The sequence below is a fragment of the Ambystoma mexicanum genome, chromosome 8 (assembly GCF_040938575.1).
Source record: "Ambystoma mexicanum isolate Mex_15411 chromosome 8, UKY_AmexF1_1, whole genome shotgun sequence".
Taxonomy (NCBI): Eukaryota; Metazoa; Chordata; class Amphibia; order Caudata; family Ambystomatidae; genus Ambystoma; species Ambystoma mexicanum.
The window spans coordinates 1205560530-1205632618 of NC_090929.1; positions in this window are offsets into that span (position 1 = coordinate 1205560530).

Genomic DNA, 72089 nt, shown 5'->3' on the forward strand with positions numbered 1-72089 from the left:
CCTTTTCTAGTCCTTCTGCCTCAGAATCACTTGCAAGAAAGCCCCTGCGACTGCTGCATCATTTCTCTGGGTGAAGGCTAGAACGGGAAGGATGGTAGGCTCTTCTTCTTCCCTCTTTGCATCAGTGATGGGTAGTTGATCTGCCTCTCCAAAGCCTAAGCTACCTCTCTCAGTTTCTTCTGTTTCAGTTTCTTGCTTAAAGCAGGGAAATAGAGCCATCTTAAGAATTCCCTGTGCAATTGTGTCCCAACAATGTATTACAAATGGAGTTTCGCCATGGTTCTGTAGCAGAACCATTACATCCCCACGTAAATCGGGATCTATGATGCCTGCTAGGCTAGTTTGCAAAGGTAATTATTTATTTATGTATTTAGAATTTAATCACAATATATTTTAATAGGTAAACAACAATCACCAATGGGGTGACAGAACAATGAATAATATCTTTAATACACTAGGAATCAAATAATGAGCACAAAAGCAAATGCAGCACAGAAAAGAATACTTTTGGTTTGGTTTGAAACAGATGGCACTATGGTTAGGGGTTCTCTCTGCAACACCCCTCCACCCCCGAATAGGCAATTAAATAAATGTGAGGAGAGAGCAGGTATTCAGGAATAGCACAAATCAAACAGAATATCACTCCATTCTTCCCCCTTCAAACACAAGAGAAAAACGGAATTGACTTTTCAGCTGTCAGGATGGCTTTGAAATTGTCTTTGGAATTGACTGAGTAAAAACACCAAATGTGGTCAAAAATATTTAAATTATTACAAATTCCTATGGGAGCCGCTTTGAACAGTTGCACACAGTCACAAACAATGATTTAGTCAAAAGAAAACATTTGAAATCTCGAAGTCCAAGTAGGAAACTATTTAAAGCTAATTCACATATGTAAAACCTTTCAGAATTTGAATTTGTGGCAAACGTTTCCTTGCACAATATTCACTATAACGGGTGAACCGTACTGTTTTGTACTACGGTTTTGGGTTCTATGGATAGCTAAGGGTGTTAGGTACAATAGGAGTAAAACTGAGGGAGTTATAGAGATTTTCGTGATAGTCATTTTTGCAAAATGGGTGCGAGAATGGAAAACCGAAATGCACTTTTGGAAATGACAGATGGGTTTGATTATACTATATTATGACTATGAAAAAGCGAATGCCACAGATGGATCTTACAGTCACGTGATCAGCGTAACCCGCCTGTTGTGGATACTCTACTTCTTCCAGGGATTTACTTTTCTTAATCAAATCAATAAGAATTTAGGGTTTAATAACACAGATGAGAAAAGAGTTAGCACAAAGATATTTCTAGCAATACTTTGGTTCTGAATTAGAGATGGGATGGGTTTGAGATTGAGATCATACAATGCAGGTATATTAACGGTCACTATTCTTCCTATTAATACTCATAGAATAAGTTATTGAATTGGACCGTCAGTTCTGGTCATGGATTGGGATTGTCAAGGAAGGACATCACATCAGGCGTGGGACTGGAGCAGCTAGGCTGGTCACCGGATTTGCACAGGGTCTGTCCTTCTTGTTTGTGGGTATTTCCATCAGCTGGATAGCGAGTTCCTCAGGCAAGCCTTGTGGTAACATGCCAGAGAGTTTCAGGATACTGGTTCAAAAGGGCTTCCCACACCACAGCGCTTTACTGGGTTGTGAGAATAAGTTTGAGATTTTAGGCCTTGCAGAAAGTCAATAGTTTTCTACTGCTGGCAAGAGTTTTGGCATCTGGATCTGGAAGGATGTTAAAGCTGGATGTGGAATGCTGGATCAGAGTGCTTCGTCGGAATCAGGAAAGTGAGTGAATTAGTGAGTCCCTATGTGTTGTCAGCTGTCTCTATTTATCCTTTCAAATGAAATCACAAAATGGGTGCATGGGCCGGCTTAACTAAGCCTGCCCCTGTGAGCTGGGATTGGATCAAAACCTCATCTCTGCCTTGTATCTGAGTGATTGGATCAAAGCCGGATGATGTCACATTTTTTGGTTTGCTTTACAGTTCTTAGAAACCTCCCTTTAGCCACAGGTCTCAAAATCGGATTTTATCCTAAATACATATTTCTACGTTGGTCACCTCCACACAAATCACACACAGAGATTCCATATTTCATGTAGTAGCTGTTTCTCAAAATCACACAGCCGTGGGACCTTGTTTCACCTTTCTACAGAATATTGTCCTTTTCGCCATTTTCCAATCTTTCTGCAACTTTCCACAAATGTGTGTTTTTGCCATAGGGATGTGTGTGTAAAGTTTCATAATTTTAGCATTAACACAGTTCACATAAAACCACATATATTGCCATTCCTGTCCACAATATGTTACACAGTTCTACAGCCTCTTAAAACGTGCAGCCAAAAATTAAATTAACAAATCTGTCCTTTGTATATTTTTCACCACTTTGAATCACAAGTTATGAGCCTTTAAAAATTGTTCATTGTTCATGCTTAACAGCAAATGGTCTCCCTTTTTTCTCTCCCTGCAGTCCAGAAGCAGCCCCCTCCCTTTGGAGTTCCTTCCATGAGCAGTTTATGACCCCTTTCATGCCTCCGTTTCCTGGGCTGAAGGGTCTTCTATTGTTCGTTCTCTTTCTGTAGAGAAGACCCAACTACACTGGTGTCAGAGTAACCCACAATTATCATCTACCAGTGAGTTTCTGCTGAGAGGATTCCCCCTCCCCTTGGAAGAAACCTGTTTTTCCACTTCCAAAGGGTTGCAGCTCAGCCAGGCTAATTTATTCTTAATTAAAAAGTCAGCAAAAAACAAACTTGTTGCATTAAATCACATAAATACTTTACTCTCTTAGCTTTAAATCTGTCGGATCAAAAACACAACTAAGACCTATATTCCTTTTAGCAACAATCCTTTTATGTTTGCTAATCCGGCAGTTCTTCACAATCTCTTTGCGGTCCTGAACTATCGTCATCGAGGTGCCCCGCACGCCTCTTCCTTGCAGGTCGCCAACGCTCTGTCATCGCAGAGCACCACTAGGATTGAAGCTGCCACCTCGCCATCGTCGTTCACCCCTTTTTCCTCGTGGGCTCTCAATGATCCGTGGTTCCTGCCTTAAAGAGAGCCGCTTAAGAAGGATCCGTCGACGACCCAACGACAAACTCTGCTATTCCAGGTTCATTGGGGTTGTAGAACTATTTTAGAAGGAAATAAGACTCTTTTGAACAATATATGGACTGGGTTTGTACGATATATCTTTATTTACAGGTTTCCCACGTGGGGGGATCTCCACACAGAATTGTGCCTAGTTGGTAGGGGTTAATATTCTGCCAATTGTTTTAACCAACTGCTTTGCTCCTATATCTATTGTTGGTTACTTTTATTCCTTGATCTGTATGACATTTGACCAGAGTATAGTTGATGCACATTAATGAGCTCTGATATTAATTGTGGTACCACTGTAGAACTGTATATATTTGACATTGTAGATTTTCTGTGCACAAAGTGAGTTATTGTGATCCTGTACATAACCTTGAATATTAATTATATAAAGACTGTGTTTTAACTAATACAGTGTGTGGACATTCCTTTGTGGAGGCTTGGGGACTACACTGTACTTAAGAACCAGCCTGCATCACCTCCTGAGGAGCTAGGCCTTGATTGCTTGAGCAGTGCTACCCTATAGAGTATCTTGGCAGGGGTCCTCTGTGCCTCTCCTCTGCCATATAGAGAGCAGCAGTACAGACACCCCCCCCAGTCTTTACACTAGTCTTCCCATGTCTGACTATAAATGAATATGTCGTCAATAAAGGCCTCACAGAAATCAGAGTAGGGCTGTTATATCCTGTCCATAAGCCGTTGGAAAGTTGCTGGGGCCCCATGTTGGCCAAAAGGGGGGACTTTGAACTGGAATAGTCCTAGGGTTGTCAAGAAAGCTCACTTTTGCTTATCAGGTCGTGTGCTGGGACCTGTCAATAACCCTTGGTTAAATCTAGGGTTGATTTGAATGTGGCACTTCCGAGTTAATCCATTAACTCATTGATGCATGGCATAGGATAATCATCGAAGGCGGAGATGGCGTGGACCTGTCTGAAGTCTATGCAAGACCATTGGCTCAATAATGTTTGCCTTCAGCATTTCTTTCACTTCCTCAACCACTATTTGTTTTTGGGCTTCAGGGAGTCTATAGGGTTTTAAATTGACAACTTTGTCTTTTGGAGCTCTGATATAATTATAAATGCCATGTAATCTCCCTGGTTTCTCACAGAATACATCAGGGAATGCCATAACTAGGTCCTTTAAATCTTCTTGCTTCTGTCTAGGTAGATCTCGGGGATTAAGCTCAGAATGCTCTATCTCCTGTGGTACAAGACAAGACAATATTGAGGCAGAGTCAGCAGAAGGATTTCTTTCCACTCCTTTAAGAAGTTATCATGGTAAAGCTGGGTATTTTGCTTCCTGTCAGGTTGTGCTATTTTAAAGGTACAAGTGCCCTGTTTGCTCTAGTACCTCATATGGCCCATTCCACTTTGAGACATGTTTATTTTCAGATGTAGGCAAGAGGATTAATATCTTTAATCCTACTGAAAAGGATCTTAAATGTACCATTTTGTCATAGGTGGACTTCTGTTGGGCTTGAGCTTTTTCCATGTGAGTTTAGACTAGATTTTGAACAAGTTTCATATGGTCTTGTAATTGGGTAGCTGTTTGTGAGAGGGGAATAGGTGCCTCCTCCCTCTCTTCCCAGGTCTCCCGGAGCATGTCTAACACATCTCTTGGTTCTCTGCCATAAAGTAGTTCAAAAGGAGAAAAGCCAGTGGATTCCTGAGGGGTCTTTCTCACTGTAAATAGGGCCCAAGGGATGATCATGTCTCAATTCTTTCCATCCCCATCCACCAGCTTTCTCAAAATCATCTTAAGGGTTTTGTTAAACTTCTGTACCAATCTGTCTATTTGGAGGTGGTAAACTGAGGTTCTTTCTTAAGGTGAAAATATGTAGTAATTCCTTGACCTCACAATGAGTTTGCTCATAAAATTGGATCCCTGATCTGTTAGAATTTTCTTATGGAAACCAACCCTAAAAAAGAATGGTAGTAGGTGTTTTAAGATTTGCTGGGTTGTATTGTTCCACATGGGGAATGCCTCTGGGTATCGGGTAGCGTAATCAATGATCAAGAGAATATATTTATTACTTAGTACAGAGGTTTCCAACCATCCAACAATATCCATCCCCATTCGGTAGAAAGGGATTTCTATGACCGGTAAGGGGTTTAGAGGGGCAGGTAAGGGAATATGTGCCTTGGTTTTCTGGCATATTTCACATATCTGAATGATGTTCTTTATGTCAGCATGGCTACCTTGCCAGTAGAATTTCCCACTGATGTGAGCTTGGGTTTTAGACTGTCCTAAATGTCCCCCTGTCAAATGAGAATGTGCAATATCTAGTACAATCTCATGATGGCTTTTGCGGATTACTAATTGAGTTTTACTCAGGCCTTCCCTGGAGGTTTCCTTTCTATATAGCAATCCCTGTATCAGGAAGAAAAAAGAGCTCCCCTTTTCTAGTCCTTCTGCCTCAGAATCACTTGCAAGAAAGCCCCTGCGACTGCTGCATCATTTCTCTGGGCGAAGGCTAGAACGGGAAGGATGGTAGGCTCTTCTTCTTCCCTCTTTGCATCAGTGATGGGTAGTTCATCTGCCTCTCCAAAGCCTAAGCTACCTCTCTCAGTTTCTTCTGTTTCAGTTTCTTGCTTAAAGCAGGGAAATAGAGCCATCTTAAGAATTCCCTGTGCAATTGTGTCCCAACAATGTATTACAAATGGAGTTTCGCCATGGTTCTGTAGCAGAACCATTACATCCCCACGTAAATCGGGATCTATGATGCCTGCTAGGCAATCCAAACCAAACTTCCAGGCTAGACCAGATTTTGGGGGCATTCTTTTATCACAACTCTCAGGGGGTATTAAGACCAGATCTGTGTGAATCATCCTTCTTTTCCCTGAAGGGAAAGTAGCTTCCCTACTGCTACAAATATCAAAGCCTATGGATTCTTTTGTGGTGGTCGAGGGATTTTAGACTCTGTGACTAAGTTACCAGAATCTTAGGGTACCCAATTTGTCTCAATTGAGTTGCATCACACTCCTGACACTTATTTGACATTTGACATATAAGGAAACAGTGAAGACAGACACAATTGATCAGAGTTTGAGGGTGTTTATTGAACTTTAATGGATTGGTTCAACACGTATCTAATCTTAAATCTAAGGATGGGAGCAAGCTATGACCATTAAATAATGAAAACGCAGTCCTAGTGGAGTCTCTGCCAAAATAAAAGGGCCTATACTAATAAACGTAGTGCCAATCCGTACTTCTAAATACAAAAATTGGGGGATAACAATGTATGAAAAAATAAAGTGTTCAAGAAATAATTTGTCAGGATAGTTGGGCAGTTGGCTTCCCTTCCCCATGTTTTCAGCACGGGACCAGATGACACGTTTAAGCTTCCCACACACCCTGGCTTCTTTGCCACTAGGAAACTGTTCAAAGCATAGGTATCAGCGCCTTCTGCCAAAGTCTCTCTCTGAATGACAGTCTCTTATGACAGTCTCTTATTGCAGAGGGCCTGACATAACAAACAAACACCAAAGTTCCTTTCTTGTCAGGATTTTCACATTCACAGGTTTGCAATTGGTCTGCCTTATTCACGCTCCGACCACAGATCCCCCTCGTTCTGTCTCAGATACCTTTAGCACAATGTTCATGGTTGTTCCCCCTTGTTCATGCTCAGACCATGGATTCCCCCTCTTTCAGGCTCAGATACCTTTGTATCAAAAACTGAAGGCTTTCGATTGTGCAATGGATTTTGCTTAAATCATCGCACAACCACTTCGATTCACACCAATTCTTATTCTTTATCGTTTGCTTTCGTTTATGCCACTTTTTGACTGAATATCTTACAGAGACCTTCGATTGAGCACACTCTCAGTGCCGAACCACTCTGTCACGAATATTGTATCCTATTTCTACAGTTCCAACAACCATCAGCCATTAGGCTGTCCTCGCGTCTTTTGTCACATGCGCTCAGCAATCTTTATCCTTAGTCTTTGTATACAACGTTGCCTCTTGCAACCTTGACTTCAACACAGACCGGCCTTGCAACGGTTTCCCCACCTCACCGGTTGTGTTGATCTTCTTTGATCTTGGAGCCAAGGACGGTACCATGGCGGCTGCAGCTTCTCTCCGACTCGATCAGCCGTGCACGAGGGGCATAGATATCTCTGACAAACAATAAAGGATTCTTCCGTAGGTGTCTAGAAAGTAACGGCATTCCGCCGGAAAGGTCAAAGGTGTCTCCCTCCTTGTGCGCCCTTTGTGGTTTTCCATATTTCTTCCCTCATTCAGCTGCCATCTCAATAATGCTGTTCATTCGTGTGGTTTGCCTCACGACCAGGTGTCCTACTCCCCGAAGATGCCTCACCCAGGTGGTCCCGCTGCACTTGTCCACTCCCAGGGTCTGGATCCAAAAGTGATGGCCATGCCCTGGCCACAGGAGAGAGAGACCCCCAGGGACTAGCAGGTGAGACACCTTCTGGTTTCTCACATGCCCTTCCCCTATGCGATATAGCCACATCTGTTTCACCAGGAACCCAAAAAAGGAAATCGACGTTCCCTTTGTCTTTACCTTTTCAGTGTTCCACAGTAAAAAAGTAGGGTTTCAGTTCTAAGAACCATCGCATGACTCGAGGGTTAGAGTCCTTTCTTTGACTTATCCATACTAAAGGAGGATGGTCAGTGGCAAGTGTGATCTTCCTTCCTAGAAGATAGTATTTTAGATGAATGATTGCCCACTTGATGACAAGGGCCTCTAATTCCAACATAGAGTAGTTCGTCTCATGTGGGAAGCGTTTTTAACTAGTAAAAATAATAGGGTGCTCTAATCCATAACTAATCTGTGATAAAACTGCTCCTAACCATTTGAGAGAGGTATCAGTTTGCAACACAAATTATTTTGCAAAGTCTACTACTTTTAGGATTGGGTTCTGACACAAGGTTTGTTTTAAGTTGTTGTAACACACGTCGTACTCCTCAGTCACAATGAATCTTCTCGGGCTCAGCATTCTTTAATTTGTCTATCAACCTAGCTGTTCTATCTGAGATATTTGGGATAAAGCTATGGTAATAACCAGTCAATCCTAGGAATGCCCTAAGATCTCTCTTGATCTTAGGCATGGGGGTATGTAGGATGGCTTTCACTTTTTCTCATTTGGACGGGACATTGCCATTCCCTACAAAGAAGCAGAGGTATTTCACGACCAATTGAGCCAGTGTACCTTTAGATGGATTGGCAGCCAAGCCGGCTTCTCTGAGGGGGCCAATCTTATATAACAACCCTCGGGGGTATTAAAACCAAATCTGCGGGAATCATCCCTCTTTTCCCTGGAGGGATAGTAGCTTCCTTACTGCTACAAATATCAAAGCCTATGGATTCTTTCATGGTGGTCAAGGGATTTCAGGCTCTGCGACTAGGTTTCTGGAATTTTAGGGTCCCACAATTGGTCTCAATTGAGTTGCATCCCACTGTCACTACATGTAAGAAAGGCATGGTATCAGACAGTGAAGACAGTCACAAGGCATCACAGTTCAAGGGTGTTTATTGAACTTCAATGGGTTTTTTGAACTCCTATCTAATCCTAAATCTAAGGATGGGAGCAAGCTACGACATCAAATAAAAATAACACACTCCTAGTGGAGTCCCTGTCAAAATAAAAGGGCCTATACTAATAAACCTATATCGAATCCATTCTTTTAAATGCAGAATATGTGGGACAACAATGTAGGCAAAAGAAAAATGTTCAAGAAATAATATGTCAGGATAGTTGAACATTTGGCTTCCCTTCCCCACATTTTCAGCCATGGACAAGGCGGCACGTTTGAGCTACCCACACACTCTAGCTTCTTGGCCATGAGGAAACAGTTCAAAGCATAGGTATCAGTGCCTTCTGCCAAAGTCTCTCTCCGAAATAACAGTCTCTTATTGCAGATGGCCCGATGTATCAAACAAACACCAAAGTTGCTTTCTTGTCAGGATTTTCACATTCACAGGTTCGCAAATTGTCTCCCTCGTTGGACTACAACCACAGATCCCCCTCGTTTGGGGTGAGATACCTTTAGCGCAATTTTCATGGTTGTTCCCCCTCATTCGGGCTCGGACCACAGATCCCCCTCATTTGCGCTAAGATCTCTTTGTATCAATGGGTTTTGCTTAAACTGTTGCAGGACCACTTTGATTTACAACATTTCTTATTCTTTATCTTTGACTTTTATTTTTCTGCCACTTCTTGGCTGAATATCTTTCAGAGACCTTTGATTGAGCACACTCATGCTGCCGGACCACTCTGTCATGAATATTGTATCGTCTTTGCTACAGTTCAAACATCCATCAGCCGTTAGGCTATCCTCGCATCTTTCATCACACACATTCAGCAATCTTTATTGTTGCTATTTGTATACAATGTTGCCGCTTGCAACCTTGACTTCAAGACAGACCTGTCTTGCATCAGTTGCCTCAACCAACCCGCTCTGTTGATCTTTCTTTGATCTTGGAGCCAAGGACGGTACCATAGTGGCTGCTGTTTCTTTCTGACTTGATCTGCCGTGCAGGAGGGTACAGAATATCTCCAACATACAATGCAGGACTCTTCCATCTGGTTTCTTGGCCTTATACTCAGAAACCCAAAGGTGTCTAGAAAGAAATGGCTTTCTGCCCGAAAGTTCAAAGGTGTCTCCCTCCTTGTGTACCCTTCATGGTTTGCTGTCTTTTTCCCTCGCTCAGCTGCCGTCTCAAACCTGCTGTTCCTTCTTGTGCTTTGCCTCGCCATCAGGTGTCCCACTCCCACTCCCGAAGACTCCTCACCCAGGTGATCCTCCCGTACGGGTCCACCCCAGGGTCTGGATCCAAAGGCGATGGCCATGCCCTGGCCACCTGAAGGAGAGACCCCCGGGGACTAGCGGGTGAGAAACCTTATGGTTTCTCACAGTTACCATACCTGATCTAAAGCCCACATGGCATCGATTAAGCACTCTCAGGTGCTCCAGCGAGAGGTTCAAGTCTCATAATAAAAGAGAAGAGAATAGCTTACTGGCTGCATTCAGCAGTGCAATAAGACTCTAGTTATTAGGATCACTGGCCAGTGTAAGGATATATATGGCATTTTATTGTCAGCAAGCAATATCCAGCATGAAAATGCAGCCAGGCCCAGTTTTCAAACTGCACGCATTATTTCAGTAACAACCAGCAGGCAAGTTTTTCAAAACACTTAGTAAAAAAAAAAGAAAAAACATTTTATATCAGTGTGCTGCCATTTTAAAATAAAGAGGTGCACAGTTTTATAAATTGGATGTTTTCATGTGTGCAAACTGCATTAGAAATACATAACTGATTAACCCTGTACTAATTACCTTACTAATATACTAATTTCAACCCCTCTAACATTATAATGCAGTTTTCTGTGCACAATGAAATGCATTCTATGTTCTACGTGCACAGTTTGAAATTAATTTTTCCATGAAGAGATGCACACTTAGTTTATGTGAGCATTTTTTTCCTTATGTGGAGAGCAGAAATATGCACCTGCAGGAAACAAAAACAGAAACAGTTGCGTTGCAACTGAAATCTTCATTGTCTTGAGAAATTAAGGCTGGTACAGGGCACATTCTTGTTGTTCTGATTGGTAGGGGTTGTAGGTGGATGATCCACGTTAACAGGTGGCTGTCTTAGAATTTTCTTAAGGAATGAACAGGAGGGAGGATTCAGTTTGTGCTGGGCAGAGAGACACATTTGATGAACTCCAGGTAGGTGTGAGCGCTAGCTACAAACCTAATCAGCTTGCAGCTCCCCACACATGCAAAGGAGTTTGGCACTGGGTCTGCAAAGCGTCGAGGTCATACAGGGATTTCAGATTTCACTGGAGTTGGTGAGTTAGTGCCATGTGAGGAAAAGTAGAATGATGAATGTGTGTTGATACAATTTATTGGCAGTGCAGGGAGTTAAAAGAAAAAAAATACTGCATTTTTATTTCTCTATGTAAAGTGATAAAAACTAAATTTGTTTTTTGCAATATGCCTGTTTGTTTCTGTTCTCTTTTATATTTTGCAGGTGATGCTATGATATCATGTGGTAATATGTATTGCTGTTTATAATTGTCATTTAATACAGAGTGTACCAAAAAACAAAAAAGGCTGGGATTTTGGTGTCATTCATGCATCTGTGAATCATTTCTATACAGGGGAATCACATGGGTGATGTTTATACCAGAGCGGTAAAGTATTCACCAATTTACAACCGTAGCTGAAATAACAAGCAACGAAGGGTGAATAGAAGGTAGAAAGGTGTGTGTATGTGTTACGAGTGATCCCTTCCTTGCATGCTGAAAAAGAAGGTGGTGTCAGAAGAGACACATAGATTACTGGATGTATATAAGCCAGTAATATCAGCCACAAACCATAGGTGGCGTTCTGAATAAACTCATTGAGTTCTCTAAAGTGTCATATGTCTGGGGGCTCTCTACAGGTGACTAAACGGCATTGTAATAGAAAGGAAAGGTTTGTTTTTATGATGGGGTTGTAGTATATAAAAAAACATGCTCACCACTATACCACAAAAAATAAGGTAATTCTGAAAATACCGCAAAGTAAGATACCACTAAAATTAACACCTACCCAAGCAAATAATAAATAATCACCAAAATAGAGTAATACCAAACTATCTCTAAAGGTAAGGCCAGTTTACCACCAATTTACCACTAAATTATTATGGTAATAAAAATACCACCAAATCCTGAATTTACCCCAATAAGACAAATCCTCTTACACCAGCCCCTTTTTAAAGTTGGGTACAATAATAGATTCATGCCAAGACAGAGACAAGACATGGGTATCATATATAGATTAAATAATACTTATAGCAGACCCACCCAAGCCTGTTGATCACTCTTAAAAAGAAAAGGTGACAATCCATCCAGGCCAGGTGCCCTAGAAGCCTTTGAATATGAGATTGCCCAGACAAGGTCATCCTCCTACCATGAATATATGCCTCGTTCAGGAGCACACCTCAATAGAGAATACTCCAAGATAACCCTATTTGGTTCTGCAAATTATCTGAATAATATTTAATCCAGGTTGATTCTTTGTTCAAACAAGTCAGAGTCGATATGACTGATCCCAACCTGGACCCCACAGTCCCCCAGAATTCTGCGGTATTAGAATGAGTCAGCTGTTGAAGAATAATTTGATTGCTTTTATTGTGAATTTGAAATCTAAGACTTTTCACCGCATTCTTATAGCTCTGCAATATACGTCATTTACCCTGTGCAAAGGCTTCCCTCATCATAGATTTTGTCTGAAGGTTTCTTAAACATTTTCTCTTCAGTTTATTTGCTTCTTCTAAACTCTTGTTGTAAGCATGGGTATGTATTTGCGGCTGTTGAAACTTGCCCTTGTCTAGCAGAGCTACTATTGTGGTTATCATTAGTGAAAAGTTTACAGCTGTTCCCATTATACTGATCTTCCAATTATATTGTTCTTTATTGAATAGATAAGTAATTACAACATGTCGTAACATTCCACTTCACAGACAGTCCTCCCCTGTTAATGGAAAGGGGGACAAGCGTTTGACAGGTCATATGTAAATTCACTTTTACGTCTAAGATAAAGTTTAGAGGAGAATGCTCACTAACACCAAGATCCTGAATTAACAACAGACCGCACAGAGACTGTAAATGTTATGTGACGTAGATATAATCTATCCAAGAAGAAGAAGAACCTCTACTCCAAGTTGACAACTCACCAGTGTCCTGTGTAGACATTGGTAATAAAAATGGAGTCCCCATTGGTGCATAAAGCTGTTCCACGTTTCACCCCGCAACGTGGGTCCAGCAAAAGTCCCAACCGGGATGGATTGCTTGTTGTTTAATCTTGCCCCTTGTATACAGCTTGCATTAAAGTTGCCACCTACAATAATGTTCAAGGGGTATGTTTGATCCAGCCACAGTGTGAAAAAATCTACCAATCCTGCATGCATGTCTTTCAATGTCATAGTTTCTTGATTCAAGTAAAGACTAACAATCAATACAACCAGTTTCAGATTTTCTATTGTTAAAGTCACATCCTTTAAACCAACCGAAGTTGTTGCAAATTCCTCATAGTTTGTTTTTAGACCAAGATCAATTGCAATTGCAAAACCTCCCGATGGTCGTCATGTAATTACTCTAGTAGCTGGTTTTGTAAAGGTGAAAAAGTCTTCTAATTGGAAGTGTGTCCTACACTTTGGGCCTCGTTACCAGTGTGCGAGCGGCTGCTGTCCTGCCCATCAGGTCTGACCTGGTGGGCGGGACGGCACACGCTAGCAGACTTACATGAAAGCAGCGGCACTGTTGCACACGTTGCCGGTGCTACCATGCTCCCCATTCCCATTGAGTCCTAACGGACTCAAATAGGAATGGGGATTTACCTTTTCTGGCACCTGACTTTCTGGTCCGCCGGGGCTGTAATGCCCCGGTAAATCCGGCAAGTCAGGCACCGGAAAATCTTGCAAGTCTGGTGGCAGCCTGCCAATTTAACTAGCACGGCCACTGCCAGACTTGTAATGAGGCCTTTTGTCTCTTGGAAAAAGTAGAATCTGTTTGTCCTGGAAAAATTGTGTTAATCTAGATTGCCTTCTCTAGATTGTTGTAGTCGCAGACATTCCAGGAAATGAAAGATAGACTGGAGGTGTTCAAGCTGCTGAAAAGCTGGTCTCGTACTTGCAAAGATCTTTAGTGCAGCCTCCAACCATGACCAATCTTGATTTGCCCCTGTGGTAGCCACTTGGTTTATGTTTCAAGTTTGAGGTGATGGTTGGACATTTGATTGTCATTGGTGCTCAGTATGTATTGTAGATGTCTTTATAGGGATTGTTGCTAAGAAAGACCTTTCCTCTTCCACGTTCTTAATTTCGTAGAGGTTGAATCCCAAGGATCTCAAAATAGCTTGTTCTTCAAAGACAAGTTTCTAAACCATATTGGAATTACAATGACATACCAAATGATTGTTATCATGGTCAGAAAACTCCACAAAGTCTATGTCTCCAGAATTCAATGATCTCAAAGCTGGTATTGCTTGAAACTTGTCAAGTACGTTGATCCTATTCATAATTGTCTCTCTGTGAATGTGAATATTATTAACCAATCAAATTGATGTAGATGTGGGCCTGATAAATGTACTTATGTCTTTTGTTGTATGATGTTGGTTGACTTGCGATTTGACAAAAGCATCAAATTCGTCAAATCAGTTGATGGTGTAGGACAATTGTGGGCTAATGCATCCACATGCACCTGACTAGCCCCCAACATGCTACCGTTAGATTAGAGGTTATGTTGTCTGTGTCTGGAAAGGAGGCTCTGCAATAGGTGGAGCAACATGGCAGATAAAAGCTTCTACTTGAAGAGCCAAGAAAGATGTTATTTTTTGTTGAATACTTTTGTTAGCCTTTTTAGAGATCACTGGTTGTGCATCTTGACTCATTAGACCTACTAATGGCTCCAATTGCGAACTCCCAATATGCTCAAGAGAGTCATTGGAAAGTTCCTGTACCATCGGTAGTGATCTTAAAAACCTTTGTGAAGATTTGCTTCTGTTATTTTATTTGCTGGTACGTTTTTGTTTTTCTTCTTTAGTTGTTGTCATTGTGCCTCATTACAAGTCTGGCGGAAACCCTGACGGTGCTATCAGGGGGTTGCCGCCAGACTTGCAATATTTACCGGCACATGGCTTGCCGGTAACACTGGGGGATTACAACCCTTGCCTTCCGGGAAGTCAGGCACCGGTAAATTGTAAATCCCCATTTCCATTGAGTCCTAGAGGACTCAATGGAATGGGGACCACGGAAGTACCAGCACTATTAATAAACTCTGTGGGCAGGTGACGTTCTGTCCGCCAGTTCTGACGCTGGCGGGCGGGATAGCTCGCCATAGTTTATGGTTCGCTCTCCCTGGCTTATAAAGGCTGGGTGTTCTTTTAATTAATCTAAGAATATATGGTGTGCCTCTTGGGAATCGTTATCTCATGCTTTCACTGCAACGTTCCTGTCCTCTCCCTGTCATGGTAACCTTGGCTTGTGTTGCTAGCTACTGTGTAAGCTCTGCACCAATCTGTATTTTTGTTATTTCCGCACTTTTAGTTCTCATGAAGTCTTGAGGCATTTAATTTACTTAGAAGCGTGCTGCGGCTTCAATTTTGGAAAAGATGGCTGCATATTACTCTCACATTTCTATGTTAATGAGCTATAGTTTTGCATCGTTTATGTTGCATTCAGCTTATACATTGCTTACGTTAGTGTCCTTCATGTCTTATGGATGCCATGTTAATATCATTCATGTGTAAATGTATTACGTAGTGTTTATGTTCCTCATGTTGAGTCCACATTTGCTTTGTGTCTAATGCATGCACATGAATTGTTTTATTCTCAGCTTGTTTATTCTTGCCATCTTTAGTTTAGATCTTGTCCAACTCTTGTTGTGCCTGCCTGGAATATGGGCGGTACGGTTGACTTAGTTACGTTTCTCACCTATACGGTATTGGGCCGGGGAAGGGGCAGTATCTATTGATGGCGTATTCATCTGTCTCCCAACAACAGATTCTCATTAAAGCTCTTAAATGTGTTTGCTATCTCCAGCCTATTACACAATACCTGGTCCTCTGGTACTCTTATATTCCCAACTGCCCTCGGGTTTCCCTCTTTTCATAGCCTCCAGGCTTAGAACATTCCACCTTTCCCTCTTTTTCGTGGTATTTTTGGTGTAGGAATCTAAGCTTCCATTCAGTTTCTTGGAGCAAAAGCTCGTTTAACTCCACCTTTTGGATCTTTATTTCCTTTCCCAGCTTTTCCCTTTTAGCTTTGTTGTCATTCAGCCTTGTTTGCACTATACTAATCCTGCTTCTTAGCTCCGTCTCCCTGTCCTTTCTTTCCCTCTTCTTTGAGGACTTCAAGCGATCAGCTCACCATTTACCATCGCCTTCAGACCCTCCCTAGCCATACTTACCTCCCCTTTGTCGTTAAGTTCTATGTATTCCCGAATTGTACTCCTGATGTCATCGAATGTACCTCTTTATTTTAATAGGTAATCTTTTACAACACCACCTCCCCTGTTGGATGATGGTGTTCCATTCCCCTATGCTCGCATTACTAGATGGTGGTCGGACCATGGTGTTACATGAATGTGTATATCCGTCACCTCTGGGGCCAGCGTTTCATCCACTAGAAGGAGGTAAATGCACGCATACAAGTCATGAACCTGGGAGTAAAATGTAAACCTGACATCCTCACCTCTACAAACCCTCAAGGCATCCGTCAGGCACAGGCTTTTGTTCACTAAATTTCACTGCTTCATTTTCTAGAGACGCCTTTCTCTGCTGCCCTACTTCCCCCAATCTGTCTTTCCCTGGCTCGAGCACCATATTAAAGTCCCTCCTTCAATCAGGACCCCGGCCACGAAGCTACCCAATGGGAAACTGACTTCCGCCCAGTACTGGGCCTGCTCCGAGTTCAGGCAATAGACTGAGGCCACTGTGAAAACTTGTGCCTACCACTGTCCCTTTAAGAAATGCATCCCTCCCTTCCACATCCCTTTTCACTTGGCCTACCTTGAGGGCGCACCACGCCCCTATACAGACAGCTACTCCCGCTTTTTTACATTCACTCAAACTTTACTGAATTCCCTTCCTTGCATGGCCGGCTCCTTCCCTTTCACATAATGCACCTCCTTGACATAAACTATATCCATCTTCTGCTTTCCAAAGTCTCCTTTGAGCACATTATGCTTTGATGGGGAGTTGAGGCCCCTTGCATTCAGTGTGACTACCCTCACTTGAACCCACCGCCTCTTCTCTATCACTCCCCTCTGGGGGATCTGTGCCACCAATTTTAATTCACCCCTTACTGTGGTCTCTGTTACCCTTCTCCTTGTTGGAGGCACGCACTGAGGACCCCACCTTGGGCACTGGGGAGTCGAAATCAAAAAGGAAAAGGGTGAGAAAAAAAAGAAATTAGGCCCAAAGAAGAACGTTTACCAACAGTTTTCGACTAGCCAACCTTTGTTTAATTTCCTTCATTTTCTCAATTTCCTCAACAGGACATCCTTTTTGCATTGTGTTAAGCAGTCAAACCTGGTCTCCCACACTCCTTTGCGGTATTCTTGTGACCTCTGCCATGGTTCACCTAAAACATGCAGGCAAGTCAAATGTCACCTGGCATGCATCGAAGGACCTTTATTCTGAGTTCTAGGTGGAGTTGAAGGTGTTCATCATCAGGACTTGAGCCTCCGGCCACAGAGCAGCATTGAACATTTACCATGAGCAGCATCGAGATTATTGCAACAGAAGCAGCTAACGCAGCAAGAAGTAGCACAGAGAAATACCAGAGGGGAATTGCATGTGTATATCACACTCGCTATGCCACATTTTCCTAACTGCTCCATTGTGTAGTCAGGCTTTCAGATATTTAATCGGAAGAATAGTGACCAGTATGGTTGGCGGAGGGGAGGGGGGCCTTAAAAAGTGCGATTCCCACACACAGCAAATATTAGTTTTAGAAAAAGCTTTAAACTTCGAATTTAAACTACATGTTCCTGCCTTTTCCTTCCATGGCTTAGCCCTCTCTTTGTTCAACGTTGGTCCACATGTGGCAGCTCTGGCCTCTCCATTAATGCCCTGGTATGAGGGAAATAATGCAGCCACCATCTTCCCTCCTCAAAAACATCAGGATCACAAGCAGGAGACGCATGAAGAAGTGCCAATAGGATGTCCTGTTGAGGAAATGGAGAAAATGAAGGAAATGGCGATGGAAAGGTGAAAAGGTAGTGTGGAGGGGAGAACTATTAATAACATATATGTTACGGCAGCTACCCTTCACAGTAACTGCAATCAAGCATAGGCTTGGGAATGTACCCGTTACCACATATATGTTTTTCAAATGGCTGGGACCACCCAACATAATAATGTAGAGGGTGAACCACAATTGTGAGAATATGTGAACCTGTCCATGTGCTATTACAAGTGCATTCAGTATAAGGAAAAAGGAAAATAAAAAAGGAGCAAGAGCTGTCTTTTTTAAAGTGCAACCCGGAACATGTCTGATGACAGTCATGACAGATTCAGCAAAATGATGATGTCAAATTACACGGTTTATTTATCAAGTGTAGAACCTGAGTTGTCAAGTGCTCTGGGCATCTGAATTTCCTGCTCAAGTTGTCCTCGTGATTCATCACCACCGTGTCCTTCTTAGGGACTTGGTATTTGGTGCTTTCAGTCCTAGTGTTAGGCTGGGTATGGCATTCCCAATGCTCTTTGTAGCTGTGAATTCCGGTTCCATCAGACAGTATTCTCTTTGAGGTAACTTTGTCTGGCAGTCACAAACTACTATCACTTTCCCCAAGGCTTCTGGGGAATTTTAATTGCAAGTACCAGCAGGCGGTGGCTCTCACCAGTTCCACTTGTTTTCACCGTTCTCTTAAATCTCCGATTCTGAGTTCTGGCAAGCAACGTGTCTCATGCATTTCTCTTACCAAAGGTGCTTTAGTCAATCAAACGTCAAGTTCCAACTTGTGGTGTTACTATGTGGATTCACTTTCCCAATGCGTTCTGTAAACACTTACTCAGAGTTGCATCATTTCTCTCTAAATTCACCTTCCCAAGGTGCTCCATGAACCATTGTGACTCCAAGGTCCAACATGCAGCATTACATGTTTGGTGTACTTTCACAATATATTCTAGGAACTCACACCCCAAGTTCCAGCATGCTATATTTCCCACAATGTAAACTTTCTCAGTGGTTGTTCTGGCAGGGTTTGGTCCTTGGCATTTCTCTACATTCCTCGGTCTTCTTCCCTTCATCTGCCTCTTGCTCGTGGTGTCTTTTCGCAAATCTTTGATCCCATCTTGGCTCCATCCACCATGTTCCCTTCCTCAGTTCTCCTTCATGTACCTTCTCATTAGGGCATCCTCTGGCTTCTTTACTCGGCCCAGTGTCTAGCGTCACACTTCATCCTGACCTCACAGTTTCTCCTCCTCTTTGCCTTTTCCCAGATTCCAGGGGATGAGGTTCGTATCTCATGGGCCCGACTGCTGAGCATCTCTGTGTGTGACATACATTCTCCATGGTGCTGCTAATCATGTCTGTATGACAACGTGCCTCGTACTGCTTTACCACTCACTTATGATGCTGTTGATCATGACGATGACCATCGCCTCTCTTCAGCTTTTCTTCCAGATGCAGTTCCCCAGGTGGGCTCACCTGACCATGATGAGAGGAGAAAAGAGACTAGTGTTCCACAGTATGTTATGGAGGGCATGCCATCCCAAAGTGTTATGTATGTATTCCTGGAAAGTTAATGGATTACAATGTTAAAACCAAATATAATGTGATATTTAAAATCTTACAACAGTGTAAAGGAGGTGTGATGATTTTAACAGAAGGAAAATAAGTCCAGAAAGAAGCTTGTGGCTATTTGACCCAATTTGTCTGAGTTAATTATATACACAGATTTGAGCAAATCAAACCGACTGTTGGTGTTGTTGACCAATGGTAGTAAAGTTAAGCAAGCAATGGTGGATGGGAAATATTACTGTTCCTGTTTGGCACACTGCTTGAACCTCATAGTATGCTTGATTACAGGACGGAAAAAAGACACAGAGGTTATCAACAAAATGGCCATATGTACCATTAGGAGCAGCAATTTCAGCCCTCCTGTCAAAGCCCAGACGACACTGAGAAAATTGAAAACTGCAGATGGACTTCCCTTTTTGGTTTCATATAGGAGTTTTCCCCCATATGGAGTTCATCTATGTATATGGTTCAGTGCATCTTTGATCAGCACAGAACTATCTTCAAGTACGTTATGCAACCTACAGTTGAAGCTGGATTATCCATGCCTTTGATTCTTAAGCAATCTGGTCTCTTGAAACAGATCATCCAGATTCTAGCATGATTTAAGCAATAAACCCATATGGGTGGCGGCATTACTGGGTCAGGTAATGCCCCGGGACTGAGTTATAGGCCAGAGCGAAGCAAGGGCCTTAACATTAGCCCTGGGGCATTGCTAGACAGCGTAATGCCCTCGACCGGAGGGGGTTATTGCTATTAGCATCCCTAAATTCTATTTGGGGATGCTAATAGATTTTTTTTTCAAGTTGAAAAACGGATTGATTGCCGTTTCTCAATTAAAAAAAAACTACAATACAATGGCTACCATGGACAACGGATAAGGGACCTACATGTACTCCCTTCTTCCTTCCCATGGCATTCATTGAAACAATGGTAAAATGCCAGGAACACTAGCAGGCCGATTCATGGAATAAATGTGCGCCGAAAATGCAGGCGCAGAGGGGCCTATACGTGCGCTGCGCCGACAAATAGCGAAAAGCGCAGGGAAACCAGCGCACGTCGATTCATGGAAGTCCGTGCGCAAGAAAAGCATAGGACGTGCGCTGAAAAAGTGCGCGGCGCACGCCGGCGCACAGGTCAACCAACGGCGTGCGCCACGGCCACTGCGCTATCACTCCGAGCGCAGCGCACAGCTCTAAAGTAGGCGGAACACAGGGCGGGACACTCGGAATGGGGAATAAAATGGGGCACAACACTCGGAATGGGGAAGAATGTGGGCGGCACGGGGAAGTACAGGAGGCAAGTGCGCGGAACGCCCACACGCTCTCCGGCAACACGTATTCATGGATTCGAACAGGGCAAAACAGCGCTCGATCAAACCAGCGCACAGGCCCAAAAACGTACGCCACAAGTAAGCAGGCGGTAGCGTCCCGACGCACTTAACGAAAGTGCGCCAAAACCTGCGCCAACAAATACCACCCACATACAGCAATGGGCCATACCGTGACCCCAAAGGACAAATGAGGTGCAAAGGTGTACGCCATTAACACGGACACCCACTGTTCAAAAATTCGCGCGTGTGTGTACAATGGGTTGCGCGACAAGTCACTCGCGCGATTGCCCTGGCCACGTCGATTTCAGGGGTGCGTGTGAAGTTCCACACGCGAAAAGCCAAGGTACGTCAATTACAGGGGTGCGCGGGAAGTCTCACACGCGAAAAGCTAGGCTACGGGAATTCCAGGGGTGCGCGTGAAATCCTACACGCGAAAAACTAGGGTACGTCATTTACAGGGGTGCGCGGGAAGTTTCACACGGGGCTCTGCTGGGTGGGTCCTCACAGGTGTTCCATTCACACCCTCCACGTCCCCTGCATGCAACCCACACCACAGGGGACTACCCTGCACACCTGCTCATGCCTCCCACCACCCCCACTCCCCCAGCAGTCAGGGGCACCTGCCAGCAGGCCCCCACTCATGTCCCACTCATGCCTCCCACCACCCCCACCCCCCAGCAGTCAGGGGCACCTGCCAGCAGGCCCCCACTCATGTCCCACTCATGCCTCCCACCACCCCCACCCCCCAGCACTGTGGGGCACCTGCCAGCAGGCCCCCACTCATGTCCCACTCATGCCTCCCACCACCCCCACCCCCCAGCACTGTGGGGCACCTGCCAGCAGGCCCCCACTCATGTCCAACTCATGTTCCCCACCACCCCCACCCCCCAGCACTGTGGGGCACCTGCCAGCAGGCCCCCACCCATGTCCCACTCATGCCTCCCACCACCCCCACCCCCCAGCACTGTGGGGCACCTGCCAGCAGGCCCCCACCCATGTCCCACTCATGCCTCCCACCACCCCCACCCCCCAGCACTGTGGGGCACCTGCCAGCAGGCCCCCACTCATGTCCAACTCATGTTCCCCACCACCCCCACCCCCCAGCACTGTGGGGCACCTGCCAGCAGGCCCCCACTCATGTCCCACTCATGCCTCCCACCACCCCCACCCCCCAGCACTGTGGGGCACCTGCCAGCAGGCCCCCACTCATGTCCAACTCATGTTCCCCACCACCCCCACCCCCCAGCACTGTGGGGCACCTGCCAGCAGGCCCCCACTCATGTCCCACTCATGTTCCCCACCACCCCCACCCCCCAGCACTGTGGGGCACCTGCCAGCAGGCCCCCACCCATGTCCCACTCATGCCTCCCACCACCCCCACCCCCCAGCACTGTGGGGCACCTGCCAGCAGGCCCCCACTCATGTCCCACTCATGTTCCCCACCACCCCCACCCCCCAGCACTGTGGGGCACCTGCCAGCAGGCCCCCACTCATGTCCCACTCATGTTCCCCACCACCCCCACCCCCCAGCACTGTGGGGCACCTGCCAGCAGGCCCCCACTCATGTCCCACTCATGCCTCCCACCACCCCCACCCCCCAGCACTGTGGGGCACCTGCCAGCAGGCCCCCACTCATGTCCAACTCATGTTCCCCACCACCCCCACCCCCCAGCACTGTGGGGCACCTTCCAGCAGGCCCCCACTCATGTCCCACTCATGTTCCCCACCACCCCCACCCCCCAGCACTGTGGGGCACCTGCCAGCAGGCCCCCACCCATGTCCCACTCATGCCTCCCACCACCCCCACCCCCCAGCACTGTGGGGCACCTGCCAGCAGGCCCCCACTTATGTCCCACTCATGCCCCCCCCCCCAGCAGTCATGGGGCACCCTCCACCAGGCCCACACAGATGTTCCCCTGCCAATAGGAAATCACAATACAGATCCCAGGATCCCATGGGCAACCACATCCCACCCCATGTCACCCCAGTCCATACACACATCCAAGGTACACATCCATTCAAAAATCAAATACCCATTACCTGATACATAACCAATGAGCAGTATGCGCATGAGTCCAAGTCCGTCAGACTCACACAATGGCAACACATGACTGTGAAAACCCAGATTGTGACAGTCAACAAATAGAATCAAAATAACAATGTATTAAAATGTAAGAAGGAAAATAAAATAAACACCAAAATGAATACACAAAGTAACAGGTAATAAACAAAAAAAACCAAATGAAAGGTGAAATCCAAAAGAACGGGTGCAAAGACAATCAAAATGGAAATCAAAATCAAACACATTGCCCCATGGTCCAAATAATAAAATGTAAAATATCCACAAACTATGTACAAAGATGATTGTCCGGGTCCAATATCCCTAAAAACCATAAAATGAAACCTACCCAAAACCTAACTAATGCTAACTATATACAAAAAACGTGGGCCATTGTCCAATCAACCCAAATAATAAATAAAAATAAAGGAAACCTACTATCTACATAACTATATACAAAGGCGGCGGGCCAGTCCTGCGGCTCACTGAGAGATGTTATGGGCCAGGGCATCATCGAACTCCCTTTCTATCTCCCCGAGGCGTTCATCCTCAATGGCCCCGAGGGCCCGCAGGGCTGACGCAGTGTCCACCTCCAAGCCCCTGCGGATCTCCTCGAGGCACTCGGCACGCCTCAGGGCCCTCTGCATGGAGTCCACCGCCCTGACCATAGCGAGCCGCCCCTCTTCTGCCCGCCGCCTCTCCGCATCTATTGCGTGGCCTAACCGCTGCCACACGGAAGACACATTCTGTCCAGGGTCCTCCTGCCCTCCAGCCGATGGCTGCCCCTCCGATGTTGATGGCCCCGAGCCATGACGCCTCCCACGTCGCTGCCGCTGCCTCTGCAGCCACTGCCTCTGCCAGCACGACGGCATCCAGGCTGATGGTATCCACCGACGCCGTCGTGCACATGCCCTGCCTGATGATGCCGGCACATCCTCCACCTGCAGGGGTCCAGTTGCCATGGTGTCCACACCTGCTGGGCCACCGACTCCCGACTGTGGCAGGGATGGGATCCCCACTGAGCCGGCTGCATTGGTTGGGGCAGGTCCACAGGGGGCCCTGGTGTCAACTGGGCCGGAAGACGGCAAGGAGAACGACCGGCGCATACTTTCCACAGAGGAGGAGATGGCCGACACATTGGCCATCACCTGCTGAAAACCCGCAGCAATGGCAGATCCCAACTGGGCCACGTCGGCACGGTGCTCTTCGTGATGATGTGCGTGCTCCTCCCGGAAGCATGCACGTCATCACGAATGACCCCCGTGCGCAACGCGACCCCAATCAGGACCTTTTCCATGCGCCCACAGGTCCCCTCGTCCGCAGGTGGAGGGGAGTCAGATGACATAGACACCCAATCCACCTGCGGACGGGCCTGAGACGGGGCATCCATGCTGGTGCATGGTGGTGCACTCACAGGGTCAGGGACAGCGACATGCACAGGCACCTCCACGGCGACCTGTGCTGCCTCCTGCCCCTGGCCCTGGACTGCACCACTTGCACCAGCAGGGATGCCCCCACCAGGCCTCAGGTGCGCCTCAGTCTCGGCCGCCTCCTCCTCTGTAGAAACCACCAACCTGGATGGCTCCTTGCCCTCTTCCGCTGTAGCTGGCCCCTGTGGGGGCTCACCCACCCCTTCCGCCGCAGCCGTGGGGGCATCCCCGCCGTCTACCTCCACAGCGCCGTCTCCGCCCTCTCCATCACTAGCCGCTGCATAGAGGGAGACATAGAACACACGCATCAGGGCACTGTACAATGGTCCCCTACACAGGAAGCAATATCAGATGACTGGCAATGGTAAAGTACACTTCTATCTTGTCCCTCCACAACACATGGGTCAGGCAATACACACACGCAACACCCATGGTCCATGGCATGCACATCAACATACATGTCCACTGCACTCTTCGAAAGTACGAGGTCATGGAATGCACATGCATCATTGGTCATGCAAATCACACGCACACACTTCACCTCGGTCACATCCATGTGGACTCATACATCACAAACACAGTGGATACAAGGATGATTAGTCAGCATCAGTGAATCTGTACAGTGTCACAGACATGTGTCATGCATCCATGCCATTCAAAAGTCACAGACATGCAGGTCAAGCACACCGACCTCGACACCATACATGTACCTGGCATCAGCATCCAACCCTCACCCACACCCATGTCCACGAACATACACTTGCATGCTCACATGTGTCCAATCTGCATAGGCCTCCTCAGGTTGCATAGCAACACATACAACAACCATGTGATCCACAAATTACTGGTCGCACATGCATCGCCATGACAACACTGCACACATACATGCCTACAAGGCCCATTCCACACATACAGCATCACACAACCAGCACACTGCAACATGCACTGTCTCACACAGCAATGCCTGCACACTTACCGCTCAACTCCAGACGGGTCTCCCTCTCAAGGACCTGGGAGTGGAGCGCTGGGTGTATGCGTGCCAGGACCCTCATTTGGATCGAACTCATGTTGCCCCGGCCCCCCTCCACGAGGCGCCGGGCCTTTGAGAGGGTCCTGGACCTGCAGTCCTCCCAACGCTTCCTGACATGTCGGTTGTCGCGGACTGCCACCCCCTCCGCGTTGATGGCAGTCACAATGTCGTCCCAGATCCGAGTCCGTCCTTCACAGTTGGCGCGGCTACTTCCGAAGAGGGCATCATACTGCCCCAGGACTCTCTCCACCAGGACCCCAACCTCGGTGACACTGAAGCTGGGGCCCCTCTGCCTCTCTGGCTGGGGGTTGCCAGTGGTGCCAGATGTTTCAGTGCCCGACATGGCAACCCCAGAGGCAGGAGTGGGTGGGCAACTTGGTCCTGGGGCTGGGCTGTGGAGTGGTGTTCTTCCAGTCGGGAGTCTTCCGTTCCAGCAGGGGTGGACACAGCAACTGTACGCCTGCAGATAGCTGATGTGCAGGCACCAAATGGCAGGGCACGGTGGCAGCAGGCAGGCAGGCAGCAGCAGATAGCACGTGGGAGGCTGCTCGGGGCACTGGGGGGGCAGTAACTCGGCCTTCTGGGCAGGAGCGTGGTCTTCCGTGTGTGAACGCGTGGCCAGCTTGATACGGAGTGAATTGGCACGTGAAAATCATGCACGTCTGCGTGGAATCCGAGGAAAGGCCCTCAGCGCGTAAGCACGTCAGCACGCGTATGCGATTTCATTGGTCCAAAGGGCCAGGCGCGTAAGCGCGCCTATGACGCACTGGTGTTTCCCAACCCACGTGAAAAAAATACACGTGCCGCGCGAGAGCGTCAGCACGCGTACGCGATTTCATTGGTCCAAAGGGCCAGGCGCGTAAGCGCGCCTATGACGCACGGGTGTTTCCCAACCCACGTGAAAAAAATACACGTGCCGCGCGAGAGCGTCAGCACGCGTACGCGATTTCATTGGTCCAAAGGGCCAGGCGCGTAAGCGCGCCTATGACGCACGGGTGTTTCCCAACCCACGTGAAAAAAATACACGTGCCGCGCGAGAGCGTCAGCACGCGTACGCGATTTCATTGGTCCAAAGGGCCAGGCGCGTAAGCGCGCCTATGACGCACGGGTGTTTCCCAACCCACGTGAAAAAAATACACGTGCAGTACGTGACCCGGCACGTCTAAATATACACGTGAAAACATCCTACAAGCTCAGTGCAAAGATGAACATACCGTTCCTAGCAGCAGTGGCTGTGGGTTACCAAAGGAGGAGGAGGAGGAGAGTCAGGGCCAGAATTTTCTCACCCAGAACCAGCCTATTCGGGATGCCTGATGACCAGGTGTATGGGAGGTACAGGTTTCCAGCACACATCATACTGGACCTAGTCAGTGAGTGGGAGGATGACCTCACATCACCCACCCTGTGCTCCCAAGCACTCAGCCCCCTGCAGAAGGTCCTGAATGTACTGCACTTCTTGGCCACTGGATCTTTTCAGCGGACAAGTGCCATAGTGGGTGGTGTGTCACAGGCCACGCAGTCACGCTGTCTACACCAGGTCTTGAACATCATCACTGCACGGCCATCAGTCCGCAGGCACATATATCTCCCCAGGACTCCTGCAGAAAGGCGGGCGTGCATCCAGGAATTCTATGGTGTGGCTCAATTCCCCAAAGTGCTTGGTGCAATTGACTGCACCCATGTGGCTCTACGTCCCCCCAGGGCAACAGAGCACATCTACAGAAACCGCAAGCACTGGCATTCCATCAACGTGCAAGTTGTATGCAATGCCAAGGGAATCATCACATCAGTATATGCCAACTATCCCGGGTCCACCCACGACAGCTTCATCTACAGAATGTCTACCCTAAGCCGGGACCTAGAGGCAGGCCGGCATGGAGATACATGGCTGCTTGGTGAGCATGAATGCCACTGCACATGCATGCATGTCAGAAACAGGGTCATGTCACAACACCACTAATGATACCCATCACCACCTCCGCAGGGGACAGTGCCTACCCTATCAGCCCCCACATGATGACCCCAATCCGGAACCCCACCACGCCACCCGAGGTAAGGTACAACACAGCCCACATTGCAACACGGGGCATAGTGGAGCGCACATTCGGAGTGCTGAAGTCACGCTTTCGCTCCCTTGACCGTTCTGGCGGGCAGCTGTTATATGCTCCCCCACTAGTGTGCAGGATCATAGTGGCAGCATGTGTCCTGCACAACGTTGCAACACGCCGGGGCCTGCCCGTGGACATGGTGGTGCCCCCACATCCACAACCACATGCACGCCCGCTGCGCATGGGAGGGGAAAGGGCACGGGGGGAGGCAGCCCGGACGCAACTTGTGGCCAACTTCTTCACCTAGGAATCACAGTGCTGGCTAGTGCACACTGCTCTGGCACATACCATCTGACGATCAATGATGACACTACCTGACAATGTCACAAAATTACTTGACAATAAACTGTCAGAAACACATCAGCCTGAGATTGTTAACATGGAAGTGTCACTATGTGTGCACCCCTACCTACACATACACCAGCAATGCATAACTACGAAAAGACACAACTCCATTCATCAAATATGCATTGGCACATGCGAATTGCTACATGACAACATTGCCATGTCACCCAATCCCTTCACAGTCCCGCCACAGAGGACACCATGTCATGGTATGTGAGAGCAAACAAACTGACCCTCACAACATGACACCGGTGTCACAAATTGCAGTGCCCCAAATGGAACATAGCCGCACTTGAACAGCTAACCGTGATGGAGGCACAACTACACACCTGTGTAAGAGTCATTTCAATCAAATTACACACCAAGCCACCCTGAAGCCCACCCAAACAAGACACAATGCATGTAATCAATGGTAGTCTCAATACCTGATTGTGCTGGTATGTCCTCACCGTCCAGATGTACATTGATGGCGCCACGCAAAAGTGTCACTGCACATCTACCGACATGTAGTCTGACTCCAGAGAGTATGCCCGTGTGAAGAACTGTGTGATATACCTGCAAAACATGAGTAACATATGTAAGTTGAGGCACATATCAAACCATCATGCATAGTTAGGTGCAACAACAATGTACACTATGAATGTCTACACAGTATTGACTATGGACTGCCCAACAGCTCATGGGAGTCCGATGTCACCGTGTAATTTGCTGTCACTTGGGCACACCCTTTGCAAGCCCATGGAAACGGAAGCAGGAGGGGTGTGGATGTCAGGTACCCAAGCATCGAAACCAAACTCAGGACAAGCCTGCATGTGCCCAGCCACAATACAGTGTATGCCCAGGTACCCACACAAGGCAACACACTTGAAATAGAAAAATATGATCAGAAAAAATGGCCATGAAAGGGCCGGCGGGGAGGGGGGGGCCACCTATGAGGTCCGAGGACAGGATGCACGCCACAATCCACCTGTGTGGATCATGGGAAAAAAAACACCCCATAGGCTCGTGGCCCACACGGCTACTCTGTTGTGGGAGATGAGTCGCTATCGCTCTGGCCAGACCCTGCAGCTGACTCAGGAGGTGGGGGAGCTGCCTCAGAAGATGGTGTGACAATGGGAGGCAGCCCACGCAAAGCCCGAGTTTGCTCCTCCATGGCTGCAAGCAGGCGGGTCTGGTAGTTCTGGTTCTGGATCATAATCATGCGGAGGTCCCCATGCAGTAACTTCCGGGATGACCTGACCTCCGCACGAGTTGCCTGCATCTCGGCCGAGAGCGTCCGTGTCAGACGCTCCAGCTGCTCCTCTGTCCTTCTATGGGATGAAGCCTCAAGCTCTAACAGGGTCGACCTGAGGTGATGGAATTCTTCCCTCAGGCCTTCCCTGTGGCGCTGGGACTCCATGGAAAGTGATTCCCGCAGAGTCGCCAGTGCCGCCCGCCTGTCCATGTTGGACGCCAACATGTCCTCCCTGTGTGCGTGGCAGATGGACTCTGTAGCCTGCTCCAGTCGCTCCATCAGCCTTTCTGGGGGGACAATGGAAGTGGCCACCCTATCCATGGCCTGTGCAATCATCTCGGATGATGCTGCCTGTTGGGTGGCCATACCGTAGATAGATTGCTCCCAAGCGGTATTGCCAGGTGGCATACGGCCACCACGTTGGCGGGCACCACACCTGCCTGGGACAAGGCGGACTGCGCCTTGCTGTGCCGGCAAAGCCTCAGGCTGCAGGACTGCATTCCCTCTCTGATCTGCAGCCCCAGGAACAGGATCAGAGATTGTGTGGTGTGGCCCTGCATCCGTAACCACCGGAGGCTGAGCTGCCGACACTGACATCCCCATTGAGGGCAATAACCCGGCTGCAGGTGGGTCGGACAGAGGAGATTCTCTCCCAAGAACACTCACCTGTGACTGCACATAGGTGTCATCCTCCGAGTCTACACCTGAATACTGCTCGGGGGAGGAACCCCCAGAGACACCCCTCGACAGCACGACCTGCAGCACTTGTGGGTTTTCACCCACAAACACACCACGTCCCTCACTTGTGGAAGGTCGGCCCGGGTTGCCCTCCTGGGACGGCTCCACCACCACATCCCCAGCATCAACAAGTGCTTCGTCCCCTGCAAAGACATGAAAGAGAGAAATGGAAACAGGCATTAGCACCATGGCATACAACAAGGGCTGATGAACAACAGAGGCAGTAGTTCAATGACACATGTCCCACATGACTGGGAAACCTCCTATGCATTCACCATCACTGGGTCTGGAGGGGAGGCTCAGGGCACACAATGATGACACAGAGAATGGAGAGCAACGCCTGCTCCCCATGCTGCCTAGCACTGGCATCACACATTGGCCGGTGATTGCCATGTCAAATGCACATGCCATCACACACATGGCATGTGACATAGCCACCAAGTGAAGAGGGAGAGGAGGGCAACTAATTTGGATTTTGGCCACTCTGGTCCTGACATTGCTTCATCACATCAAGAAGTTAACATGTTGGACATGGATCTGCTAGTCCCAATTGGCCACGATGCACAGTGCCTTGTCAACATTAACAAAAAGCAGTAAACAATGAGATTCCACCTCCCCATCACCTGTAATGGATTCATATAGCATTCGTGAAGCACCTGTACAGAAATGTATGAAGGTACAGCGGAGCACTGAGGGGTGGTGGGGCAGAAGGGGATGCCATTCAACAATCCTACTGGTGCTGGTGTCATTCATGTCACGCAAGTGCAGAGGTGGGTGGCACAATGAAGTGCAAGGGGAAGTGGCGGCTGGAAGTGCTGTACAAGGTAAGTAGGACTTCACGTCGAGGGCAGATGGTGGTAGGCGCAGACAAGTGCTGGGGGGGTGGCCTATAGGGGTACAGAGACAGTCATGCAGTGCTGTGGGCTCGGAGGGGACAGGGGTGGTACACACTGCATCTGCCTCGGCAAGGTCCTTGCAGATTTCAATGTGTCCTGCAGAGTTGTCAGATGCCGCAGATATGTGGCCTTGGATTGGGGCTCTCATCTTGGTGAGAAGGGTGAGACGCTATTGCCTTTGGAGCAGGCGGCAGGCCAGTTTGCCAGAGGATGAGCATGATGCAGGCCATTTCCTCTCTGCCACCCGGCACCTGTGTTTTGGGTTCACAAGATCCGAGTCATGCCAGGAGTCAGCATTGGCATGGGGCTTCAGGCGGATTGTCATGACCGTGGCAAAGACATCCAGTGTACCTGACATAGAGTGGAGCATGGAGTGGGCCCTGTCAGGATGGGAGTGAGCCTAAGGGGGAGCTGGATGGGGGGGGGGTTTTGGCAGCATAAGCCTCGACTGACACACACTTCATGGGTTGGAATACCAAGAAGGTGTGTGACAGTGGTGTGGGTGGCTTTGCCTGTGGGGTGGTGAGGGTGAGGTGGGAGGAGAGGAGAAAGTGATCACTCCAGGAGAGAGGAGTGCAGAGAGGGATGGAGAGGGGAAGGTCAGATGAGATCAGAGCATCAAGAGTGTGCCCTGCAGAATGAGTAGGGACAGACGGGAGTTTAGAGGGTGATAGGGAGTTGCTGAGGTCACGGAAAAGTCACGTGGTGGGGACAACAAGCATGCAGGTGGATGCGTACATCACCAAGGAAGAGGATTTCAGTGTCTGGGGACATGAGTGAGGAGGAGAGGTGAGGACACTCAGAAAGGAAGTAGTACATTTGACCAGTTTTCCGATACACAGTACGCACAGTTTGTGAATGTCGAGGTGAGATAGAGAGAGACGTCACACAAGCCATTCCAGAGGGGAGTAGGTCTACGTAGGAGTGACAGTGGCAGGAATACCCTCAGGGAAGGCAAGGGCACACACACCCCTGCACAGTAGTGCCGGGCCAAGGAGAGGATCTCCTGAACGTCAGGTAGGAGTGTGTCAAAGATGCAGACAGAGCTGGCCGTCAGACATGTTTCCATGAGACCAAGGATGTCAAGGTGCATTGCCTCATGTAAGTGACATATATGGGAGGAATGCCTGATGCAGCGGCAGAGTAAGGAGTGTAAATGTGGAGGAGGTTGACAGCCTTGTAGGACTTACGGGGAGTGCTACAGATCAGAGGTGCAGCATGTGTAGGAGTTGGAGTGGGAGGCGGAGAAGGATAATGGGAGGGTGCAGGGAGGCAGTGCAGGATAGATGAGGAGAGAGGAGGGGGGACAGCAGGAGAGGAAAGGAAGTTGATGAGATGTGGGTAGCATTTGTCAAGGAGAATAAGGTTGGCCTGAGGGCCTTGGACTGAGATGATCCCATTACCTTACACATCAATTGTGGCCTCTGAGGATTGGAAGGAGGCCAAGAGTACACCCCAACGGGTCACACCATTGATGGTGGAAGAGGAGCAAGGAGAGAGGACTGGGACCATGTGAAGGGTCCATGGGACAGGCAAAGGCATGTATGAGCAGATGTCAGTGAGAGTTAACCTTGAGTAGGCTCAGGTGTACTTGTCAGCAATAGGGTGGGTTGCATTGGAGGGCAGGGTGCCCTCATTTGACTGTTTGCAAGCAGGTGTCGTGAGTAGGGCAACATGGTCTGAACAGTAGAAGTCAGGGAAGATAGACCATGAAGAGCAGCATGGAGTGTGAGGGAATGGGGCTTGGAACCAGACGGAACAAGAGCACACAGGTAGGAGGTGGGTGTCAAGGCAAATTCCACAGTATGACAGCATGTTGAGTGCCATGTATATACAGAGGACGCATTAGCATGTGGTATCATTGCATGTCAGGCATGTGACGATGGAACTTGAATGGCTGGGGGTAAGTGTAGGAATGGTATGTAAGACATAAGATTAATAGACAGGGGAGAATGAGCAACAATGTCGTGAAAAAATGACAATTCAAGGGGAACTTCCATGGTGTAGGGCCATATGTGCACTGTTGGCAGTAGGGATAGTGCTGTGGGCACATGGTGTTGCACTGAACATACTGGATGAGGCACATGGGTGACACTATCAACTCTGCCACACACCCCCTTGACAGGCACCCAACATGAAGGCTTTGCACACACACCATGCACATGGATATAACACGCATGCATGTGCACTCACCGGATGATGCCTCGTAATCAGGGAGATCTCCCACACCTTGGAGTTTTCCCTCGGTGACGTAGGATCCAGCTACGGACTCGTGTGGTGTGAGTTCTATTTCCTGTGCTGGGGACCCACCTCCAGTCACCAAGGTTGCGGCATGACTTGAGGCCAGCTTATCCTTTGCCCTGCGCTTAAGGTCATTCCAGCGCTTCTGGCAATCACTAGCTGTGCGCCTCACTACTCCAAGGGCACTTATTTTGTCAGCAATGGTCTGCCAGTGTGCCTGGCGTCTGGCATGTGTGGTCTTGGACCCTGCAACGATGACCATTTCCCTATCATGGTCTGACACATACTGAACAAGTGCATTCAGTTCGGCGTCTGTGAAGCTGGGCTTCCTTGATGGGCCGGACTGTGCAGCCGTGCCTGGGGCATCAGCCTGTGCCGGATGTGCACTCTTCCTCTTCCACTTGGAAGGGGGTGGGGATCCAGAGTGTCCTACGCCGCTGTGGACACTAGGGGCAGGAGCCGTGGTGGACTCAGTACTGGGTGTGTGGGATTGCACACTCAGCATGGGAGTAGGTGCAGGCATTGGGGGTAGAGGGTTAGGGTCAGGCCTGATCTGAGGTGCATGAACTAGGACCGACACAGTCTTGGCAGGGTGTATGAGAGGTGGGGTGGATGGAGCCACACCCTGCCCACGGGGGGCAGCAGATGACCTATCTGGCATAGATGCGCGTGTCCTGATGACACCAATGTGCACCGGTGCACGTGCAGTGGACCTGCTGACCTGGATGTCAGCGATGGAGTCACCCTCGGACAGGTCTGGTGCCACAATGGGCTGGTCCAACAAGGGCTGATCAGGGTTGGTATCAGCCACATGACCCTCAACCTGGGGGGGGGGAGGGGGGGCATGGGTGTCCCTGACTGGTCCTCCAGACTGGGGGGGACAGGGGCACCCTGCAAGTCACAACCACGTCCCCTAGTGGATCCTCCACGGCCACCACGTGTGGCTCGGCCACCTTTGCCACCCTTACGGCTTGCACGCCTCCCAACCATGGCACTGATGTTATTGTGCGTATGGGAGTCGGTGTGCACAATTGTCCTGGGCAATTGGGTGTCAAAGGGGTTGGGTACCAGATGGTATTCGTACCCTAGTGCAGTGGCAAGGCTATATGACACCCCTGGGGAAAGATGACGGGTCACGCAACGCACAGGCACCCCAAAAAAGTTAAGGAACGTGCACGATACCCCTCCTAGACCACGTGCGCGGATGAAAAACCCTGCACTACGCTGTGGCATCCAGTAACACAAGAATGAACGTATGCGTGTCACACGCAGCCTAGATTGACCTCTGAAGAGGTACGTGACACACGGGGCAAGCACAGATGATAGATGCGTGCGCAACTCACCGTCTGCCAGGGAGAAATGCGTCAAAAATACGCGCGTGTGCGCGTTGGCAACACCCCCGCCAAAAGAAGAATGGTACGCTGTCTGAGGAGACAGGACAACAGTAGAAGGGAACGCTGTGTGAGGAAACAGGCCCAGGAAAAAGAGCAAAAGAGAAAAAGCTGTCAGAGGTAACAGGGAGTACGACCTTTGAACGCCGTGAAGTAAATCGCGTGTCAACTGACAAGAAGTCCAGAATACACCAACTCGCTCTCCACGAAAAGCACGTACAAGGAAATGGCGTTCTACATGTACCTTTTATGCAGGCCCACAGGTCCTGCGTCACTTCCGCGTGTAGGCGCTGAAGGGCCAGCCTCCAATCACACGCATTGACACTGGCTTGTATTTCTTTCACGCGGGTTGGGAAACGGCCGTGCGTTATAGACGCGCTTGCGCGCCTGGCCCTTTGGACCAATGAGATCGCGTACGCGTGCTGACGCGCTCGCGCGGGAGGTTTATTTTTTCACGCGGGTTTGGAATCGGCCGTGCGTTATGGACGCGCTTACGCGCCTGGCCCTTTGGACCAATGAGATCGCGTACGCGTGCTGACGCGCTCGCGCGGGAGGTTTATTTTTTCACGCGGGTTGGGAAACGTCCGTGCGTTATAGACGCGCTTACGCGCCTGGCCCTTTGGACCAATGAGATCGCGTACGCGTGCTGACGCGCTCGCGCGGGAGGTTTATTTTTTCACGCGGGTTGGGAAACGTCCGTGCGTTATAGACGCGCTTACGCGCCTGGCCCTTTGGACCAATGAGATCGCGTACGCGTGCTGACGCGCTCGCGCGGGAGGTTTATTTTTTCACGCGGGTTGGGAAACGTCCGTGCGTTATAGACGCGCTTACGCGCCTGGCCCTTTGGACCAATGAGATCGCGTACGCGTGCTGACGTGCTTACGCGCCCTTTCCTCGGATTCCACGCAGACGTGCATGATTTTCACGTGCCAATTCACTCCGTATCAAGCTGGCCACGCGTTCACACACGGAAGACCACGCTCCTGCCCCGAAGGCCGGAATCCTGCCCCCCAGAGCCCCGAGCACGCTCCCACCTGCCATCTGCTGCTGCCTGACTGCCTGCTGCCCACGTGCCCTGCTGTTTGCTGCCTGCACATCAGCCAGGGGTGCAGTTGCTGTGACCACCCCTGCTGGAACCAAAGACTCCCGACAGCCGTACCATCACTCCACAGCCCAGCCCCAGGACCCAGTTGCCCACCCACTCCTGCCTCTGGGGTTGCCATGTCAGGGAGCACAACATCTGGCACGAGTGGCAACCCCCGGCCAGGGAGGCAGAGGGCCACCAGCTTCAGTGCCACCGAAGTTGGTGTCCTGGTGGAGCGAGTCCTGGGGCAGTTTGATGCCCTCTACGGACGGATGCGCCTCGACAAGGAAGGACGGACCAGGATCTGGACGGACATTGTGACTGCCATCAACGCGGAGGGGGTGGCAGTCCGAGAATTCCATCAAGTCAAGAAGCGCTGGGAGGACTACAGGTCCAGGACCCTGAACAAGGCCCTGCGCCTCGTGAAGGCAGTGGATGCCAAGGGGCGGCGGGGCCACTTGTCGCAAGATCAACTTCGGGTCCTGGAACGCATATCCCCAGCGCTCCATGTCCAGGTCCTTGGGAGGCAGACCCGTCTGGAGTCGAGCGGTGAGTGTACATGCATACTGATTGTAAGCTGTGTGTGTGGTGGTGTGCCAGGAGTGTGCATGTTGCACATGTCTTTGTGTGGCCATGTATGAATGTGTGTGTGCAGGGCTGTGAGACAAGCACATGTGTGCCTGTGATGTGTGAGACAAGGATGGTGCATGTGTGTGTGTGTGTGCTTGCAGTGCAAATGCTTGTGTGTGGGCACATGTGTTTGACTGTGCATGTGAGTTGGCATGCTTGTGGTGTGACACATGGATGTTGATTCCAGGTGCATTAGTCTGCAGTGTGTGCGTGTGTGTAGTTGTGAAGGGTGCAACAGTGTTGCAACATGGATGCAGGTGACACTGTCATGTTGGAGAGTGAATTGCAAATGTGACATGGATGTTCATCTCATGACTGACAGTTTGCGGAGTGGTACACATGCTTGGATGTGTGCTTTGCATGTGTGCATGTGTATTTGAGTCCGTGTGTATCATGTGATGTGTGGCTCACCTTTGTCTGCTCATGCTGCTGTATGTGAATGGATGTAGCGGGCTGTAGCAATATGGCTGTTGAATGTCTCATGTGTGTGCGTTGAGGAGACAAGTGTATTGGGGATTGTGATGCCAGGTCTGGAGTATGACAATGCCACTCTTGTACAACTGTTATGTGTGTGAGTCAATTGTACAGTGTCCTGATGCCTGTCTCCTGTCTCTCCCTGCCTGCAGCGTCATCTGATGTGGAGGGCGGAGAAGGTGCTGTGGAGCACAGCGGCAGGGATGCCACCGCCAGCCGGAGACGCAAGGCCCGGCTCCCCTCCCCTGTTGTCATCTCGTCGGGGAGTGAGGAGTCCGGTGCTGTGTCCCAGGTCGCAGCTGCCAAGGGGAGGTCCAGGAGGCGCAGGGGGAAGTTGGACTCCTCGGCAGCAGAAGGGGCAGCTGAGACCCCACAGGGTTCCGCGGCGGAAGATGGCAGGGAGTCATCCAGGTTGGTGGTGGGTTTGTTGGAGGAGGAGGCCGTGCAAGGGACTGAGATGGGGTCTGGAGGTGGGCATTCCACTGGTGCTAGTGGTGCAGCACAGGGGCAGGGACAGGAGGCAGCACAGGCCGCCGCGGAGGTGCCTGTGTGTAATCCTGTCCCCGGTCCTGTGTCTGCATCATCTTGCACCAGCAGGGTTGCCCACGTCCGGACCCATTCTCAGGGTGACCAGGCTGTATTCCTCCATACACTGGGCCTTGTTCCGACCCCCTCCTCACCTGAACCCCCTATGCGCCAGTCGTCCTCCGTGCCATCTTCCTACCCACCTGTCACCTGGGTGCCCTGTGGAGCTGCCTCTGACGATGGGGCCAGGCTGGTGGAGGACACATCCCTGCCCCAGTCGGGAGTCGTGAGTCCAGCAGGGGTGGCCACCGCAACAACAGCACCCCAAACAATGGAGGATGTGCAGGCAGCAGGTGTCAGGGCACCGGCACCAGCACGTCAGCAGCAGGAGGAAGAAGGTGGGAGCCTTGATGGCTCGGGGCCATCACCATCAGAGGGGCAGGCATCGGCCAGAGGGCAGGAGGACCCTGGACGTCAAGTGACTTCCGTGTGGCAGCGGTTGGGCCATGCCATAGATGTGGAGCGGCGGCGGGCGGAAGAGGCGCGGCTCGCTATGGTCAGGGCGGAGAACTCCATGCGGAGGGCCCTGAGGCGGGCCGAGTGCCTCGAGGCCATCCGCAGGGAGTTGGAGGTGGGTACATCGGCATCCCTGCGGACCCTCGGGGCTGTGGAACGGGGCCGCCTCCGGGACATCGAGCGGGAGTTCGATGATGCCCTGGCCCGGAACAACAATCAGTGAGCCACAGGACTTGCCCGCCGCCTTTGTATATAGTTCTGTAGTTTAGTTGTAGTTAGGTTTCCTTTGTTTGAATGTTATTATCTGGTTGCCAAAGGACAATGCACCACATTTTTGTATATAGTCATTTTCTTAGTTGGTGTAAATAGTTAGGTTTGATTTATTAGGGCTCATGGACCCGGTTCATCATGTTAATGGTTTGAGGGATGTTGATATTAGTTTTAATTTTTCACATGAGGCAATGTGTTTCTTCTTTCATTTGTACTTGGATTTAATTTTGGACTTTGACTTTGGACCCCTATTTTGATTTTTTTTTGTTAATTAGTGTTCGTGATTTTTTTGGTTGTACTTTTTTATTATTTAGTTTGCATTGCATGTTTATTGTTATTTTTAATTTTTACCATCCTTGTTTATTTTTAATACATTTTCATTTGATCCTTCAATGTGTTGTATCATCTCATTGCTTTCATGCATGACATGTGGGGTGTTTGGACATTCACTTGCAACATCTGTGTGTGACAGACATGTGTTCATTCATATGATTTACATTGGGTGTGTCACATGTCATTGTGTTTGATCTGTGGGTGGATGGGATAGTTGTTTGGGAATTCTTGCAGGGCAGACTGTCCATTACGGTCATGATTGTGTGGGGTTGTGACCCAGGTGAAGGTGGACATGGATGGTACATGGGTGGGGGCCTTCTGGCAGGTGCCCCTGACTGCTGGGGGGGTGGGGGTGGTGGTAGACATGGGTGGGGGCCTTCTGGAAGGTGCCCCTGACTGCTGGGGGGTGGGGGTGGTGGTAGACATGGGTGTGGACCTGCTGGCAGGTGCCCCTGACTGCTGGGGGGGTGGGGGTGGTGGTAGACATGGGTGGGGGCCTTCTGGAAGGTGCCCCTGACTGCTGGGGGGTGGTGGTGGTGGTAGACATGGGTGGGGGCCTGCTGGAAGGTGCCCCTGACTGCTGGGGGGGTGGGGGTGGTGGTAGACATGGGTGGGGGCCTTCTGGCAGGTGCCCCTGACTGCTGGGGGGTGGGGGTGGTGGTAGACATGGGTGGGGGCCTTCTGGAAGGTGCCCCTGACTGCTGGGGGGGTGGGGGTGGTGGGAGGCATGGGTGGGGGCCTTCTGGCAGGTGCCCCTGACTGCTGGGGGGGGTGGGGGTGGTGGTAGACATGGGTGGGGGCCTGCTGGAAGGTGCCCCTGACTGCTGGGGGGGTGGGGGTGGTGGTAGACACGGGTGGGGGCCTGCTGGAAGGTGCCCCTGACTGCTGGGGGTGGTGGTAGACATGGGTGGGGGCCTGCTGGAAGGTGCCCCTGACTGCTGGGGGGGTGGGGGTGGTGGTAGACATGGGTGGGGGCCTGCTGGAAGGTGCCCCTGACTGCTGGGGGGGTGGGGGTGGTGGTAGACATGGGTGGGGGCCTTCTGGAAGGTGCCCCTGACTGCTGGGGGGTGGGGGTGGTGGTAGACATGGGTGTGGGCCTGCTGGCAGGTGCCCCTGACTGCTGGGGGGGTGGGGGTGGTGGTAGACATGGGTGGGGGCCTTCTGGAAGGTGCCCCTGACTGCTGGGGGGGTGGGGGTGGTGGTAGACATGGGTGGGGGCCTTCTGGAAGGTGCCCCTGACTGCTGGGGGGTGGGGGTGGTGGTAGACATGGGTGGGGGCCTGCTGGAAGGTGCCCCTGACTGCTGGGGGGGTGGGGGTGGTGGTAGACATGGGTGGGGGACTTCTGGCAGGTGCCCCTGACTGCTGGGGGGTGGGGGTGGTGGTGGACATGGGTGGGGGCCTTCTGGAAGGTGCCCCTGACTGCTGGGGGGTGGGGGTGGTGGTAGACATGGGTGGGGGCCTTCTGGCAGGTGCCCCTGACTGCTGGGGGGTGGGGGTGGTGGTAGACATGGGTGGGGGCCTTCTGGCAGGTGCCCCTGACTGCTGGGGGTGGTGGTAGACATGGGTGGGGGCCTTCTGGCAGGTGCCCCTGACTGCTGGGGGGGTGGGGGTGGTGGTAGACATGGGTGGGGGCCTTCTGGAAGGTGCCCCTGACTGCTGGGGGGTGGGGGTGGTGGTAGACATGGGTGTGGGCCTGCTGGCAGGTGCCCCTGACTGCTGGGGGGGTGGGGGTGGTGGTAGACATGGGTGGGGGCCTTCTGGAAGGTGCCCCTGACTGCTGGGGGGTGGGGGTGGTGGTAGACATGGGTGGGGGCCTGCTGGAAGGTGCCCCTGACTGCTGGGGGGGTGGGGGTGGTGGGAGGCATGAGTGGGACATGAGTGGGGGCCTGCTGGAAGGTGCCCCTGACTGCCTGGGGCTGGGAGTCATGGGCAGGTGTGCAGGGTAATCCCCTGTGGTGTGGACTGCATGCAGGGGACGTGGAGGCTGTACAGGGGAGACCTGTGAAGACCCAACGATCGGAGTAGCGTGTTGAACTATCCACGCCCCCCCTGAAATGGACGTAGCATGGGATTTCGCGTGTGAAACGTTCCCGCGCACCCCTGAAATGGAAGTAGCCTGGGATTTCGCGTGTGAAACTTCCCCGCGCACCCCTGTAATGGACATGACCTGGCTTTTCGCGTGTGGGACTTCCCGCGCACCCCTGGAATTCCCGTAGCCTAGCTTGCCGCGTGTGAAACTTCCCGCGCACCCCTGTAATGGACGTACCATGGCTTTTCGCGTGTGGGACTTCCCGCGCACCCCTGCAATTCCCGTAGCCTAGCTTTTCACGTGTGAAACTTCCCGCGCACCCCTGAAATGGACGTAGCCTGGGATTTCGCGTGTGAAACTTCCCCGCGCACCCCTGTAATGGACATGACCTGGCTTTTCGCGTGTGGGACTTCCCGCGCACCCCTGGAATTCCCGTAGCCTAGCTTTTCGCGTGTGAAACTTCCCGCGCACCCCTGTAATGGACGTATCATGGCTTTTCGCGTGTGGGACTTCCCGCACACCCCTGCAATTCCCGTAGCCTAGCTTTTCACGTGTGAAACTTCCCGCGCACCCCTGAAATGGACGTAGCCTGGGATTTGCCGTGTGAAACTTCCCGCGCACCCTTGACAATCGCATGGGCCGCTTGCCGTGATGGTCCAGGGTTAGCGCAGCCCCTTGCGCTGGTTTGGGATTTTGATGGGATTTCCCAGCGCAAGGGGCGTTCCTGGGGGCGTAACTGGCGCTGCAGCGAGTCGCTGCGCCACTGTGCGCCACGGCTGCCTGGGGAAGCTAAAATCCATGAATACGCTGTGCGCCGGATTCGGTTTTGGCGCACGCGGCTGGCGCAGACTATCGCACGCGCACGCTGTGCGCCAGCCGCGTGCGCTACTTGTGCGCTGAATTCTATGAATTACCCTGTAGGTGTTCCCAGTGCCGGGGAGGGGCAAGGAAACTGTAGGTAAGTGGGGTGAGAGGGAAGGTGGGGGCTGGGTCGAGCGATACGGAAATCAGGGGTGGGGATGGCTTGAAGGTGGCACAGGAGAGCAATTGTCTGCATGCGGCAGGGAAGATGGTGGCCTCCCACTTCTCAGGAGGTCGCAGCTTGGAACGGGGGCTTTACCATAACGTGGATTTTGATTGTCTGCTTTTTTCAACATGAAATGTGGCAAAATACAGGACATGTATCCTGGAACAAATTGTGGCACCTGAGAGGGAGATGTCTCACCTCCATGTTCAAACAGAGAAATACTAGTGGCACCACCATCACTGTCACCAAACTCCCAGGACAGTTAAAATCACTAGCCTCTCCAATGTCTCCACCATTTGGTACCAGTGAGCACAGCAGCACATGTTTAAGTCTGTATTCTTTTACAGTATCCTACCAAGTACAGTCTAACGGAGAATACCCTATTTGAAAAGTCGTAGCCAAATTTGGATTCATGACATAGCTAACAGAGCAATTGTCCATATCATGGGCAGCATAGGAAACGCTTGAACAGTAACTTGCAGATAATGAGCTCTTTAGCATACATGGCAAGCATCTCCTTTATTGGCACACCAAAAGGCAGCAGCAGCCAACACTAAGCAAGCAGGCAAACACATATCAAGTGTGCCCTACAACCAGCATCAACTCTGAATGTTTATTTTATGCTGCAGAGGTCATCAGAGAAAGAAGGACAAATCTCTCAGCTAGTAATGTAGGAATCTTGACGATGTTAAATATTAAGCAGAATTTCCTACCCTACACTTACACTGTTCTGGCAGATTAGGATTTTGAGAAAGCATATATGCAAGACTTTGAAAATGTTCCTGTTGCTGACTCATGTGTTGACAATGGAGCGAACAGTGCCAACATCTGCTAGTGCTGGTTAGTTCTGCTGCTGCACTCTGCACTGGAGACACAGAGATACGCCAAACCCAGTAGGAATTAGGAAGTCAATTCAAGCCAGATGTGCAAGTTAGTCCTTCCCCAAAAATCATAGTTCTTACAGATATATAATTTACTTTTTAGGATATGCTTGATGCATGCATGGGTGTACACAGATTACCCATAACTACACACATCACATAGCAAAGCACAACAGAAGGCCATCTATCTAAGGTTGAGAGTATGTCTTTCTTTAAAAGGGAGCTTGCCTTCCTCAGGGACTTGTGCATGTACAGTACTTTCAACAACAATTCTACGCTGCACCATTTGTCTCTATATGTTTGTATATACTTCAACTTTTGAATGTACCCTGTACTTTAAGCGCAAGGCAATTATTTAATGTCTTCTTTTATTTATTTAAGTGTTTTTAAGTATTGAACTTTTTACACTTTTTCAAAACATCATTAAACAATCACCAATTTACAATGCAAATAGAAACAATATTTAAAATAATATAAGGAACATTCTTAAAACCAACAATTATCATTTTCAGTGAATAAATAGACAGTACAAAGTATATGCATGTCGTACTGCATTTCACAGTATGCTAAAAACGTATGTATGAATTTCATTGTTATAATATTTAAGAGAGATTTATAGCTTTAAAAATGGTTCTTAATAAACAAAGGCTCCAAACATTTCAAAACATATCCTCTGTATCATCGCTGATTGTAAAAAACCTGGGGGTTCTGATGGACAATAATCTCACGCTAGAGCCACAAGTAAACGTCCTCGTCAAGAAATGCTTCTTCCTCCTGCAAGCAGCAAAGAAGATCTTACCCTTCCTATCGTTCACCAACAAAACAACCACCATCATCGCACTCGTCATGTCCAAGGTAGACTACGCCAATAGCCTATATCTAGGCATGCCTGAACGACTCTTAATAAAACTACAACACATTCAAAACGCGGCAGCCAGACTACTTCTGAAACTACCCCGAAGAGAACACACCGCACAAGCGCGCTGAAAACACTACATTGGCTACCAATTAAACAACAAATACAATTCAAAACAATGCGCATTACGCACAGAGCAGTACACAATGAAGGCGCTGAGTTCCTAAGAGACAAACTGCGCCTACATCAACCAACAAGAATGCTCAGATCAAGCATGGACATCCGCCTGGAACCAAAGCCCTACAAAAAAAGAAAACTTGAAGGATCCTCCTTCCCTCACCAAGCCCCGAAAACCTGGAACGACCTCCCAAAGTACATACGTAACACAAGAAACCACCTATTATTCAGGAAATTACTCAAAACCTGGCTCTTCACGTCATAACTAGAAAGTCTGGCCACAGGGGCATCGACATAACAAAAAACATCAATGAACGTAGAGCGACCGTGATACACACCGATCAATCACTGGGAAAAGCTAAGGTAAACATCCCACGACATACTAAAGGTCCAAACGGGAGACAGCCGCAATAAGACCAAAGAAAGTTAACATAGCAAACTAAGACAGAAAGACTAGAACAAATCATCAAGAGGACCATGACCTTACCTATTACCCTCCCCATCAGCCCTAAGGACAAAATACAGAGGGGGTAAGGAAGCACTGCACCACGGGCACCAATGCAATGGGTGAAAAACAGAATGTTTCATCACTACACACTGCCCACCAATACACAATCAGGAAGCACAATGCCCACCACACAAAACTACAATTTAACAATAGCCCCAAGGATGTTCTCCCCACGGAAACCAAAGAACCATTCAGGATAGAAGGATATGAACGTCTGAATACCCAGGCTCACCAATACGGATCCATCAGGACAACACACCAACACGACTCCGACCCTGAACTGTTCAAAGCCTTAACCGACCAGGGTCACACTAGATAAGCTGAGAATAGCTATTACCCACCAGTCCCACACCGAAAGATTAGGTTCAGACGCACCTACCAATCCAAACTATACTCAATAGAATACAGCTGGATCAGCGCAACATTATAAGCGAGTCGGCCCACAAGGAACCAGCAACATCCCAATCCACAGGTATACAACTGTAACAGAACCATAAGCACCTGAATCAGGATATAGACCCCACTAACCCAATCCTCAATCTTCCACATACTTAAACCCACATAAACCTCACAACCACCTCTCTCCCAGCAATCTACACATACTTTACCACACCGCATCAACAACGCATAAACTTCACCCACAGCACTCGATGACATCACCCGATCCAATACTAGCACCAAAGCCCTGCACTCAGTGTATACCGAGCTGAAGCTGCCAACATCACATCACCTCTCCCACTCTCCTTCTCCCCCTCTTCCCAACTAACCCTACCCACCCTCCCTGTTTGCAAATCCGCCAGAGCGCCTGGGGACCAATTCCGTTGGTGACAATGCGCTATACAAGTACTGCTAACATAACATAACGTAACATTCAATAACCAAATGTCTGAGTGTTTCCACCACAGTCCCACAATGCCTGCATAATCTCTCATTCCTAGATATTTTTTCCCTTGCACCCATCACTTATCTTGCAGCGAAAAGATTTAGCTTAAATCTCATCATGTCACTTCTATGTAACTTTGAGGGATGGTTTTTTTTAAATATACTGGTAAAATATTAAAAGATCTAATCTCCCATTTCAAATGATAAAATAATGCATAATTCATAGCCCCCGCCCAGTTCTCAGTCCAATCCCACTCAAAATAAATTATCTAAGCTCAATCACGAATCAGCGTCAAATTTGCAATAGGTGATTTAATGTTAGATAGAATCAGAGTAGAATAGAGTATTTTCAGGTGGAATTAGAATGTGTGTTAGCAATTGCATTGTTTTCCAGTTTACCCGTGCATGAAGTGAGATTAAACCCAGCGTGTGCTTTAGGATTGTAGTAGGAACTCCCTGAGGTAGGGTTAAAACTTTCTCCACAAAAGGGTTTCCAATTTATCACAATTTGATGTCATGAGACCTGTTTATGTGCCATACATGGTACTATTTTTGATGGTAATCATTTAAAATAGGGATTGCAGAGAAACAGCCACTCAAGACCCTCCTAATCAAGCAATGGCTCTTCCCTAACACATATGTCCACACATCCTCCATTCCCCAACTAACCTGAGACTGGGCAATCTGCTTCCCCCTGTTCCTCCACTGGTTGCGTGTTGACCCCTTGCTGCCAATTGCCTGCCCTGCAACTCTACCTTGTTAGTTGCCCGCTCACTTGTATCTGTGCTTTCCTCACTATGTAAAATCCCCCTTTGATTTATAAAGTGCTCCATAGCTTCCAGATGCTAGATCCGCGTGCAAAACAGTTCATGATAATAATAGTAATATGTGTGCAGTCCATGAAGGCTGTGGTGGCAGCAGTTTGGTTCCAGTGTTACTTGAGCAGGGGTTACTGCATGTCACTGTGTCTTCTTAAGGTACAGTTCCCACAACAGTGCACACTACTTTTGATGCAGTGACTTTCCTGTACTTTAGCTCTCTAAATCCATCCAGGAGAGGGCAAGAGTTCTATATTGTTTTTAGGCGGCCATATAATATAGTTTAGTGTTTGCATTTACTTTAGAGTTTTAAGTTACTTTAGAGTTTAAGGTTAATTTAGAGTTTACATTTAGTGTAGAGTTTAGTATGTTTAGAATTTAGATTGTTTGGAGTTTAGAGTGTAGCTTATAGAGAGTTTAGAATTGAAAGTGATCAGAAGTTAGAGTTTAAGACAGAGTTTACAGTTTGGGTTTCATTTTTAGAGTTCAGAGTTTGAGTTTATTTTTAACAAATATGTTAAAAGTTAAATGAGACAAAGGGTCTCAATTATAGGTGTGCCGGTCCGGTAAAAATGCCAGAAGAAATGCTGGTAATGCTGGCACTGGCATGGGTACTGGACTGGCACACTCTGAGTTTGCCTGTATGGGCAGTGAACTACTAGCAGGCCTAAACTGCCAACAGCTAAGTCCCCTACAGGCAAATAATTGCCACAATCACCAGCACTGTTACTACTGGTGCCAGTGATTAATTGGACTCCATGGAATGGGAACTTACCACCATTGCCAGCACCCTTAATATCCTTGTGACACCGTGATATCGGGCAGAGGTAATGGCAAGGTGGGTTTGCCAGTAACCCGCTGGAATCACTGGCAGGTTACCGGCAAACCCATACTGAGCCACACAGATTTCACAATTAAATTGCTTCCACTTACTGCTGCCTTCAAATGGCGGCCTGGGTTTCACAGCCTCCTGCACCTGCATGCCCAGCCTCATAAGCAAGTCTGGCCTCAGTAAAACACATCTTCCCACCAATGACTTGCCTATTGTGGGGTATATGTGTCACCTCCATCCTTGTGATGTACTTTGCACATAATGGCTTTCTAACTGGGAGGTGTTATAGTCTCCCATCTCACAACAGCACGTGTGGCTTGTAATATACCATGTAGAATATTAGGCGGACAACCATATTCCAAACAACAACACCAAGTGACAGTCGCTAAGACAAAGCAGTTGCTAGGTTGATCCCAAAGTCTTCAGTGATTTATTTGTATATGGAATTCTATTCTTGTTTCCTTTGATTGGTTCTTTCATGTGGACCAATATCCTTGAGCTAATACCCTTTAACAAATGTTTCCCATAAGGTACAATGCTGGGGAATTCACACACAATATTTCAAATGAATACAAGCAGTTTTCAGTGACATTTCTTGTAAACAGGATTCCCCAAAATACTTTTGATTGCTATCTGGGATTGAATTGATTCTCTGTAAATGTGTCTAAAAAATCTATAGTCATGATGCACACTTTTGGTTTGTCTTTCAAAGGCCCAGGATCAGGAGTTAGAATGATTGGCTTGAGGCAGCTCTATCAGAAAAGCTCTTCCTTTCAGTCTGTGCGCCTTCTCCCAAATTCTTCTCAAGTAATCTGGTTCTGTCCTTGGAACAGGCTTTGCATTCAGTCCAATTTTAGAAATGGCCCTTTTAAAATCTGATATTCTCCTGACGGATGGTCTCTCTTGCTTTTCTGTATTCCCCAAACCTGCCCTATTTCATATGTGTTTGAGATTAAATACTAAAGAAGTTCCACTCACAGAGAAACATTTGGCAGACCATGTTGGAATGGACAGAGTCTTTCATACATTTCCTTCACTTTCTCACACCCACCGGAGCCCTACTTCATGCCCTCCTGCCTCTATTGGCTCATTGAATTTTCTGTATCATATGGGGATGTGTAAACTATGAACTAGTCATACTCTCAGAAATGAGGAATCAAAATGTAATGATAATATTCATTTTATTTATCTCTGTGTGGACAAGTACTATTATTGAAAATGCATTCAGAATTATGACAGATACCACTTGTGTTCCTTTCACCTCTTGCATAATAGAGTTAAACTATGCAAATGAAGCACAATTGTACGTTTTATTAAATAATTGTTGTATGCACATGATGTTCCTCTTTGTGCTGAATTGAATTCTATCTTCAGTTATCTAATTGGGTAAAGGGTTCCTAAATTGTAACTGATAATGTGCTTTCTACTTGTCATCTGTACATGAACATGTTCAAAGTATATTATTTGGGTCACAGCCTTTGTCTTAAGGACACACAGATGGGCCCATTAGCCTTGTAATGCATTCAAAGTGATGGATAATGGGTATATACATTCTTGCTTTACAAAAGAGCTAGCTTCCTAATAAAACAGCCCCTTTGATTTCAAAATAAGTTGACAATTCACTTGAAGGTTTATATAAGGCTTCAATAAAAGGGAAATATACAATGTATGGCTTTTGCTGGTACGTCCCCCGACCCCCCGGTCCTGCCCGTGCTGTCAGTGGACACATTGATGTACAAAAGTGACTTACACATTCACTGATGGCCCATGCAACTGTCATGTCAGCACACATACCAGGGACAAGTACTTTACATGGGTTATTGTAATGCAGAAGGACATCACCCGCATTCAGTAAGCCACCCAAATCCACCCATACTACCATGGTCAACACATGACACACAATCCATTATTTGAACAGAGAATTGGAGAACCATGTCCATTCAATGCACATATGTAGAATGTACTATCATTTTCTACCATGACTAGTGATGCTGTATGCCTGAGATTGCAAACAGTGATATCGTTGGATAAGTGCTAACATGGATTGATTGGGAAACGGCATACATGCATTCCATCACCATTGATGTCCATTGATATCCATTCCATCCACCCCACATGACAAACTCTGTCACATGTCACCTTAATGCAATCATGCACACTGACCAGGACAGCACGGTCCATTGCGTCATTGTGCAGAGTATATTCCATGTCAGTGGTCGAAGTGGGCGGGAGCGGTCGGGAGCGGTGCTCCTCTACTTATTTTAATTAAGTTTTACCGTTCCTATACTTTTATTTTAAAAAGAAACCATTCTGGAACGGTTTCGTTTTAAAAGAAAAGTGTAGGAAGAAGTTGAAACTGCACAGGACGTTACCTTAAAGAGCAGGCACATGTTTTTGGGGGGTTTTATTGTGCATGGGAGGGGGCGCGGCGATGGGGTCTGTGTGGAGCGGTGCAAGCCAGTAGGGAACATAGTTCCACTACTTCTTTTTGTACACTTCGACCACAGTTCCATGTGCACTGAACAATGTGATATGTGTGCAGCATAGATGTGTGCACTGTCTGAATCACACTTTCTCAATTTTGGTTTCTATGCGTCTGTCTGACAATTGACCACACATATGACTGTTACTGTCTGCTGTGTCACATAAATGAAGACAGAAAGTCTCCCGGCACCCTGTACTGGTCTCCATGTGGGCGTGAGTCTCCTGCTGTATGACTAGCAGAAGTCAGGAATATGCATTTAAAATTGACAATGGGCCTCATTACGAGGTTGGAGGTAGCCATGCCGATTTTACCGGCATGGCTCCCCGCAAACTCTGCTCCAGCTCTGGGTCCCACGAAAGGGGAATCACCGGGCCATTCTGACCTCGGCGGACCCGGTAATTCCCCTTGCGCTGGAGCCGGAACCGGCACGTCCCCATTCCCATTTGATCCCCCATAGGGGGATGCTACCATCTAGTTCTGCTTGCGGGTGCCGGTACGGCCTCCTGGTCAGACCAGGTGGCTGCAAGGGCACCCTCCAACAGAACTCGTAATGTGGTGGTACGGTAACAACGGTGCTGGTAGCACTACCGACACCGTTGTCACTGTACCGCCACAGTCGTAATGAGGCCCATTGTGTGTTATGACAGTGGTATGTACATGATATAGTGATAAGATGTGTCAGTCGCTGACTGGCCATGACTGAGTGCACAGCAGTGATTGACAGTCGTTATGTATGACACTGTCATGCAACGGCCACTTCCATCTCAAACAATGCCAACTGCTACTGCACATCATGGGTGTATGTCGAGCACCATATTTGTTCATGTCCTGTGTGTGCCTCCAACTTGTTATCCCCTTGCACCAGCACTATGCCAATTGTGATACAAATAGTGGACTGGGAACTTTGAAATTACAGATTCCTCCTCAAAATTTCTACTCCCCTATAACAAATACCCTTGCTACCCCGCCAAAACATGCCACTCACTGGATGCAGGCCAGCACTGAGTGGAGACGCAGATGCCAGCACAGTAAGTATAAGCATATCTTCCAAGATTGTCCTTAGGAATTCACAATGTGCCTAGACTTGATGTTTATCGAGCCACAACAAGACAAGAGGGTGGAGGAACAAGGAGGATAACAAAGAAACCGATCCTAGTAGGTCTTCTGACATTTGAATTATGCAAGTGCAGTGAAAGAAGTGCAGGGGGGAGGGGGAAGTACCAGTCAGGGCAAAATGGACCGTGAGATAAAGTGAGTGTCAGGTGAGGCCAGGTAGACAGAGCCAGGGAAAGCAGAGAGTACAGGGGAAGGAAGGTGCACAAGCCAAGTGCGAAGTAGGGGGGTGCGGGGGGGAGCAGCCCAGAAGTTCAAGTGCAGGGTAAGGGGGCAGTGGGGGTAAGTGGAAACCAAGTGCAAGGGTCGACTGGAGTAGGGGGGTCCTGGTGCCCTATAAGACTCTGAAGGAACCAGGCGGACAGGAACATTAGCAGGGAAGGTGGAGAGCAAAGTAAGAAGATAATAGGAAGGTCCCGGGAAACTCCTGGAATTAAACAGAATCCAGAAGAAATCTGAGAAAGGAAGCAAGGCCGTTCAAGAGGGAGAAACCTGCGGGGCAGGGATAGCTACGCCCCACTCTCTGATTAGCAAAGAGTCAGTTCTACAGAGAGTCACAGGTAGATGATCGAAGGGCTCTAGCAGGGAGGTATTAAGTTAGAGAGAGTAGGGTGTAGAGGTGTCCCAATCCCCGGAAAGCCTTCTAGATGATGCAGAGGGTCTTGAACTGGATCCTCGCAGAAACCTGGAGCCAGTGGAGAGGTTACACGGCTGGAGAGATGCGGTCACTGTGCTTGAGACCAAGGAAAAGTCTTGCAGTTCGTTCTGGATTAATTGAATGGGGCAAAGGGGGAATTTATCAGATGGAGGTAGAGGCTGCTGCAGTAGTTCAGCCTAGAGAGGTCCAGTGCTCTGGGGACATTGAGAGTCTAGTGGAATGTGAGGTAAGGGAAAATGCCTCTGAGGAGGTGCAGTTGAAAGTGGGCCTTCTGGGCAATGTCTGTGATGTGATGAGAGAAGGAGAGCAGATTCAAAGATGACACCAAGGTTTATTGACTCCCAAGAGGGTGAGGGGAGGGGGCCATGGAGTGCAGCCAGAGTGTGGGAGGGAAAGAGGGAGCAGGGGTCCCAATAACAAGGTCATCTGTCTTACTGTTATTGAGCAGAGATTGTTATGCCTCCATGCCTGCATAGCAGATGGGCAGTCATGAATGAGAGAGGAGGAGGGGGAGAGAGAGGAGTGAGGCTTGGATGAGAGCTATGTGTCATCCGCATGACAGTAGCATGGCCCTGCCCTTTTGATCATGCTATGCACATGCTGTTGGGGAGGCTGTGTGTGTGCAAATGTGGAGCCCATACAACACATTCTGAGACACCTTTGACGGACGCAGTGATGGAGGTCATACAAGATCCAGGAGTAGCATGTAGATGCAATATTCAATCCCAACAGTGATGCCTCCAGTATAGGTGTTCTTGTTTGTGAAGCTGTCCCTGTTTATGTACAACATCCCACAATGAGAAGTCATTGTTCATGAACATGCATGCTCGTACTGCAAAGAATTACCACCTCAAATACTGATCACAGTACATAAGGAGCAACATTGCCATCATGCCCCATCTGAGTGGACGATGTAACTAACATATGTTACCTTATCAAACCGATGACACGAGCCTGGACAAGTATGCGTGTATCAATACACAGACAGGCAAATGTCCATGCAACTGTACAGCACAATGATGGTTGCGACAAGGCATGTGCCTGTGAGGTATCAACTGATGGACACATATAGGCCTTTAATGCCAGACAAGTGCTTCTAATTTGAAGTTGGATGATATGTTTGAACTACTACCATGCAGATACTTTGCATGGTATGCAGACAGGCACACTCATTGCCAGTCATGATGCCTGTAACCTTTCACATGGGTCATCTACAGACCTGTCATTCTCAGATTGCAAAGATGGCAACCTCTGCATGACAACCCACCATCAGCTATTCTTCACCATGTAATGAATGGCATAACCCCTTACAACATACAAGTGTTATAGCACCAACATCATGACTACAACTCAGGGCAGTGGTCTGTGGGCACTGATGCACCATCACTCTGGCCATACCACAGGGCGTGGTGGCAAACAGCTCTGATATGTATCATGAGAACGCATCCTATAGGAGCAGGTGACAAATTGTACATGCAACTCAGCATAAAATTATGTGATCGGTCAACATCTATCGCAAGTACCTGTTGAGCAGTGCAAAGTGACACGTTGCAAGAATGTAGCATACATACTTGTAGGTGTATCATTTCTTGCCCATGAAACAGAACTGTACCCTGTGGGTGATGTCTACTGTGACACGGACATGTGGCACACATGTCTACCACACAGGATACTCCCAGAACGAAGGCCATGTGATATGAGTCTAAAAATCAGCAAACATGCATTCCCCAAGGATGTCATACAACTGTAGTCAGATATACCACTACACAAAAATGGTGGGTCACGCATGATTGGTGAAACATACGATGCACAATAAAAGCCACTCACCAGATGTGTCCTCATAGTTCTCTGGCACTCCCATGCTTTGCACCTGCTCAAGGGTGATGAATTGGCTTGTGGTCTCTTCATGTGGTCTCATCAGCTGCACTTCCTCTGGTGGCCCCCCTGCAGTGGTCAGTACAGAGCCCAGGTTAACAATCAGCTTTTGCTTGGTCCTACGTGGGAGATCCTTCCACTGCTTCATAGCATGTGCAGCAGACCGCATCTCCACACCTAAGTCGTTGATCGGATCAGTGATCCGCTGCCAATGCACCATCCATTGTGCGGGTGTGTAGGTGCTCCCCACATACTCGCAGATTTCAGGATAGTGATAGGTCAGGTAGTTGATGAGGATCTGCATCTCCTCATCAGTGAAGTGCCTCTTCCTCTGCGGGCCAGTGTCCTGTGTCATTCTTGGGGTGGAGCCTCTTGCTGCTGTGCAGGGCATCCCCTCTTGGCCCGAGGTGTTGGTGCTGCACCAGTCTTGCTGGGATCACATTGGCGTCCAGGTGCCAGGGCACCTGTAGACTGGGGCCAGCCATGTCAACCTGGGGCAGATGTCTCCAAAACACGTCGCTGACACCCTGGGGCAGATGTGTCCACACCACGTCCTGACCAGCTGGTGCTGGGGCAGATGTGTCCATACCACGTACCTAACCCCGACCCCGTCTGCTCCCTTTCCCTCTTGAGGTCATTGCACTCACGTTACAGGTGTAAAGGATAAATGGACGGCACACCAAGTTATTGTCCTGGGCAATATGAGGAAGGGAACAGTCTACGTGATGTGCGACGTAGATGTATAGTCCAGCAAGGCTCCAATGTACCCCAAAAGTAAAAAAGATATACAACTCATGAAACTCAGAGGCACCCCAAAATGCAAATAACCATAATCAATATCCAGAAAGCTTCCAAAAAGTGAATCATGTGGTACGGGATACATAGAGGCATCCAGGGACTCAAAAATTGCATATGTGATACCCGGAAAGCTTCCGAAAAGTGAAAAAAGCAGTAGGCAAAAAACAGAGGCACTTCGAGGCTCACAAATTGCATACGCGACACAACAAAGGCCTCAAAAAGTACAACAATACAAGTGCGTATGCATGGAGGCAAACCCCCAAAAACAAAAACTTGGTATGCATTACCTGAAGGAAACAGATTGCGTAGCAACCAAAAATATGTCTGCGAAACTCGTCCAGATCATACCTTCATGTGCACAACCAGTGATTGTTGCTTGCTACTATGCACTTACATTACATGTGACTCTCTCCTATCAGTTTCCTATCAGTGATGTCTTGGATTTGTGTCCTCCTAGGGCATTCGCCTACTGCACTTTGAGGCAATTGCTATGGCACATGGGCACAATGATACGTCACATTGCATTACATTGGTCTATTATGTCACATGTAAATGGTGCTTTCATTGTATAGCTGCTGCTACATTCTGCTGTCCTGTTGCTGTGCCACTGGCTGTGATGTACCAGGGAGTCTTGTGATGAGATACAGGCATGGATTCTGCATCAGTGCCTCCAGTTGTTAAGTCTTTGCGTGGGTATGTGGCCAGTGTGCTTCATGTTGGTTGGATGCCAGTGGAGTTGAGGAAAGTTGTTGGTCAGCATTGGACTGGTAGGGGGTTTCTGTGGCAGGGCCAGGCTGGGGTGGTGTGGGTGGTGAGGGGGGCTGGTGGCTGGTGTGAGGACCTGTGGGGCTGCCTGGGGGTGGTGTCAGAGGTGAGTGGGCTGGTGGGTGGTGTCTGGGCTTGAGGGAGCTGCTGTACAGTAGCTGTATTTGGCAGCAGTTTGGGTGCGTTAGGGGTAAGGTGGAGGGTTAGTAGGATCACAGTGGTGCAGCTGTTACTAACGTGGGGCCTTGCACAGATTGGCTGGGTTGCAGCTGTTACTTATGGGGAAGCTTGCACAGGTTTTCAAGGGTGTAGCTGTTATTAACATGGAGCCTCATGCATATTGGCTGCAGTGCAGCTGCTGCTTATGTGAGAGCTCACGCAAGTTTACAGGGGGTCCTCCCACAGGTTCGGAGGGGTGCAGCCATCACTTACATGGGACCTTGTGTAGATTGGCTGGGGTGCAGCCGTTGCTTATGGGGGAGCTTGCGCAGGTTCGCAGGGGTGCAGCCGTTATTTACATGGGGCCTCATGCAGATTGGCTGGGGTGCAGCCGTTACTTACGGGGGAGCTTGCGCAGGTTCGCAGTAGTACAGCTGTTGCTTACGGGGGACCTTTTGCAGGTTCTCAGAGGGGCTAGGTGTTGGGTCAGTGGTGGATGCAGAGGTTTGCAGAATGGTTGGTCTATGGCTATGTTTTTGTTTTGCATGGGGGCGTGTGATGGGTGTTCCTCACGCAGCTCAATTTCCATTGCGGGTCGTCTTGAAATGTGCGTTTGAATACATGAATACATGAAACGCCTTTGGAAACTTAGTGCGTAGGGCTGCGCAGAGTTGGTCTTGGCGTGCAGGCTTTGCAGAATCAATGCACACTTTTCCATTAATCTGGCCCTTGGATGAATGGAATGAAGGAGGGATTTGTCAATAAGAGAAGGAAGGTCAATCGGCAATTGGATGCATACATCTATGGATGGATAAATAAAGATATTATGTATGATATGATATGATAGGTTATTTATAACGTTCTTAATAGCCAGAGGTTTCTAAACACGGACCCGGCGATCAAACCTGTGGTGCTCTGTGTCGTCTTGCTCCCAAGGCGAGCACGTTGCCAATGAGCTATCCTCGCATGGGAGAATAAAGGGTGTATGTGTGAATAAAAGTCTAATGGATGAATCTATTGTGGAAGTATGGATAAATGGATGAAGTGAGAGTGGATGAAAGAGTTGATAAACAGAGAATTGTTTAATGGGTGGCTAAAGGGGGTATGGATGGTTGGATGTATGGATAGGAAAGGCGATGGATGGATGGATTGGTAGGGAGGTAAGAAGAATGAAATACAAAGAAAAATGTGAAAAGGTGATAGGGAGGCAAAAGAAGAAAGCCACAAGCTGGGACAAGTCCTGTTGTAGATTGATGATGCTCTCTCAGTACACATCCACCACCTGTGACAGAGTAGTAAAGCTATTGGAGATCTTTTACAGTGCACATGGATATTGTTATCTAGATCATCAAAAACTCTAGTGCTGGCACTGCCCACATGAACAGAAGGCATATCAGGACATGTAATAGTTAATTTGCACCTGGGACAATATTTGACTTTTCATTGTCCTGCATCATTAGTTACTTTCTGAACAAAGTGGATGATATGATATGAGTTGATATTTATCACGCGCCTGTACACAAGTGTTTTTAGGTGTGACAATACTGGGGTGGCAGAGGGAAGACAAGACAAACGATTTTACTAGGCCTTGTGACATTCAGATCATGCAAGTGCAACAACAAGATGTGCCGGGTGGAGCAAGAGGGGAAAAGTTCATGCGAAAGAGAGGGCGAAGTGTGATCAGGGCAGCATGACTCTGAATAAGTGCAGCCAGGGCAATCTGGCACTGGAAGTGCAGGCAGTCAGGGGGTGGGGCTGCAGGGGTCGAGATACAACTCCTAAGTGGGCAGCAGGCCAGGAGGCAGTGGACAAGTAGGTTAGCAAGGAAGCAAGGGAGACAATGCAGAGGAGAAAAGGAAGGTCTTGAGCCGCTTCTGGAACTTCAGGTGGTCAGGCTCAAGTCTAAGAGAAGCATGGAAGCTTTTCCAGGGGGAGGTACCTGCAGAGGAGAGATCTACCCCCCTCCCACTCTCAGCTTGGAGTAGCATCTGGCCCTCAGAGAGTTGGAGGTAGCTGACAAAGGGCTCTAGAAGGAAGGTATTTAGGCAGAGAGAGTTGGCAAGAGTGATGGCCACTGTCCCAGTTGGTGTTGTGGACCATGCAGCAGGTCTTGAACTTGATCCTTGTTGCCACCAGGAACCAATGAAGGGATTTCAGGGCTAGAGAGATGCGGCCCCTGGGCTTGAGGCCAAGAATAAGTCTTGCAATCCTGTTCTGGGTAGGTTGCAGGGGGAGAAGAATAGATACAGATTGAGAAAGAGACAGTTGCAGTATTCCAGCCTCTAGAGAACCAGGGCTCTGGAGACAGTGAGCTTCTGGGGGAAGGTGGGAAAAGGTAGAATACCTTGGAGCAGCATGAAGTGGGACTTTTTTACAAGCTCTGAGATGTGAGGAGAGAAGGAGAGAGTGTGGTCAAAGATGACACCAAGGTTTTTTGCCTCACAGGAAGGCTAGTGTAGAGGGCCCCAGGAGGGTGGCCAGAGTCCGAGCGGGAAATCTCAGTCTTACTGGCATTAAGGCAGAAATCATTGGAGGCACACCATACCTGAATCATGGATAGACAGTCAGGAATGAGCAAGGAAGGGTTGGATGCTGAGGGGAGCCTGAAGGAGAGCTGCGTGTCATCTGCATAACACTGAAAGTTAGAAGAGAAGATGGAGGCCAGACATTGAAAAGCCAGAATGAGAGGATAGAGTCTTGGGTGACACCACATGTAGAGAGAAAGGTGAGGGGAGAGAAAGGAACCAAGTTAGACCTTGGAGGGTCAGTCAAGGAGGAAGGACGTCAGCCATGCCAGGGCCTGATCCTTGATGCCCAGGTTCTCGCAGAGTCAATTTATCAAGGTAGGGTTATTGACCATATCAAACGCACAGGAAAGGTCAAGGACGATGAGGACTGAGGGGGAGCTGGAATCCAGATTAGAGAGCAGACCTTCAAAGGTATTCAGAAGAGAAGTTTCTGTGTCTCTGACTGATGGTCATGGAGATAACCAACAGATTAAGTGTGGAGAGTAAGTTGGAAGATGGCCAGCTTTTTGAGGAGTTTGCCCAGGAAAGGCAAGATAGAAATCGGGTGATAGTTTGATGGACAGGTAGGATCAGTAGAAGGCTTTTTAGGAGGGGGTGCACAAGAGAGGGCTTGAGGAGAGAGGGGAAATATCCAGTGGGGAAAGAATGATTACAGAAATCGGGCAAGTCTGGAGCAAGGGTGGAAATGTGGTCCTTAATAGTTCTGAAAGAACAGGGGAGCACCTGATTGGATGAAATGTTCATATATAGGACTTGTCTAGAAACCTTGTCAGGTGTTGCCAGAGAGAAGGAGGAGAATGGAGTAGAGAGAGAGGTAGCCAAAGGGGGCCTGGGAGAGGTAGAGGTAGCGGGAGAGGGAGAGGAGGAGGAAAGCAAAGATAGTATGTCCTGAGGTTTAGTGGTGAAGTGGATAGCCAAGGCCATACAGATGGCCTGGGAGGGAACAGGAGAGGTGAAGACTGCAGTAAGATTGGCCAGCTCCTTGCAGATTTTAAAGAGTTTGGCAGTGTTGTTAGAGGTCGCAGAGTCATGGGCTTAAATATGGACCCTCTTCTTGGAGAAGACAGAGAGTCTGTATTGGCTTTGGAGCAGGCAGCAGGCAGTATGTCAGAGGTTTGTAAGGAATTCATGGTGGCAACAGTAAAGACAGACACAAGCGATCACGATTCAAGGGTGTTTATTTTAAAAAAGTGTGATGGTTGGAAAAACTTCTAATATAACCTAAATCGAACATGAGAGCAAGCTTCGACCATCACATGAAAAATAAGGCAGTCCTTGTGGTTTATGGTCAAAGTAAAAGGGCCTATACTAAAAAAAAATGATTGCCACTCCTTGCAGCTAATATAGAAAGAGTGTGGGATAAGGTTTACAATAAAGAAAGAAGTGTTCACAAATAATAAGTCAGGATGTGTCGGCCAGGGGTTTCCATTCCCCACGTTTTGCGCACAGGATAAGGTGGCACTTCTGAACACAGCACACGCTTGAGCTTTCCCAGCACGAGCTGACAGTTCCTTTTCCGTTATCAGGTTCTTCGATGGTTAAGTCCCTTTTTAGCAAAAATTATCTTTCCCTCAAGGATCCGATGTATTCAATATAACAAAAAGAAATTGCCTTTCTTTTGGCACTTTAAGGTGATGGTGGTTCACACCTGGGTCCCCCTCTTCCGGGCACCACGCCTTCTTGACTGTTTTCCCTCCCTCTTTTGGGATTACTATGGCCTTTCACAAACACCTTCACCTGTTACACTTCACAGGTCTTAATGTCTTTTTAAACACCACACTGTTGGATGTCCCTCTGTCAGGTTCACTATTGCCCCCACAGTCCTTCTCCGTTCTTACTAAGTGGGAAATCTTTCCCTTAATGTTTCACTAGTGTTTCGGTCAAAGATATTTGACTGTACAGAGGATTTTGCAAGACCCCTTTATGACTACTTTGACTTTCTGGATAAAGACTTCCTAAGGCCTTCTGGTATCTGTAGTTGCAAAAATGCAGGATTCACCAGAGTCTCTCGAGGTAGCACCCACATGGTGCCGGACCCCTCTGCAGCTGGTTTTCCCATATGGTTAAAAGTTCTTTGTACTTCCCTTCTTTTGCCACTTTGCAACTTGCATTCAAGACAGTTCAGTTTCTTACCGGCTCTTCCCTCGACTCACTGACTGTGATGAACTGCTTGACTTCTTTGGCATCCGGAGTCAAGGACGGTACTATGGTAGCAGGCACCTTCTCTGTCCTGCTTATCTGCGTAGGCAGGCTCTGTGTACCATTGACAACTGTTGCAAACACACGTTAGCTATTGTTCGCGGTCTTACAGTTCCTTTCAGGGAGGCTTTGCCGGTCTGGATCAGAAAGGGCAAGGTTGCTTCTCTCCTTGTCGCCCCTTCCGCTCTCTCTGCCTTTCTCTTCCTGTTGAATTGCCATGATGGATTAGCTGTCTCGTCATGTGGTGTGCCTTGCTCATAGTGTGCTCTGTTGGTCTACCTTTTATTCCTGTGGGGAAGGGAAAGGGCTGTCAGGTATGTGTGGTTCTGGTCAATTGCCTGACTTTGCCTGACCCTCAAATTGGGACTTGTTAGGTAAACAGCTCTGGTGTTAGTCTGCTGTATTTCATAGTCTGTGAGAGTGTTTGTGTCGGAAAAGGAGGGGCAGTGTTTCTGAATATCCTATGTGGTAGGATGGGAAAAAGGTGTTGAAAGAAGGGGGATACTGCGTCTCATCTGTCGTTGTCCCACTCCACTCCCTGAGGACCCTCCATCCAGGCTATACTCCCTCACTTGTCCACCCGCAGGAACTGGATCCAATAGCGATGGCTGTGTCTTGCCCACCAGGATGACAGATCCCAGAGGACTAGCCAGGAAGACATCTTCAGGTTTCTCACAAGATGCACCCGTAGCCCTCCACTTCCTCTCAGCCCCTCTGCACTTTCGTTTCAGGGCGATGAGGTTGGAGTTGCACTTTTAGGTAGGCTTTATATGGATTCTCATGACAGCGGCAAGGATGCCCAAGGTGTTAATGGAAAGATGCAGGTCAGAGAGGGCTGTGCCAGAGTGGGAGTCAGCTACAGGAGTAGGAGGATCAGAGAAAGGTGAGGCAAAGGCAGCCACTGAGACTCGCTTCATGGGCTGAATGACCGAAATGGAGGGTGGCAGTGCTGGGGAGGGCTTTGCCTGGGGGACAAGAAGTTTGAGATGGGAGGAGAGCGGAAAAGTGGTGAGTCTAAGTGAGGGGAGTGGTGAGAGCGTTAGAGAGAGGGATGTCATAGGAGATGAGAACATCCAAGGTGTGTCCGGCAGAGTGTGTCGGCCCATAAGTAGACTGGGAAGGGAGAGAGAGTCGCAAAAGTTGTGGAAGAGCCTGGAGGAGGAATTGGCAGCATCCAGGTGGATGTTGAGTTCTCAGAGGAAGAGAAGTTGAGAGGCAGAGGCAAGGAGAGAGGAGGAGAGGTCAACACATTCAGAGAGGAAGAGGGTGACCTGGCAAGGTCGCCTGTAGAAGGTTGCCACAGTCAGAGAGAGGCATGGAGAGATAGAGAGCCTGCACACCAGGTTTCAAAGAAGGAATAGGCCTGCATAGGAATGACAGAAGCAGAGACCCAATCAGGAAAGATCTGGGTCACATCACCTCCGGGCCAGTTGGTTCTGGACTCTGAGAGGATCTTGTAGCCCTGAGGGAAGAGACTGTCAAAACTTGTGACAAAGCTCGCTGTGAGCCACGTCTCTATGAGAGTGAGAATATCCAGGTCAAGGTCTTCTAGGAGGTGGCAGATGTCAGAAGAGTGTTTGACAGAAGAGCGGGAGTTGTGAGTAGCGATGCAGAGCAGGTTTCCACTTTTCAAAGACTTCTGGGGTAGGGTACAGGAGTGAGGTAAACCCAGCGCAGGTGGCACAGGGGCTCAGCAGTGTGCAGAGGCAGTAGATGGAGGTGGCATAGGGTCCAGAGAGAGTGTTGCCAGAGTGGAGGCAGAGGAGGAGGATGGAGGTGACAGAGGAGTCAGAGAGGTGGTAGAATGAGAAGCAGGCGAATGGAGGAAGTTGATAGGATGTGTGAGATGCCGATCAAGAAGTAGGAGGTTCGGCTGAGTGTCCTAGACCATGACAGTACCATTTAGATAGACATTGATGATGGTCTTTGAGGATTTGAAGGAGGCTATGAGGACCTCCCACCAGGTGCCACCATTAATGGGAGAGGAGGAGACAGAGAGAGAGAACAGAAACCATATATGGGGTCCATAGGTCTGGAGAGGGAACGATAAAGAGGATGTCAATGAGAGTCTGTCTGGAGGAAGCGCTGGTGGAGTGTGTCTGGAGCAAGCGCTGGTGTGGGTATAAGCGATTGGAAGGCCCGGGTTGGAGACCAGGATATCCCTCTCGATCCTTTTCCTTCCAGACTTAGTGAGAGGGATAGGCTAGGAGATAGAGTAGCCATTTGAGAAGATGAGAGAGATTGAGAGCACCATAGACGATACAAGGAGGCAAGAGGGGAGGGAGAGAGAGAAGGATAAGAAGAAGCACAGCCTAGGGCCACGCACCACAGGAAGCACTGGAGGGGCCTGGTTCACATTGGTGGAATATTAAATAGTCAAATATTGGATGATCAGAAAATACATTTTTCTGCACATCACCTATACCAGAGTAAGGGATGGGGTGGAAATATTCAGCTTTCCATGAGAGGGCAGAGAGGAGATATTATATCAGAGCCCAGCACTAGATGGTGCAGATTGGGGTGGTAAACACAGTGCACCCAGCATTGTGGTTGTTTTTTTCAAGGTATTTTTTTGCCTGGCTTCCTTGAACCAAATAATAATTGTGCTTCCTTGGGCACAACTTCAGACACACATTACTTTCTGTCAACATCTCTTTTTGTTTGTGCATGCATCTGCTCTACAGCATCCATGCCACGATCAGTGAAGAAAGCTGAGAACCAAAGGATCGAAATAAACACATTTTGGTTTGTAGGTCTACTACAAAAACTCTCCTCTCTCTAGCCTGACAATTTTCATCAGAGATGTGTTGTCCTTTTCTGCTGTGATATGTTAAGTTATGTTAACATATTTCTGTCAGACTTGCTGTGTCGTGAAGAGTAATAGGGCCTCTGTCCCCAAGTTCCCCACAAAGAGATAGAATACACTCTTTGTGCGAGCCTTGAAGCCACAGGTGTTGGTGTTGTTTGCACAGGAACCAGGTGCCGCCGAAGACCCCAAGACTGTGGGAAGGAAGGCAAGTTTAGCACAAGCAGGCACAGTATACAGAAATGCAGGCACGAGTGAATAGCTGAAGTGTTCTTACCTAAATCCTGCAAGACTGTCCTGGTATTGGTTTTGTGGTGCAGGGTACGCACAGTGAAGTTCTGAAGCCGGCTGAGCCGACTGCAAACACCTGGTTGATTCGTGGCACAGGGTAAGGCTTGAATGCTTGAGCGTGATTCGTGACAGATTAGGGCAAGGCAAAGGCAAGTCCAAAAGCACTCAGAGGTCGATGCCAGGTGAGCAGGGAAAAGTCAACAAACCAGAGAGTGTTTCGGGGGCAGTCCGGTATACGTTGTCCAAAGGTCAACATCCGTGTGGTCTGTGCCGGTTGAAGTAGTAGTACAAAAGGAGCGAGCAAGGAAGTCTGTGATCCGTAAGCCGAGGTAGTAGAACAAAGGAGTTATCAAGAAAGTCTGTGATCTGTAAGCCGAGGTCAGGTACCGTAAATCTTGAATCCGAGACGAAATGCTGAACAGCGATACGAAGAACAGCTGTGAAGCAACAAGCATTTCGAACTGGCTGGCTTTATGCACGGCCGTTCCTGATCACGTGAGCAGGGGGCAAGACACGTGACCGGGAAAGCGTCCCGTAACCAGGAAGCCAATACCATTGGGTCCTCCTACCCGATCGCAGTCTCCAGGGAAGTTGCTAATGTAAACGGGGGTTCCAGCAAGGATGACCAATGCCCCTGCGTTGCAAGAAGGAACGCCGCTTCCCCTGCACCACAGGTAATCTAAAGCCCTGAACTGCCCACAGCCTGGGGAGTCTAGCGCTACTGCTGGTCGGGGAATTGTCGGGAGTGGAAGTGCTGATATCCCGGTCTGTAGTGGTTTGGACGTTCTGTCTGATAGGAAGCTAGCTGGTATGCCTCCCACGCATGACAGAGCCCCCCTTAATGGCCCACGACCACGTGGGCAGGACAGATGGGACAAATGAAAATGAGAAACCAGACGAGGGACATGGATGTCAGCCGCAGGGACACAACACCTTTCCTCCGGACCATAACCTACCCAATCCACCAAGTACTGGAGTCCACCCCTGACCACACGGGAACCCACAATCTCCGCGACCTCATACTCCTCCGAACCACCCACAAAGATAGGACCAGGGAAACCCCTCAGACAAGTAGGAGCGGGACAAGGTTTCAAGAGGAAAGAGTGAAACACAGGGTGAATTTGCCAAGAGGCGGGTACCGCCAGGAGAAAGGCCACCGGGTTGATAACCTTAGCAATCCTATAGGGACCCACGAACGGGGCATCAACTTTCGACAACCCAGCAATCGGAGATGCTGGGACGAAAGCAAAACCTTGTCACCCACAGAATAGGAAGGAGCCTCTACCCTCCGTTTATCAGCCGCTGCTTTTGTGGACACCTGAGCCTCCCGGAGATGTGCAAGTGTATGAGCATGAACGGTCGATAAATCACGAGCACAAGCCACAGCAGCGGGGTTGTCACAACAGGCGTAATCAGGAATGGGCAATGTGCGAGGGTGCTGACCGTAGAGGACATAGAAAGGAGAGGAACCAATAGACGAGTGTTGGGCATTATTATATGCGAACTCTGCGAGATGTAAGACATTATACCATGACTGTTGGTGCTGCAGGATGAGGCATCGTAAGTACTGTTCCATGGACTGGTTCACCCTCTCGGTCTGACCGTCTGTTTCCGGATGATACGCAGAGGAAAACCTGGAATCGATCCCTAGGAGACCAGTAAAGGCTCTCCAGAACCGAGAGGTGAACTGGGACCCCCTGTCCGAGATGATTATCGTAGGCAAACCAAAGAGGCAAAAGACTGCCTTAAAGAAGAGATCAGCTAACACAGGAGCCGAAGGAATGCCTGAGCAGGGGACAAAGTGAGCCACCTTGGAAAAGGAATCGACCACCACCATTATGGTGTCGTAACCCTTGATTCGAGGGAGGTCAGTCACAAAGTCCATTGTAATCGTGTGCCGTGGCCTAGGGGGAACGGGCAATGGATGTAATAGCCCGAGTGGGCGTCCGCGGCGATGTTTGCATTGGGCACAGATCGCACACGTGTTAACGTAACCTTCCACATCCCGTTTCATGGATGGCCACCAACACCATCACTTAAGGAGTGCCAGCGTTCGTTTTTGGCCTGGATGACCATTAATAGCTCTGTCGTGAGACCACTCCAAAGCGAGGTTGCGACTGTCCGTTGTGGGTAGGAATAACTTGTTTTGAACAAAGGCAACCCCTCATGTTAAACTGGATCCCACTCGGAGGCTTGGCCAGGGTGTTGTGACACCCACATGCGGATAGAGGAGAGGAGGAACAGTGGTGGTGTGCAAAGAAAGATGACGTGATGTTCCGAAAAAGTTGTCAGGGAACACGGGCAAAGAGACCCCCCCGGGAGAACGAGAGAGTATGTCAGCCTTCCCATGGGACAAGCCAGAACAATGCCTGATCTGAAAATCGTAAGATGTGAAGAACAAATGCCACTGCACCTGATGACTATTGAGGCACTTGAGCAAAGCCAAATCCTGGAGGTTCCTATGATCTGTGAACACTTTGACCTGATGTTTAGCACCCAACAAGTGATGTTGCCAGACTTGAAAGGCATCCTTGATAGCCAGCAATTCTTTCTCCGTCACAGTGTAATGGCTTTCAGCAGGAGAGAATTTCCGAGAATGAAAAGCTACTGGATGAAGCAGACCAGAGGAAGGGCATTGTTGGGATAGCACGGCGCCTAGAGCGAAAGAGCCTCCACTATGAAGGGGAGTTCTGGATCAGCATGACTTAAAACGGGGGCAGTGGTAAATGCTGATTAAGTGCATCAAAAGCTTGTTGATGTTCCTCCAACCACAAAAAGGGGACATTAGGACTAGTCAATGAGGTAAGTGGCGCCACGAGGGAATGATTGTAAGGCCTTAAGGGATACGGGTCGTGGCCACTCCAGGACGGCTCGGACTTTGGACTGGTTCATGGCCAAACCTCCTGGGGTGATATGGAACCCCAGGAATTCCACATGGTCGGTATGGAATTGGCATTTCTCGGGTTTAGCGAAGAGGGCGTGTTGGCGAAGACGAGACAAAACCTCGCGAACATGTGTCACATGCTCTTTTAAGGACTGAGAAAATATGAGTATATCATCAAGGTAGACTGCGACGCATACGTCTAACAGAACATTGAACACCTCATTCATAAAGCGCTGGAATGTGGCTGGAGCGTTACACAACCCGAAAGGCATGACGACATATTCAAACAGGCCGTACCATGTACAAAATGCCGTTTTCCATTTGTCTCCGGGGCGAATCCTGATCAGGTTATATGCACCTCGGAGATCGAGTTTGGTGAATACAGTGGCATGGCTCAATCGATCCAATAGGGGGGTAATCAAGGCTATCGGGTACCGATTCTTTACGGTTATGGAACTCAAACGGCGGTAGTCCACACAAGGACGCAAGTCACCCTCCTTCTTAGGGACAAAAAATATAGGGCTAGCTGCCAGGGACGTGGAAGGGCGTATATGACCAATTTTCAGGGCCTTCAAAATGTATTCTTTCAGGGCTTTCTCTTCTGAAGAAGACAAAGAGTAGATTCGGCCTGAGGGGATAACGGAATCAGGGACTAAATCAATAGGACAATCATAAGGCTGGTGTGGGGGAAGGGCTTCAGATGACCCCTGGTCAAAATCCGACTGGAAATCTCGATACTCAACAGGAACCCCCGTCGCTGTTGCCCCTACCAGATGGGACTCGGCGGGGAATGAAGCGTTGTCCCCCAAGGTAAGTTGAGCAATGGCTCCTAAAGCCTGTGACGGAGACTCAGTGCCCTCAAGTGCTGTGAGACAGTAGCTTTGACAAAGCCCAGACTCGAAATGGACTTGTCCCGTCCTCCAATCTATCAATGGATTATGTTCTTTCAGCCATGGAATGCCTAATATCAGGCCGAACTGTGGCATTGTAATCAGGTCATACGTGATTGTTTCTTGGTGAGTGTTGTGTATGTTGAGCGTGAGTGGAGCCGTCTGTTGCCTAATCGGGCCAGAAATCAGGGCTGTGCCATCCACTGCCTGTACAGGTTCAGGATGATGTTTGTTGACCAAAGGGAGGTTCAGGGATTCCGCCAACTTCATGTCTACATAATTGCCCGTGGCGCCTGAGTTGATAATGATGGAGACGGAATGGACGATGTCAGGGGCGATGGTTAACGTAGCTTGGACCACCACTGGCCTGACATGCCCAAAGGCAGGGGCTATATTCGAGGGTGCAGGAGTATTGCTCGACCCAGCCCTCAGGTCTAGGTTCGAGCATCCCGAACAACCGGGTTCCTTATCTTGGGGCGTCGGGGACAGGTCTTTACAAAGTGCCCATTTAACCCACAGTAATAGCATGCATTAGCAGTCTGTCGACGCTCCCTTTCTAAAGGAGAGATTGGTCTGCGGATTCCCCCTATTTGCATGGGTTCCCCGACTGTTTCTGTGGAAGGAGAGACCTGAGCCGTATTAGCAAAACCAGCCTCAGATCTGCGCTCAGAACATCTTGCGTCGATCTGTAAGGTGAGATCCACCAATTCGGTATGTTCAGTAGGCAGGGAGGGAACGACCGCCATGGCGTACTTCATGGAGTTACTTAATCCCCTATAAAAAACCACCGCCTTCTTTGCATTGGGCCATGAGGTCTCAGCAGCCAACTGATTAAACTTGGTGATATATTCAATGAGTGTGCCCTTCCCCTGGATTAAGTCTAGGAGTTTGAGATCCCTGGACTGGGCCTTGTGTCTTGTATCAAATACATGGGACATTTCTGTCACAAGTAATTCAAAATCATAAAGGGCCGGCTATTGTTTTCGAGTAACGGATTGGCCCAGGCGGCAGCAGTACCAGCTAGATGGGATAGTGTGAACGCCGCCGTGGTTGTGGAATCAGGAAAGGCCCGAGGTCGACAGAGAAAGTGTAACTTGCATTGATTTAGGAATGTGCGAAACCTTCAGGGGTCAACGTGAAATCTCTCCGGAGCTGCCAATGGGAATGGAGTGAGCACAATGAGGGGGACTTGTGGCGTGGCCGCAGGAGCAACTGGGGGTGGAGCCACTGTATCCCCAAACTCAGCGTCAGTGGGTAAGGAATATTGGGCACTTTGGATGGAATCCAGTCGCTGGTGGATAACCGTATTGGTGGCTGCCATGTCTGCTCTGAGAACGGGGTCGTCGGCTGCCGCCTCCATTCTCAACACGAACACACTGGCTTCACAGTCTGTCAGACTTGCTGTGTCGTGAAGAGTAATAGGGCCTCTGTCCCCAAGTTCCCCACAAAGAGATAGAATACACTCTTTGTGCAAGCCTTGAAGCCATAGGTGTTGGTGTTGTTTGCACAGGAACCAGGCGGCACCGCCGAAGACCCAAGACTGTGGGAAGGAAGGCAAGTTTAGCACAAGCAGGCACAGTATACAGAAATGCAGGCACGAGTGAATAACTGAAGTGTTCTTACCTAAGTCCTGTAAGACTGTCCTGGTATCAGTTTTGTGGTGCAGGAGACGCGCAGTGAAGTTCCTGAATCCGGCTGAGCCAACAGCAAACACCTGGTTGATTTGTGGCACAGGGTAAGGCTTGAATGCTTGAGCGTGATTCGTGACAGATTAGGGCAAGGCAAAGGCAAGTCCAAAAGCACTCCGAGGTCGATGCCAGGTGAGCAGGCAAAAGTCAACAAACCAGAGAGTGTTTCGGGGGGAGTCCGGTATACGTTGTCCAAAGGTCAAAATCCATGTGGTCTGTGCTGGTTGAAGTAGTAGTACAAAAGGAGCGAGCAAGGAAGTCTGTGATCTGTAAGCCGAGGTAGTAGAACAAAGGAGTTAGCAAGGAAGTCCGTGATCCGTAAGCCGAGGTCGGGTACCGTAAATCTTGAATCCGAGACGAAATGTTGAACAGCGATACGAAGAACAGCTGTGAAGCAACAAGCATTTAGAACTGTCCGGTTTTATGCACGGTGGTTCCCGATAACGTGAGCAGGGGGTGAGACACGTGACCGGGAAAGCATCCCGTAACCAGGAAGCCAATGCGATCGGGTCCTGCTACCCGATCGCAGTCTCCAGGGAATTTTGCCAATTGGAAACGGGGGTTCCAGCAAGGATGACCAATGCCCCTGCATTGCAAGAAGGAACGCCGCTTCCCCTGCACCACAGGTAATCAATCTGAAGCCCTGAACTGCCCACAGCCTGGGGAGTCTAGCGCTAATGCTGGTCGGGGTATTGTCGGGAGTGGAAGTGCTGATATCCCGGTCTGTAGTGGTTTGGACGTTCTGTCTGATAGGAAGCAAGCTGGTATGCCTCCCGTGCATGACAATTTCCACTGTTCAGTATTCCTATAATGGCAGATGCCATCATGTCACCATTGACATGTTGCATCAACATTATTTATTCCACTAGCAGACACATTACTGAGATTGCCTTGTACATTAGTCAACCTTTGAACCATCAGTATGGTAGAGTCATGGTTTAGTTACAATGAACATGTTTTTTGATCTCATCTCACGTTTTTTTTTTTAAAGAATCATTATGTCAAATATCAGCATGCCAACACAAAACAGTCAATTAAAAATTATTTTAGTTTACAATATGCCCATCAACAATAAACTTATAAATAGAATACACTTTCCAAGAGACACTATACATTGAATCGTTTTTAAATTACAGATCATGCCTCCTGGGTATTTTTAATAAATGTGTTCCTAAGCAACCAAGCATGATATATGTAACTCGTAAATGTAGAAATCAACATTTATTGACTGTACTGTTAGATCATAATAGAGCTCCATGTATATGCCTGACTTTGAATTTCAGCAGGATTGGTTTTACAATCCTTTTGTTCAGACCCAGATAGTACTGACATATAAATATAAAGGGTGTAATATCTTCACTCCTAAAAGTACAGACAGAACATACCTCAGATTAAGTTACGCCCCATTTAAAAAGTAGCGAGTTTAAAGTCAACAGTCCCAACCTGTGCTTCACAAACAATGATCTCATCAGTGCTATGGAGATACATATCCAGGTAAACGTCCTCGCCCAGTTAGTTTACAACTTTGATATGCTCTGGCCTGGGACGATGATGAAAAGTAATTAGCAATGCTGCACTGTGCCCTGAAGAGATATGCATTCTGGGAAAGGGATTTCATCTGCAAGTTTACAGAGACCGGGTCAGACCACAGATGGTTCAAGCCCAAAGTACTCAGTTCTTCCCTAAAGTGACTAACACCACTGGACGGTTCTACCAACGGGTTGCGATAACACATCACATATTAAATCTCTATATTTGGACAACTCTGGTGTGGCCCAAAGTTGTATCCAATATATAGTCAGTCTACTGGCCAATGTGTCGACTATAAGTGGCTGCGATAAATGCAAATAAATAAAATAATTCTATATGCAAGACCATATTCGAGGTGCTCGTAGGTACCTATAATAGATTTTAAAGAAAGGCATTCTCATTTAGTTGCAGCTTGGTGCAGTTAGCATAACCCCAAATAGCTACCTTGCTGGCAATTCAAGCAAGGGTCCCCACCGTTTATTTTGTGGGACTTCATCAAATGCAGCCTTGAGGTCGATAATAATCATATAACGGTAATAATAAAAATGTTGAACAATTAATACAAAATGTGATTGTAATTATTTATGCCTACAAGTGCACCTCCCCAGAGGCATTCTCCCTTTTTTTACCTTCTGCCAGAAACTCAATGGCCCTCATTACAACACCGGCGGTAACCAATGGCGCTATTAGCACCATGGGTGCTGCCGGTATAGTAACAAGTCCACCATGGTGCAATGGGGAATTACCACCCCATTCCAAGGGCGGCGGGGTGGTAATTCCCCATGCACCATTGGCCCTTCCCCATTCCCATTTTTGCCCCGTGGGGCTCAATGGGAATGGGGAAGGCAGTAATTACGGTACCGCAAATTGCGGTACTGTAATTACCGTCAAGGTCCCTTTGCGGGTCCCTACTTTAACAGCTGGTCCAGACCCGCCATTAAGGTCGGGAGCCGCAAAGGGACCTCGTAATCAGGCGCTAAGGGGTTAACGGCGCCGCAGCCTTTTACGGCGCTGTTAACCCCTTAGCGCCAGGGTCGTAATGAGGCCCAATGTCTCTAGAGCTCTGGTTCTCTCTAGGATGGACTACTGCAACAGCCTCTTCCTCAATCTTCCTTCATCCTCCCTTCACCCCCTTCAACTAATCCAGAATAGGACTGTGAGAATTATCCTTGGCTTCAAGCCTAGGGACTGCATCTCAACAGCCCTAAAATCTCTCCACTGGCTCCCCGTTGCTTCTTGGATCAAGTTCAAGACCCTCTGCATCATTCACAAGGCTTTCTGGGGCTTGGGACCCTGCTACATCCAACTCTCTCGTTAAACACCTCCCTGCTAGAGCCCTTCAGTCTTCTAGCTCCAACTCTCTGCAGATGCTTCTCTAAGCAGAGAGTGGAGTGGTAGATCTCTCTCTTCTGCAAGAGCCTCCCCCTGGAATGGTTTCCCCTGCCCCTCTCAGGCTTGAGCCAGATCTCCTTAAGTTCTGGAAGCTCCTCAAGATCCTCTTTTTCTCTTCTTCCTTCCCTCTCGCCTTCCTTGCTAATGCCCCTCTCTGCCACAATGACTGGCTGTCTGGTTCCCTCTGAGTTCTACAGGGCACCAGCACCCCCTCCATGGCCCAGTCCTCCCTCTTCCTCACATTTAGCATGCAGACCCTCATCCCATGCATTCCCTCGTACTTGCCCACCTAGCCTCCCCTTAGCGCCTACCCAGCCCCTGGCCTCCTCGAACCCCCTTTCACTTGTACTCTCTCCTCTTTTCCCTTCTCTTCCCTTCCCACCCTAGCCCCTTCGCATTCACGCAGTCTGGCACCCACCCCCCCACACCCCCCACTTCTTGTTACTGCACTTGCACGATCCGAATGTCACAAGACCTAGTAGGACCGTCATTGTTATCTTTCTCCCTTGTTCCCCGCCACATTTTTTCCTTGAGGCACCTTGAAATACCACGGTTGTATAGGTGCAGTACAAATATCCAATAAAATAAAAATAAATACTTACTGCACACTTTGGGGTAAAGGGATTGGGAAATAGAGTACAGTGCATTCCGCAGCCTAGAGTCATAATTTAAAGTTCAAGTATGTTATGTTGTACGTCAATTTAAGTATTTGTTTTAGTGCCACATCCGATCTTTGTCAGTGCAGGGATGCCATTGTTGACCATCTTGATGATAGGCAGGGAACATCCTCTGCGTGTTAAATCCTACAGGAGTAAAATGTACATAAGAGCACATTACATAAGTCCTCTTGGGACTCCCAATAGCCAGCATTCTCAAAGATCCGAAGCTGACTATTAGGCCATACAACCTTGGTCTGTTTAAAGCAATTCGACTGGTCTGTTGTGATATACCGTGGATGATTGCCACTCGTTAAAAAGGGACATATGAGAGATTCCTAATAGAACTCTTTGTGCAATAGTCATTTTAATGCAATATGTTAGATTAAGAAAAACGGAGTATATTAACTGGGTCAGCAATTGCTTCTGAGCAGTAAAGAGGAGGAATGAGGATTTCGTAACAACACTACTCCAATAGTCATACCTTGGGGAAGAGAATAGCAAGTGTATTAGCCAGAGGTTGAAGTGAGCAGGAATGGCCCGGAGCGGAGTTCCACTCATTTTTTTTACTGTTTGCAGTTACACTACTTTTTGCAGCCATTTTCCACATTCCGGAACTGCCCTTTTTGAAGATAAAGCACACTTCTCCACTTCGCCAGCCTACAGCAGGTCATCTGAAATCTTTCTAAACGCATTGGGCTGTCCCCAAGAACGACTGCAACCCCTTCAAGCATGTGTTGCACATTGCCCCCGTCCTGCCTACCCTGTCCTCCACCCGGGGTCACAGTTCCACTACTTTTCTTGGTACACTTCTACCACTGTCGCTAATTACGAATTAAGCACACACAAAGGGATGGTGCCCTTTCAAACGAGCCATTTTGCCACATATAGAACTAGGTAGTCGGTCAAAAAACCGAAACCAAAATCTCGAATAACAAAAATATCGAAACCAAAATCTCGAAAAAAAAATCTCGAATTATTTATTTATTTATTTATATGTATTTGTGGGTTCAGGTAAGTATAAAAAAAAGGGTAAAATAAAAAAAAAAGGGGGGGTTGGGGGGAACCCCCCATTTCGAAATAAAAACGTATTAAAAAAAAAATTCGAGATTTTTGTTTTCGAGATTTTGGATTCGATATTTTTGTTTTCGAGATTTTGTGATTCGGTTTTTTCACTATAAAGCATAGAACTATGCACCCACCATTGTAATGCATATAATGCTGATGTAAACCAAAAACTTACCCAGAATGCCACTCTAATAGTCCCCTCCCATCTTGGGCTCACCAGATATAATAGTTCTGCTAAGGACCGCATCACCACGAAGAAGACTGGGTGCCAAGGTTGTACCCT